Source organism: Nicotiana sylvestris, chromosome 8 (assembly GCF_000393655.2).
Source record: "Nicotiana sylvestris chromosome 8, ASM39365v2, whole genome shotgun sequence".
NCBI lineage: Eukaryota > Viridiplantae > Streptophyta > Magnoliopsida > Solanales > Solanaceae > Nicotiana > Nicotiana sylvestris.
This window is the reverse complement of record NC_091064.1, coordinates 194,225,314-194,297,402: the sequence shown is the minus strand read 5'-3', so window position 1 is coordinate 194,297,402 and position 72,089 is coordinate 194,225,314. Positions and strand designations below refer to the sequence as shown.

Below are 72,089 nucleotides of genomic sequence, written 5' to 3'. Positions count from 1 at the left end.
ATCTGTTGTAATTACCACTCCTCTGCCATGGATATGGATAACATACCTCCACTGTTAATCCTCGAAATCCTCAGCCGACTAGCTGACTCAACAGACCTAGCTCGTTGCCGAGTCGCCTCGAAAACCCTCAACGCACTCTCTCGCGATGCCCGATCCATCAATCTCAATTGCTCCTTCGATCGTTACACCAAGTCCCGATCTCCTGACATACGGGATTCCATTACACCCTTCAAGCGAATCTTCAATAAACTGATTTCTGAATTGAGCATTGTGGAGGCCATTTCCATTGGGGTCGAGAAACCTTTCGAAACGGTGCATACGACACCGTTAGGATATGTGAATGATTCGCACTTGACGGATGTTAATTTTGTTGCCCACTGGTTGCCTAAGGTTAACGAAAAGTTGAGAGCTCTTTCCATATCGGACTTTTGGGTTCAATCTTGTTGGCGACCATCAAATGTCCTTGCTCTTATCTCTTCCCATTGTGAGTTCCTCTCTCAACAAACTTATCTGCATAAGAACACATAACCATTTACATATATAATACTCTCTCCGTTCCCATTTATGTGACAGGTGATGGGATTTCTAGAGGCAATTTTTTCATATGCCTTTAAATATTTTGAATTATTAATTATTTTGACTTATAGTAGTACTCTTTATATAGTTCCAGTAAACACGGAGAAGTGAAGGATGAGCAGAGCTCGAGCTTGGGCTCCAATGGTGGAACCCTAGAAGGTTCTCGATGAGAGAGAAGAGTGAAAGATTTTGTTTTTGTGAGAAATGAACTAACTGAGATGTATTAACTGTCAAATGAATACATATATACAAGAGAGACACGTGAGACTTCTAGATGTCTAATACTAACACAACTAATGTAACTAACACTAACTCAATGAATTGACTACTCAAACTAACAGATAAGCCAAGCTTACATGTAATTAATACAATATCTCAATACCCCCTTCAAGTTGGAAGTGAGGTTGTCGCTGCCAACTTTCTCATAACTGCTGCATGCTTGACTCCAGTAAGGGCCTTGGTTAAGACATCAACTAACTGGCAATCAGTCCCAACATGATGAAGAGACACCAGGCCTTCCTGCAGCTTGTCTCTTACAAAGTGACAATAGACTTCAATGTGTTTGGTTCGTTCGTGAAAAAAACTAGATTTCTAGCTATGTGTAGGGCATATTGGCTTTCACAAAATACTGGGACAACTTAGGAAAAGGAACTGTCAGCTCATCAAATAATCTGCACAACCAAGCAAGTTCTTAGGGCTCTATACTCTGCTTCAGCAAAGGATAGGGATATGGTGGCTTGTTTCTTGGACTTCCAGCTGATTGGACTATCACCAAGAATTACCAAATATCCACTAACAGACTTTTTAGAGTTTGGACAAGCAGCCCAGTCAGAGTCATAATACCCTCTGACAATACAATCAGAATTGGCAGACATGAAGATCCCAAGGGTAGGATCAGTCTTCAAATATCTAAGCAAATGATAAGCAGCCTTCAAGTGAGGTTCCCTAGGATCTTGCATGAATTGACTAAGGTGTTGCACACTGTATGCAATATCCAGTTTTGTATTTGTGAGGAAGTTCAGTTTGCTTATTAGGGTCTTGTAGATAGAGGGATCTGTTAGGGGCACACCTTCCTTAGCTTTGAGTTTGACACTAGGATCCAATGGTCAACTGAAAGTACTACAATGGAGGCACTCGTACTCCTTTGGTAGATCAAGTGCAAACTTCCTTTCGGAGATTATGGCACCATCTTCCTTGTAGAGAACCTCCAAACCTAGGAAATAGTGCAGTCTTCCCAAGTCCTTGATTCTAAATTGAGCATGCAGAAAGTTTTTCAACAATGTGATCTCCTTTGAATTGTTCCCAATAATGATTACATCATCTACATAAACAGCAACATAGATGATGGAAGAGTCAGTCTTCTTGTACAACAGAGAATAGTCGTTAAGGGAGTGAACATATCCTTTGGAGCATAGAGCCTCAGCTAGTTTAGCATACCACTGTTGATTGGCCTGTTTCAAGCCATATAATGATTTATTCAGCTTGCACACCAGTTCAGGTGCATCAACCAATAAGCCAGGAGGCAAATCCATGTACACTTCATCATGGAGATTCCCATGAAGGAAGGCATTATTTACATCAAGTTGAAAAATTCCCCAATATTTATTTACTGCAGTTGCTATGAGTGCCCTGATAGTGGTCATTTTCACAACTGGTGAAAAAGTCTCGGTATAATCAACATCAGCCTGTTGGGTATACCCTTTTACCACCAACCTGGCCTTGAATCTCTCAATACTACCATCAGCTTTGTTTTGATTTTATACACCCATCGACGGCCTATTGGCTTCTTCCCTATAGGCAAAGGAACTAAGTCCCAAGTGTGATTGGCATGGAGTGCTTCAAACTCTAGTGTCATGGCTGCTTGCTAGGCAGGGTTCAAAGCTGCTTCCTTATAAGAGTTTGGCTCACTGTCATGACAAATACTCTGCGCAAGGTGCTGACTATTCGGAACTAAAGAGTTGAAGGAAACATGATGATGTTCAGATGTAGAATGTGTATCAGGGTGTAAGTTAGGCATGGAACAGACATAATCTTTCAAATGCACAGGTAAGTGATGCTCTCTAGTGGACCTTCTAGGTACCTGATTGGTTGAGTTAGAGGTGGTGAAGGAATAACATGGGATTGCAATTGTGAGGAGTGACTGGGAGAGTGTACAACTGAACTGGTGAAGGAATAACATGGGATTGCAATTGTGAGGAGTGACTGGGAGAGTGTACAACTGAACTGGTGAAGGAATAACATGGGATTGCAATTGTGAGGAGTGACTGGGAGAGTGTACAACTGAACTGTCTACAGGTGAGACTATAGTGGAGATATCATCAGTACCTGTTGATGGGTCAGGTGCATGAGGATTAGAATGTGCCTTAGTAAGTGACACATCAACTGTAAGAGGAACAGACTCAAGCAGCACTGAGGGAAAATGAGAGGAGGAATCAGGTAAGATAGCAAAGGGGAAGATGTGCTCATAAGTAGTGGAGAGTCTGTTTATAATATGAGTTGCAACCAATACACACTCACCCCAATACTGCAAGGGTAACTTGGACTGAAAAAAGGAGTGCCCTGGCAGTTTCCAAAAGGTACATATGTTTTCTTTCTGCTATCCCATTTTGTTGAGGAGTGTAGGGGCATGTTCTTTGATGAATAATCCCTTTGACTGAAAAAAGGATGAGGCTTCTATATTTACAAATTCTGAACCATTGTCTGATCTGAGGTACTTTACATTTGTTTTGAAGTGAGTTTCAACCAAGGATATGAACCCTTTGATGACTTGCAATGTATTGCTTTTATTGCTTAAGAGCTGGGTCCAGGTGGCCTTACTACGGTCATCCACTAAGGTGAGAAAATATTTATAGTTGTCATGGGTGGCAACATGGTAAGGTCCCCAAAGGTCTACATGAAGTAGTTCAAAGACAGAGGTTGTGGTGCTGATTCTGTGGGAAAATGCAAGTCTAGGTTGCCTAGTCATGGGACAAATGGAGCAGAGGAAAAGTTGTTTAGTTGAGAATTGGACAGGAATAGAGGATATTTCCCTCATCTTTACAAAGGGTACATGTCCCAATCTGTAATGCCACAATAAGTCAGCTTGATTCATATCAGACAAGAGATAATATGATGGAAAGCACTAAGTTTTATTACCAATGGAGATATTTACAAGTGATTGTGAATTGCAAGTGGAAACATTTACAAGTGAATCAGAATGTTGACAGTGCAAGCTATTTACATCAGAGGTTTTAGAATCAGAATGTTGACAGTGCAAGCTATTTACATTAGAGGTTTTAGACAAAGCAGAATCTGAAAAAGGTAAGGAGGCAGGTGAAGTGGAGCAGAAATTCTTCAAACAGCTTGAACATAGGAGGTATAAGCCATCCTACCTTACCAATCTCCAGAGGCCTCTTCATTGAAGGGGTCTGCAGTAGACATAGGAAGTCAAAAAAGGTAACCAAACCTTTAAATTGAGAAGCTAAAGAATGTATTGAAATAAGATTGTATTTGAAGGATGGAACATAAAGAACTCTATGCAGAGTAATGTATGATGCAGGAGTAACTGTTCCAATTTCTGTGACTTTGACTCTATAGCCGTTTGGTAAAGTAATTAACATATGATACACTAGGGTTTTAATGTGAGTGAGCAAGGATTTGTTGAAAGTCATATGATTAGAAGCCTCGGAATCCAGAATCCAAATGTCAACCCTTGACTTGAAGCATTTACATGACACTAATCCAAAATCAACAGAGAGAACAGATACAGAACAGGAAAGAATATCTGCAAAATTCACAGCTCCACCAGTGATGTTGTTATCCGAGTTATCTCCAGCAGAGCTAGCCTGAAAGTGCTGGAGTAAAGTCACCAGTTGCCCATATTGTTCTCTAGTGAGACTTACATTGGAGTTGTTGCTTCGGGACTGTATTTCCTCACCATTCACAGGGAATGCATCAATTGGAGTACTGTGTACATTAGCCACAGTTCTTTTACTTTTATTGTACTTGGGATTGTGATTGAAGTCCAGTGGATAACCGTGGAGTTTGAAGCATTTGTCTTTGGTATGAACAGCACGCTTGTAGTGATCACAAAAAGGACGAGGTCTGTTAGTGGAGGAAAAGCTATTTGGAGAGTAATTGGTTCTGAAGTTGTTGTGCATAGGTGCCCTGTTTAAACTATTGTGTGCAGGGACATTAGCCTTCAAAGAAACAGACTTCATCACGAGCTGATTGTGTGGTTTCACTTCTCTTTGCTTTTCCTCCTGAATGAGCAAAGAAAAAGCCTGTGCCATAGAAGGTAAGGGATTCATCATGAGTATACTGTCGTGTACCGTGGTGTATACCTCATTCAATCCTATGAGAAATTGGATAAGTCTTTTGTCTTGCTCAGCTTTGTGCACATTCTCCTTAGCCCCACAGGTGCATTGGCAACTACACTACGACTTGGCATTTATCATGTTCAATTCCTCCCAAAGTTTTTTCATTTTTGTGTAGTATCCAGTAATATCAAGGACTCATTGAGTTAAATCGTTCATTTTTTTTTTGGATTTGATACAATTTGGTGTCGTTGGTCTAGTCGTACCTATCCTCTAACTCTCTCCGCAACTCAAAAGCATTACTAGCATATTCGACACTATCAGCAATGTCTTTGCACAGAGAATTCAGGATCCATGAGGTTACCATATCATCACACCTCTCCCACTAACGAAAATGTGGGGAATCTAGGTCTGGGCGTTTGTACTCTCCAGTGATAAAACCTATTTTATTTTTGACAGAAAGAGCTCTAAGAACACTTCTCCTCCGGGATCTATATCCGATGCCGTTGAACGGAGCTGTCACTACATCGCACCAGGATTATCCGATAGGTGCATGTAGAAAGGGCAGCTCAAATTAATTTCGGAGTCGACGTCGCCGACGGGAGTTGAGTTACTCGATTCAACTCGTTCATTGTTTGGATCAAGGATAGCCATGAGAAGTAGTGTCAATTCGTTGAAAAATGAAACGAAAAGGAGAAGAAAATGATAGATCGAGAAAATTGGGGCAAAACTTGAGACCGTGATTTCAGTTTTAGAACTCAATTGAGAGAGAAATCGAGGACAATAGTGAGGTGACTACTAGGCTCTGATACCATGTAAACACGGATAAGTGAAGGATGAGCAGAGCTCGAGCTTGGGCTCCAATGGTAGAACCCTAGAAGGTTCTCGAAGAGAGAGAAGAGTGAGAGAATCTGCTATGTGTGAGACATGAACTAACTGAGATGTATTAACATGTATTAACTGTCAAATAAATACATATATACAACACACGTGAGACTTCTACTATGTCTAATACTAACTCAATTAATGTAACTAACACTAACTCAATGAACTGACTACTCAAACTAACAGCTAAGCCAAGATTACATATAATTAATACAACATCTCAATAGTTCCCGAATATGAAATATTATTTAGAAAAACTTAAAAATTCTATATCTAAATATACAGTCAAAATTAAGAAGCTTGAATCTCGAAAAGCAAAAGTGTCACATAAATTGAAATAGAGGGAGTCTATAAATAACTTTAATTCTGCAAAATGAATAAAGGAGTTCTTAATATGATATTCCAGTTGCCTCTGCACTTATGTTCACTCTAATTTAGTTGCATTCTTAAATTCTTCCAAGACCAAGAAATTCCAATAAAATTGGTTTGTTCCTGTGTGAGTAAATATAGATGCAACCTGTTGTCAGCTAACATGTTAGTCTAGAATGGTTGTTTCCGGAAGAGCAAAGAGTTCTCTGTATACAATTGAACTCCCCGCCCACAAAATATATTACTCTGTGTTCCAATTTATGTGGCATTGTTTGATTAGGTATGAAATTTAAGAAAGAAAAGACTATTTTTGAATCTTGTCGTCTAAAATAAGCCATTGATCTTTCTGTGGTTATAAATTATCTCATTAGGGGTAAAATGAGAAGTTTAAAATTAAATTGTTTCTAAATATATTACTCTATCCCATTTTATGTGGCACTGTTTGATAATAGGCAGGAGAAAGGGACCAGTCTTCACTTTGGTTTTTCTTCAATCTCTAGGAAAGCAAGAGAATGAATATCCAAGAAAAAAGGAGGAAGGAACTTTGAAGGGAAAAGGGAATTTTAACTTTATTACAATTTTGAAATTTTTTCTATCCAGTGCATTCCATGTTATAGCCTAATCCTAGCCCTAATATCCACTAAATGAATAAAAAATGGCCTTCCTCTGTATCCAACGATGGGGAATGTCCATAATATGGTGTTCCACCCTTCTTAAAGGGAACTCATTGTTTACTCCCATGATAGTGATGTGTTGTTCTTTTTGTCTCAGTTTCTGGAAGTACCATTCTTGCCTTTGTCATTTACATTGAGCGGTCTGGTGATATTTTGTCGATCAGAAGTAGACATATATGAGTGAATGCCAGGAATACTGAAGTGTTTTCTCGTGTATGCAGGCCATCATCTTCTTGAACTAGAGAAAGAATTCTTGGCTGTCAGTGGATGGTTTGCTTCTGATGCCCAAGCTTACAACTTCGACACTGGAATTTATTACGTTGGATGATGAAAACCTAAACAAGGTGAACCAGTGCTTCCCATATTTGCAAGTTCTGAATCTGATTGGGGTCGAAGGACTTAAAGAACCTAAGATTCATCTCGAGCACCTCAAACATTGTCATTGGACAGTGTCAAATGGCCCACGTTCTGTGACTATAGCTGCACCCAAACTTGTCCAACTCAATCTTCGTTGTGTGAAGCCAAAGATGCTTGTTATTGATACCCCATCCCTGTCTTATCTACACCTCACTCTCCAGGGAGCATGCAGCTTCAAAGTGCAAGAGTTTCACAACTTGGATACCCTGCATCTTGAGTCACCCGACCTTGGCAACCTGCTTTGCTCATTTCAATTTGGTAGAACCGCTAACAATTTAGTGTTGGGTGCAAAAAATCGGACAGAACTATTAGGACAGATAACATTTTGCTTTGAAATGCTGTTTGTTGAATTTCCTAATGTTAAAGCTATCACTGTAGCACCTTAAGTTTGGGCAGCGTTTCAGTGGAACTTTTCTGTTGGTGATTTAGAATTAGAAGTGAGGACATATCCCAAGGGGTTGAAAGAGATTACTGCATATTTGATGATGCATAATGTTGATGTGACATTAAAATTCATTTCCCATATAGTGAATATTTGCACTAGTTTATGTGACATGGCATTGTTTATTCCCGTGGGCTTCGCATCTAATGATGCCAGTGACTTCATAACAAAGTGCACTGCCCAATGTTCGAAGGTAAGATTGAGATGGGGAACATGGAAAGAAGGACCAAAAGACGCTTGGATTTCCGATGGCATGTAGACATTCAGACTGCCTGAAGCTTCCTTTGCAATTAGAAAGAAGATTGATTTATCTCTTTGGATGCTCAACTCTACTCGACTCGAATATTGCTTCCTTCAAGTTTAGTATAGTCTCATGGACTACGGACTACACGAAATTTAGCCTGTACTGTTAGTGCCAGGGTAAGCTTTCTGGTTGCTTGGTTTTTCGCTTGCTTCATTTGCTGCGTCTTTGCCCTTTTGGAATGATTAAAAGTTTATTTCCCGCCACAGTATTCGGCAGGCCCTTGAGAATTAGTTTAGGCGATTGGATTAAATTGCTTGGTATTACGACAGATTTTGTCTTGTGTAGATTTTTTGATTGAGCAAATGTGATGTAAATTCTATAGAATTCACAACTGATGTCCTTAGTTGTGATCGGTTGTCACCGTTGATGCTGTGAATTTGTAACCCGAACAAGAATCTTTTGCCACTAAAATTTATTTACTGATGTAAAATTTAACAAATATAGAATTAAGTAGTGGAAGAAATGAATTGCAATTGCCTCCAGTGTTGATGATGTTCTGATAAGTTTCTTACACGAGAGCATTTTAGTTGATGAATCTTGGTAGTTGGTACCATTCAAATATACTTCTGCCGTTTCAATTTAGATGACATACTTTTTATAATCACTCATTTTACATGAGAGAGCATTTTATAATTTTTGATAAGTTTCTTACAAAGTTTTTATCCTTAAGCTTTTAAGACCACAAGTTTCAAAAGTCTCATTTTCTCTTAAATTTCATACCTAGTCAAACTACCTTATTTAAATTGAAACAGCAAGAGTACTGCTTTTTTATGGTGCAGAAAATGAATTAAGTTTAACAATGACGGTTAATAACGATCTTTTCCTATTGCCTTCTAAGATTATTACTCTATATTTATGACGATCAAAAGAGTGTTACTTTTATGGAGCATTTAGGTGGTGAAAACTGAAAGCACATGCTTACTAGTTACTACTTTCATGCCATATCTCCATCAACTCCGTGAATATCTTTCATATTCGAGTGTTGAATGTCAATGAGGCACGGAAGGAACACCTTATTTCGGAATTGGTGTTTGACTAAGCTGGTCAGATTGGCTTATAAATACTTTTTGACTTATCTACGTGCTTGGTAAATACTCAAAGTGTGGCTTATAAGCTAAAATTAATCATAAGTCATAAGTTGGTTACCCCAAACTTATGATTTTTTTAGCTTATAAGCACTTTTAGTTTGACCAAGGCTTTTACGAGTTTATCCTTAATAATATTTTCTAATTCACAAAATATTTTTTCCAAAATAAATTTTCTAACACTCTTTTCATTCTATATTCGTTGTTCATCTTTTACTTTGCTAAAAAAACTTTTTAATTTATAATCTTTTGTAAAGTTCTTAAGGATATTTTAGTCATTTTAATAAAAGAATTACTTATCAGCTTTTTTCTACCAAACACATCAACTGCTTATTATCAGTTTCAACACGTCTATCCAAACACATAAATATTTATTTAAAAAATTAGTTTCCAACACTTAAAAATATTTTTTAGCATTCAGACTTATCAGCTATTTACAATCAGCTAATCCAAACAAACTCTTAGTTAAGGTTGTATTGTGGTCCGGGTCCGGGCCAACGGGCCGAGCCAAACGGGCATGGGCTTTAGGCAGGCCGAGTTGAGGCGGTCCCGGGCCAAACGATCCCGGACTTCACGGTTCCAATGTGTGGAACCGGCCCACGGTGGTCCTAAGCCCACATGGTCTCGGGCTAAATGGGTCGGGCCCGCGAGCCTAAAACGGTCCTAACGGGCTTTTTTCGTTCCGGGCTATTTTTTTTTCTAAGGCACTTTCTTGTAAACGATATATGTATATACTAGTATAAATTGCTTATATATAGCTATATAAATATATATAGTATGTATAGTATGTATATATAAGGGTGTATTATGTGTATATATAATTATATATTGCCTTATGTAATATATATTGCCTTATATATATGTATGTATATATATATATAGTTTATACGTATTAGATATATATATATATAGTTTATATGTATTAGAGATATATATAGTACCTTATATATATGTGTATGTATATATATATATATGCTATTTTTTTTTTATCTAAGGCACTTTCTTGTAAAGTGCCAAACGGTTGAATTTTGATGGCCAACTGCTAGATTTTAAAAATCGTCGTTGGGGCCTGTTGGGCCCGGTTGAACCGGCCTAGGCCCGCCTGCCGGTCCCGGGCTTAACGGTCCCAGTCTCACGGTCTATTTGGGTTGGATCGGACCGCTACAGGCTTATGCATCACTAGAGACCGGGCCCGTTTGGCCCGTGGTCCTGGGCCGGGGCCGGACCACAATACAGCCTTACTCTTAGTTGTTAAGGGGTCGAAAGTGAAGCGATTCCAAGAAGATTAAACTAGCTCCTTCCTCTGTTTGTTGTGTGATACTATTTTCTTAAAAGGAGAGAAGCCGTTTTATATTTTAAATTACTTTGACTTTAAGTTTTTTTATTTTTTTCTTAACGATTTTATAATCACATAAATATCATGAGTCATGTCATATAAAAAATAAAGTTCCAAAAGTCTTTAGTTCTTTTTTAAATTCTATGCTCCAATTAAATAGATTCGCGTAATGAAACAGAAGGAATACCTTTTGGTAGGAAAAATAGATTTTTTGACAAGAATTGGTTAAAGAAAAAGAAAATCTAAAAATTAACATTAACAGAAAATGGGGCGTTCCAGGAATCGAACTCGGGACCTCTCACACCCAAAGCAAGAATCATACCACTAGACCAAACGTCCAGGTTGTGTTCTTCAACCATGTACTTTAATTTAATTAGCGGTCAAACAAAATAAGAAATTGCTTTATATCGGTAAAACCCCAAGATGTAAATTCGATAATGTTAGAACAATAGATTTGGAAGGTTGTGAAAAAGATCGGCTGCTTTCTCGTCAAAGAGTTTGGAATTGAAAGGAACACTCAACTTTCCAGTTCTTTACGCTCTTCCCCATTGAACGCATAATTAAAGTATGTACTCTTATCTAGTAGGTGAAGTGTAATTTTCTTTTTCTTTCTCTTTTTGGGGTGGGGGTCGGAAATTTATGGGTAGCTACTGATGGTAAGAATTCTTAGGTTTTTTGTAATACCAAGAGTAGGATAAGCCTGCTGCATTGCTAACTTAATGAGACACTGAATGAATATCTGTTTGAGTTAACCACTTTTCAATTTTTCATGTGTTTGTTACATGCGTTCATTCTGGCTCGTGGCATCCACAATATATTCTAAGTTATAAATTCTGAACACTCTCCTCTTATCTAAAAGAATAAAGGATTGAAAATAGTTTCAGGTTGGACTGTTGGTGATCACAACATATATACCTCATCATGATCTGAAAAAAAGGTTGCACTGGCTAGACTGGTGCAGTTAACAGGGTCTTAAGTTTTACAAATTTGCATTCAAGAAACTGAAAGGCAAAGCTGGAATTTGTTATTTGAAAGGCAAAGCGTATTTCGGAAACAATGATGCGGGATTCTTAATTCCCTTTTGATTTGCTTTATTTAATACTGCAATTGCTTCTCATAAGCCGCGTATGATTACGTGTGTATATATATATATATATATATATATATATATATATATATATATATATATATATATATATATATATATATATATATATATATATATATATATATATATACCTTATGTTTGACTAATGGTATAGTCCATTTATTAAGAAGATCTAATTGTTGGGGCAATTCATATTCTTTTTTCCTACTGTTTTTAACAGTAATCTTTTTCCTAATGATATTCATTAAGAAAATAGTGTTAAAACTAAGCACCTAATATTATTTACTCACATGGCTCTGATACCAAACTTGAACTGGATCGCTTCTGATGTGCTCCAGGAGATAAATTATAGAAACTCCAGTCCTGGCCTAGTTGATAGTAAACTGTAAACCACGGTCCTCCTCACAACTATTTCATGCCTAACCAAGCTTTAACGGGTTAATTGAGGACCACCGGTTAAGTTGCCTTAACCAAGGTTTACTATATATATATATGTGTGTGTGTGTGTGTATTGTGTTCGATGGGCAATTTAAACAGTGTAGATCATGGTGTTTATTAGGGGCGGATGGATGGAGCATACAGCAACTCGATTCAACTGTCGATGCCGAACATAAAATTTATATGTAAAAAATCATTAAATTCACAATAAATAGTGTATATGAATCCATAACTTTAAAATATAATAATTTTAATGCTAAAAAATTTTAATCAAATAAAATCATAGATCCGAATCGGGTGTTTATATCTATCTACCCAAGCTATCTGTGCTAACGCTTGACATATTGCTAGCCAATCATTCCCGAAAAGGAGAAACTTTTGCAGTAAGGACTTTCTCATAGTCTTCAACTTATTCACGAAACCTTTAAAATCCTAAAGGGGGCAACAAAATCGAGCATGTCACTTGTGTCATCTTGTGATCGACGTCCTGTTTCAGTGTAACATGAAGCTGTTTGAGCTGAATCACCTTTGTTTTTCTCTTATAGTTATTGGGTTGAATATTTTTCCTTTTAACATAGTCGTCAGATACTATATTTATTGTATACATGTCATGTCATTTAAAAGATAATTACAAGTAGCATTATTTAAATATTAACATTGATTAGTAACTTTCTACTTTAAGGCAACATTAATTGATAACTTAATACTGTCACACCTCCTTTTTTTCTACACCCCGGAAAGGGTATAAGGGAGTTTTTTACAACTTAAAGTGACAATCGAAACGGGATTCATTTATTATTAAAAATTCAGAGTCGCCACTTGGGAGGTTTATGTTGTCCCAAGTCACCGGTTGAATCCCGAATCGAGGAAAGGTTGACTCTGTTTAGCAGTCCGCGAACCAAAAATCCGAGTAAGGAATTCTGTTAACCCGGGAGAAGGTGTTAGGCATTCCCCAGTTCCGTGGTTCTAGCACGGTCGCTCAACTGTTATATTCTGCTTAATTATCTGATTTTAATACATATTCAAACCTATGTGCATTTTAATATTTTAACCGCTTTGTTTATTTTAGGAATATTGCAACACTGTTAAAACATGTCTCGAACCACGTCGCATAAATGCACCCGGGGCTTTCGACATATTTTAACATTGTTGGGATTTGGATTTGGGTCACATAAATGCGCACCCGAGTTTAGGAAAGTAATATTATTAACTAACGCGCCTAAAAGCCTTTCGCATTTGCAGCTTTGCGAGGGCCATGGAATTTAACTAAACGGCACGCCTCGAATTCTAAGGATCAATACAGGATTAACTAAAATGAGGCCAACACAACTAAATGGATTCATGTATACATAATCAATCCAATATCCCTTTTAATGTGATCCAACACTCACATTTCATGAATAATCCTAGCGCGAGTTAAATTGCCAGCAGTTGGTACGACCTTCATTTCTCTTTAACTTTCCAATTCATTGAGTTATAAATAAAAAAATCTAACAAAATGAAAATATCTTGCTACCTTCGAGCTTGGTCCCAGAATGAGCCCACTTCTTTTAGAAGCTGAAATCAGCAGGTGCAGGACTCAAGATCGAGTCCCCACGGCACACAAGCAACGACTGAAAATTCCAGGGGGTATCTGCGTGAACCCAGCTGATTGCCAACGATGGCATTACGCAACAAATCTCAAATAAGCCTTTAAACATTCAATGGACAATCACATGAGATTGTAGTGACGACAAAAATCCAGTTTCTTGGAAATTATACAATATGTGATTCTAATTGGTAAGTAAAACCTAACTAACCTAAACAATAACATGAAGGCCTGAGCCTTAACTAAAGCTCATATTAGCAGGACATGGGGGGGTCGACATTAAGCATCAATGACTTTAAAGCATAAAGTTTGATACCATATCATGCAAACGCCAACAAACAATTCAACACAGGCCAACAGGATACTATAGAACATAACCAAGCATTTCCCTAACCTACAACCATTCTCAAACCAATCTGATAGCTAAGCAGAAAAATCAGGTCACTTAAAGCTTCAGTCTCATATCATAATACCCCATTCATGACAAATATACTAATCAAATACCTTTGTAGCTAAATATTACATCCATAGATGAGATTTAAAGGAGAAGAAATGAAATTCAGTAACGATAGCATCAGTTTATCATATTTCTAAATTCAAACTCCATATTACACTTTAGGTGATGTCCATAGCGCCAAGAAAATACCTGGAAGTAAAGATGAAATGAAAGGGTGAGGATTTCAGCAGTAACAACAGCAGAATTGAGTTCAGATCCAAGGAAATAGTGCCACAAAGCAGTTCAAAATCGTGAAATGCAACCCAGAATACCAAAGATCCAATTTCGGATTCACAGTTAAGCCAACAAACTCAACATCCAAGATAAATGACTGACACTCAAACTGTTTCAAAATCCAAACAGTTAAGAAATTGATTCAAGGACAGAAAAGTTGCAGATTAGCAAATTCAAACTTAATGGAACAGTGCTAAAGTTTTCAACTATTTTCAGATTTTTTTTTTCGATCCCCTTGTATCTATGTGTGTTCCCAGTTATATACCTCATCATCTAGCCTTTTCCAGCTCCTCTTTTTATCTTTAAAATTGTATTCTTTCAGCTTTTGAAAATGTCCCCCATGTTATCCTACTTTCCAACTCTAAAAGGGCATTAAGCTAACCATTGTCAGTCTCCTTTGCATTTTTAATTCACTCCACTAACCTAATGCTTTTAATTAATTCATTAATGCAATTTCTACCCTACCACTACTTCCTAAGTTAGGTAAACAACCTCCTTTTATTGAATAATTCCCAGACTAACCCTTTAAGTTCATAATTATTCAATTAGAATCTCTGAAAGTTATAAACATTTACAGAATGGCTAGGCAAAAAAACCAAATAGGTTTAGCATTGAAACAGAGTCAGAAATAACCCCTCATATGAACAATCTGAACTGACATTAGCAAGAAACGACCATTAAAGAGCCTATTTGAGATTCGACCTTTTGACACTTTTAACACAATCATCTTAACAAGGCATCAAAACATCACGAGGATATTAATATGCTGCCTATTAGAATAGTATAAACCCAAATTGAAAATTGAGAACCTACTGATTCAATGGCAAACTTACGAACTTAAATAACTAAAACAGAAGCTGGATACGAACCTAAAACTAGACAGAGTGGAGAGACCAAAATCAGGGCACAATCCTCCTTTTTTATTTTAGGAATTTAAATAAAAGCTAAAATGGACAGAAATGACTGAACAAACAAATTAACCTAATAGGAAGAACCTATTATAATTTCAATTCAAAGTCAGACCGTTAAAATACACAAAGTAGAAAAGAAGAAGAGATAGAGATGAAATAGACATTGAAAATAAAAGAAATGCTATAGGGGAACTCACCGACTAAACTCGAAATTAAAACCTTATAGCTTGATTCATACAAAACTGATACCAATCGCTTTTTTTCTGTTGAGAAAGAGCGAATGACATCAATTTTGTAACGAATCAGCCTTCCCGAGTCGATGCATGCCACCAGTTTTGACAATATCGAGTTGTGAGTTTTTAGAGCTTAAATTTGGATCTAATATTCGAGGAGTTCTAGAAAGATTCCAAGGAAACCATTCTGGGATTTGTAAAGAGGGGGTCAAGGTGGTCATATGGTGTTAGTTTGGGGTTGATTGGGTAAACTAGGGTTCGGGTCCGATCTTCGATCTGAAATTCGGGGGATTTGGCTAAGATTCGAAGGCAATGGTTTGGGGATTTGAGATGATGAGGTGAAGGAGAATCAAGGGTGTTAATTTGGGGTTGTTTGGGCCACCGGAACCACCGTGAGGCGATTTCCGGTGGGCAGAAGAGAGCGGCGTGCGGTGGTGCCTGTTCTTGGTCTCTGAAGAGACGAGTGGGGGGTGTTTGGTATATTAAAATGGGGAATTAACTGGGGCCGTTGGATTAGAGGGGATCGACGATCCAGATTGATCAAGGGGAAAAACGGGGTCGTTTGGTGGCTAAGTGGGTGGTCCGGGTATGGGAATGGGTCGGGTTGTGGGAAAGGTTTGGGACCGTTTGATCAGGCTGATTCAACGACCCAGATTAGAGCATGTCCAAACGACGTAGTTTTGGTTGAGGCTGGAGACGGGCCGGGTTGGGGAGACGGGTCTGGGCTGGTTTGGGGTGTATTTGATTTGGGCTTTGGTGGTTAAATTGAGTTTGGCCCAATTTGATTTCCTTTTCTCTTTTTAATTCTTTTTCTTCCTAAATTGTCTTCAAAATTAAAACCAAAAATCCTAACTCAAATTATAAAACCAAAATTGACTTAAAATACTAATCCACTTTAAATAATATTTATCACAAGTAATTAAATACTAAAAAAATAAAATAATCACACAATTTGACATTAAACACTTTAAAAATGCAAAATACGTTATTTTTTAATTCTTTCATTTTTGTAAATATAAGTAATTTACTACTCAACTAAAAATTATAAAATTAAATCCTAAATGTAAATGCAATCTATTTTTTTGTATTTTTCATTTATTTAAACATACAAACATGCACGAACTCATGCAAATAATGACAGAAAATACTATAAAAATCCACATAATTGCAAACAACGGAAAAAATTATTTTATTTTGAATTTTTTGGGAGTGATTTTCATAGGGCAAAAATCACGTGCTCACAGCTGCCCTCTTTGCCCGAAAACACAAAGAGTTTTTGTGCAAAGATAAAGTGAGCGGATACGAACGATTTTTGCCCGTTTTGAATACTCCGTGGGAAGCATTTTTAAAGATTTGACCGAACCTCTGCTTCAAAGGTTTCCTACATATCCTTGGCTATAAAGGAATCAGGTCAATGTAGTTCGGGAAGTTTCGGTAGTTGGGACTACCATGAGCTGTGGTTTCACTATTACTGCTGCTGCTGATACTGCTTACTGACCTCCTTATTACACCATGACAAAAATGAAGAAGCTAGACTAAGCTATAATCTATGCTTTACAATGATTTGTTTTTAAACTTAGTCTTGTGACTGTTGTTGCCTTGTTGATTTGTATTTCCCTCAGTTGTTCCTTTGCTGCTGACTCGAATTGTATTTTTGAGATGTTTTCCCTCTCCTTCAGGCGGGTACCTGATTGCTGAACTTGAATTGGATTCTCTTGTTCTCCAGGTGGACGCCTGATTGCTGAATCTTCCACTGCCTTTCCTTGTTCTCCAGGTGGGCGCCTGATTGCTTGAACTTGAATTGCTTTTTCCTTTCGTTTTTCAGGCGGGGTTCCTGATTACTTGAAATTTGAATGGTATTCCCTTGTTCTCTAGGTGGGCTCCTGACTGCTGCGCTTGAAAGTATTCCCTGCTCTCCAGGCGGGCTCCTGGCTTCAAAATAGACAAACCAAGAATTTGAAAGCTAAAACTTAAATTATACTCCCTTATTCTCCAGGCGGGCTCCTGACTACTGCGCTTGAATGTGTTCCCATGCTTTCCAGGCGGGCTCCTGATTGCTAAACTTGAAATGTATTCTCATGCTCTCCAGGCGGGCTCCTAACTTCAAAATAGACAAAACAAAGAAAATTTTCTGCTCCAGTTTGGGTATCTGGGCACATATGTAAGTGTAAAATGAACCACATTACTAAATATCAATAAGCATTTGAAAACTAGGTTCCGTTATCCAGGAGGTCCTGACAACTCTTGACAATTTTAAATCTAAGCTATATTTTTTAAAGGTGTGACTTCCGCTAAATCTCGTTATTTAATGAAAACTCTCAAAGCTAGGTCTCATTGTTCATGAGGGTCCTGAAAATTCCTAATTGAATCCTATCTAAAACATGCAAACTTTGAAATTAACTTATGTTCTTTTGGGGTACACTTATGCTAGATCTTGTTTTTCGTTTCAATTTTTTTTTTAAACTAGGTCCTATTTTCCAGAAGGGTCCTGAGAATTTCCGACTAAATTGGGAAAAGGCGGAAAAAGATGGTGTTTCTGCTTGGGAAAAACGTTGAGGAAACAGAAAATCATAATCATTAATCTGGGAAAGAAGAGAAGCCAGAATTTTTGTTCTCATGGGGTAATGTCCAAAGTGTATCTCAAACATACAAACTTCAAAGTTCCACTTATAATCTTCTAGGGTGCATTCATGCCAAATTCCGCTACTCATGATTATTTTGAATTTTAAACTAAGTCCTATTTTCCAGGAGGGTCTTGAGAATTTCCGCGATCAAATCTTCCTAGTACTTGCTCTCCCTACGGATGATTTCCCGAAACAAATGCCATTTTTGCCCCTGTTTCAAATCAAAGAAAATTTCGTCAGTTTAAAAACGTGGTGGTTCATCGTGGCATTCTTGCTGGAGGCGGTTTTCTCTTTGCCATTCTTTGCTCCGTCCAACCGCCTTGAACTGATCGAAAAGATTGTTTTGACCTTCTGACTGATCCTTAATTGCAAGATCCCCAATTGCTATTCTCCCCTCCTGACCTTTCTGCCTGAAGCCGTACATCTCCCACGATATTACTGAACCATTCCACAGTTTTAACTTTTGCTTACACCATAGGTCCCATTTTTCATCTTTGGCATGTTCTAGCTGCATTTTGCTTTGTGCAATTCCAAAACTGGTAGTAAGCTTTGAAATTCCTTCTTACAAGGCTAAACTTGGAAGAGCTTTAGAGAAGTAAAATTAACAGCAATGAAATGCAAGGATTTTAAGAATAAAGAAAAGAATCCAAATTTGGATGACTGTTGGAGATAGGAAAAGGGACTTATCTGAGCGGAATCACCGGCACCAATGATTATGGTATGCATTTGGATTAATCAGCCCAGTCTATTTAACCAATCTCCTTTCCAATTGTTTTACTTTGTTCTCCAAGATTTCCACAACCCGATTTTACTTTCCGCCAACTTACGGACCCTGTTCGACTTGCAGTGCCCTGAAGGGTTTTCACAGACAAACCTCTCTCATTTGTTTTCTCTCAGCTTTCGTCGCCTCATGGTGCCCACGAAGGTTTTCACCAAAAAGACTCTCTCATTTTTATTTTCTCTCAGCTTTCGTCGCCTTATGGTGCCCATGAGGATTTTCACTAATAAGACTCTCTCATATTTTTTTTTTTATTTTTCTTACTTAAACTGGAGTGTTGCCCCTGATATGAATTCTCTGTACATTGCTCGACTTGACATCTCTCGAAGACTGATCGAAAGGTCTTTCTTTAGACCGTAATATGAGCTTTTGGATGGGGTTAGAAAGAAAGGGTATCAAAGGCTCAAAACAATTTGACACGGGTTTAAAATTACAACTCTTGGAATCACATTTCTTATTACAAGTACAACTTCTGCCCTAGTTTCTTGCTTGGGGATCTTATGATATTTTATTTTACTATGACCGAGCCGGGAAGCTGCCTACGTATCCTGAACAGGAATCAGCTCAAACGTAGTTCACACGTGAATTTCCTTGTTGTTATACTTTTTACTTCTTTTCTTTTCTCTTTTTTTTTCTTTCTTTTTCTCTCTTTTTCGTTATTGATTCCAAAAGAGGGGTATGAAAGAAATAAATAAGGCTAAAAAGGGGGAACAAAGGGTGAAGTGTTTAGATAGCGGAACAAATTGCCTTCGTCATTCCAATCTTCGAAATAATGCCAAATACAAACAATCAACAGTTATAGCAAAGAAATCATACATAATATCTTTTTACTCCATCAGAATTGATAGCCATGTCTATGCATTTTCCTTCGATATTTGTTAAACATAAAGCACCATTGGACAATACTCCGGTCACAACGAATGGCCCTTGCCAATTTGGGGCGAACTTGCCTTTCGCTTCAGCCTGGTGTAGAAGGATACGTTTCAGCACCTGCTGGCCAACTTCAAACTTCCGGGGACGCACCCTTTTGTTGTATGCTCTTGCCATTCTCTTTTGATATAACTGGCCATGACACACTGCTGCTAATTTTTTTTCATCAATCAAATTCAACTGCTCCAAACGGGTTTTGACCCACTCATTATCATCAATTTCAGCCTCAGCGACAATCCGAAGGGACGGGATTTCAACTTCCGCAGGTATCACTGCTTCAGTTCCATATACCAACAAATAAGGAGTTGCACCTACTGAAGTACGGACAGTAGTGCGATAACCCAGCAACGCAAACGGTAATTTTTCATGCCATTGCTTGGAACTTTCTACCATTTTCCGAAGTATCTTCTTTATGTTTTTGTTGGCTGCCTCAACTGCTCCATTCGCCTTGGGACGATATGGGGTAGAATTGCGATGTGTAATCTTAAACTGTTGGCATACCTCTTCCATCAATTTACTGTTAAGATTAGCACCATTATCCGTGATGATCACCTTTGGGATGCCGAATCGACAGATGATATTTGAGTGAACAAAATAGACCACTAGTTTCTTGGTTACCGATTTGAAAGTTTTGGCCTCAACCCACTTGGTGAAATAATCAATGGCTACCAGAATGAATCTATGCCCACTTGATGTGGCTGGCTCAATTGGTCCAATGATATCCATCCCCCAAGCAACGAAGGGTCATGGTGCCGACATCGTGTGCAACTCCAATGGTGGAGAATGAATCAAATCTCCGTGTATCTGGCACTGATGACATTTGCACACAAAACTGATACAATCTGGTTCCATGGTGAGCCAATAATAACCTGCTCGGAGAATTTTCTTTGCCAGCACATATCCGCTCATATGTGGTCCGCAGACTCCTGAATGTACTTCGGACATGATAGCCGTAGCTTGTCTAGCATCTATGCATCTTAACAATCCAAGGTCTAGTGTTCTTTTATACAAAACTCCTCCACTTAAGAAGAATTCACTTGCCAACCGTCGAATTGTTCTCTTCTGATCCCCCGTGGCTTGCACTGGATATATCCCCATTCTGATGTACTCCTTGATATCATGGAACCATGGTTCGCCATCAAGTTCTTCTTCAATCATGTTGCAGTAAGCAAGCTGATCTCGTACTTGAATGTGCAAAAGATCGACATAGGCTTTGTCCGGATGGTGCAACATTGACGCTAGGGTAGCTAAAGCATCGGCGACCTCATTATGGACTCTAGTAATATGCCTAAACTCTACTGATTGAAACTGTTGACAAAGATCATGCAAACATTGTCGGTATGGTATGAGCTTCAAATCTCGTGTTTCCCATTCTCCTTGAATTTGGTGTACTAGAAGATCCGAGTCTCCCAAGACCAAGACTTCCTAGACATCCATGTCTGCAGCTAGCCTTAAACCCAAAATGCATGCCTCGTACTCAGCCATATTGTTGGTACAATAAAAACAAAGTTGAGCCGTGATAGGATAGTGATGCTCTGTTTCAGAAATAAGCACAGCTCTTATTCCGACTCCTTTCATGTTAGCCGCCCCATCAAAGAAAAGTTTCCAGCCTGGTTTTTCCATTTGCTCCAGTTCATCGATATGCATCACCTCTTCATTGGGAAAGTAAGTTTTCAATGGCTCGTACTCATCATCAACCGGATTCTCGGCCAAATGATCGGCCAATGCTTGGGCTTTCATCACAGTCCGAGTCACATAGATTATGTCAAACTCTGTGAGCAAAATCTGCCATTTTGCAAGTCTTCCTGTCGGCATAGGCTTTTGAAAGATATACTTCAATGGATCCAAGCGTGAAATGAGGTAAGTAGTGTAGGATGACAAATAATGTTTCAATTTCTATGCCACCCAAGTTAGGGCGCAACATGTCCTTCCCATGTGAGTGTACTTAACCTCATAAGTCGTGAACTTCTTGCTAAGATAGTAGATGGCTTGTTCTTTCCTGCAGGTGACGTCATGCTGCCCCAGTACACAGCCAAATGAATTTTCTAGGACAGTCAAGTAAAGAATCAAAGGTCTCCATGGTTCTGGCGGTACCAGCACAGGCGGGTTAGACAAGTATCCCTTTATCTCATTGAATGCTTCTTGACACTCATCAGTCTACTTGATCGCAGCGTCCTTCTTCAGCAACTTGAAAATAGGCTCACAAGTTGTCGTGAGCTGAGCAATAAATCTGTTGATATAGTTCAACCTTCCTAACAGACTCATCACTTCAGTCTTGTTCCTCGGAGGGGGCAATTCTTGTATGGCTTTGATCTTTGATGGGTCCAACTCGATGCCTCGTCGGCTGACTATGAATCCTAATAGTTTTCTGGATGGAACACCAAATGCACACTTGGTTGGGTTCAGCTTGAGGTTGTACCTGCGAAGCCTCTGGAAGAATTTCCTCAAATCCCCGACATGGTCGGCCTGATGCTTTGATTTTATGATCACATCATCTACATATGCCTCAATCTCCTTGTGTATCATATCATGAAACACAGTAGTCATTGCCTTCATATAAGTTGCCCCAGCATTTTTCAAACCAAATGGCATTACTCAATAGCAATAAGTTCCACATGGCGTGATGAATGTCGTCTTTTCTGCATCTTCTTCATCCATCAGAATCTGATGATACCCGGCATAGCAATCCACAAAAGATCCAATCTCACGCTTGGCACAATTATCGATCAAAATATGGATATTGGGTAGTGGGAAGTTATCCTTTGGACTTGCTTTGTTGAGATTGCGGTAATCGACGCATACTCTGATCTTGCCGTCCTTCTTCGGTACAGGCACGACATTAGCCAACCAAACAGGATATCGAGTGACCCGAATAACCTTTGCATCTAACTGCTTGGTAACTTCTTCTTTAATCTTCACACTCATATCAGTATTGAATTTCCTCAACTTTTGCTTGACATGAAGGAATGCTGGATCAGTGGGCAATCTGTGGACCACTAAATTAGTGCTTAAACCTGGCATGTCATCATATGACCACGCAAAAACATCTTTGTACTCGATGAGTATTTTGATTAACTCCTCCCGAATTTTTGGCTCGAGGTGGACACTTATTTTAGTCTCTCGGACATTATCTGTGTCCCCTAAATTGACGGCTTCTGTGTCATTCAGGTTGGGTTTGGATTTTTCTTCGAAGTGAATTAACTCCTTACTAATCTCTTCGAAGGCTTCATCCTCATCATCGTATTCTGATTCGTAATCACAATCTACTTTTTGAACTAATATTTCGGAATCAGATTGATTTTTAAGACTGGGCTAAGGATTCCTTATGCATACCATGTCATTAGAACCAACGTAAAAAGAACTGTATAGAAAAGAAAAGAAAACAAAAAGGAAAACCATCAGGAATGATGAAGAAAAGGAAGTTGTATTTTATTGAATGATAAAAGATAACAAGGTTTGCACACTCAAACAGATTGAAAAATGAAATCCGGATTACAACCCTGGAATAATCCGTACAAACTTAAAGGAAAATCAAAGCAAACTACCAAGACTCCTTCCGAGTAGGGAGAGGAGTAGCCTTCCAATTATTAAGCTTTGTTGTTGGCCCGACAAATTGAACTTCCGCATTGCTAGAACCTTCTCCAATTTCCACCATGTTCACACTGTCGAACAACTTCTCAAATCTTTCAATTAACTCCTTGTCCGGATCAATCACAGAACTGGGAATTGTTGTCACTGGGCGACTCCTTGTACCAGACTTGACAAATGATCTAGAAAGATGTGGGACCGGCTTTGGAAGGACACATGCCCTCTGTTTCAATTTCCTGGCTCTTTTTATGTCTGCGGCTGTGGGCTTGAATCCTAGACCAAATGTTCCCAGGGAAGAGACACGGGTTGTATGATGCCATGCAGAGCTGATCCCAAACCCATTCCTGGTACAAAACCATTCTTCAACATTTCATACGCTACCATGACTGATGCGGCGGTTATCTTCGGATTTGGGATACACTTCCCTTCTGGAACTTTCTCGACTGACATTGCGTCAGAAACTTGGTAGACCCATGGTCCCTTGTCATCTTCCACTTCAATGAATGGCACAATGGTGTTGCTGTGAGCGCACAAATTATCTTCGCCGTGCACAACTATTTCCTGTCTGTCCCATTCAAACTTGACCATCTGATAGAGTGTTGATGGTACTGCTTTAGCGGCGTGGATCCATGGTCGTCCTAATAGCAAATTGTAGGAAACAGCTATATCCAGCACTTGGAATTCCATTGTGAATTCTACTGGACCTATAGTCAGTTCCAACATTATGTCCCCGACTGAGTCTTTGCCTCTGCCGTCAAATCCACGCACGCAAATATTGTTCTTATGGATCCTCTCATCTTCTACTTTCAGCTTGCTTAGATTGGAGAGAGGACAGATGTTCACACTTGAACCATTATCAACCAATACCCGGGTAACCACGGAATCCTCGCATTTTACTATCAGGTAAAGGGCTTTGTTGTGCTCAGTACCCTCTACGGGCAATTCATCATCGAAAAAGTGACTCTGTTTACTTCAAAAATCTTGTTGGCTATCTTTTCCAGATGGTTTACCGAGATCTTGTCGGGGACATGAGCCTCATTCAAGATTTTCATCAGCGACTGACGGTGCTCATCTGAATGGATTAGCAATGAAAGCAATGAGATCTGAGCGGGCGTTTTCCTCAACTGCTCTACAACAGAATAGTCATGCACTTTCATTTTCCTCAAAAATTCCTCTACCTCTTCTTTAGTTACAGCTTTCTTCACCGACGTTGGATCATCCTTAGTTCTTCTTAACTCCTCGGGAGTAAAACACCTTCCTGAGCGAGTCAAACCTTGTGCTTCACAAACTTCTTCCTTGATCTCTTTTCATTTGTAAATCACCGTCACCCGTTCATAATTCCAAGGAACAGCTTTGTTGTTGATCACTAGAAGCTGAGTTACTGGTTTTATAATAACAGGCTCTGTGCGAGCCCCCTTCACGACCATAACAGGTTCACTTGCAACCCCTGGTACTACCACTTTAGCTTTCTCGAGTTTCACTGCAACAATGCTTGACGACCCTTTCTCGGCTACCACAGCTGGCTTATTGTCTACCCCTTTCAACTGGACCATTGATTTCCTATTAGTTACCTTTTCCTTTGAGTTGGTTTCACTGGAATGGACCATCATTACCGTCTGCGAGGGCTTCTTGGAATCCCCTCCTTTTTGTATCAACTCAATCATAAAGGTCTCATGGTGAGCTGGTAGTGGATTCTGATTGATATTTGGTGCTTCTGGGGCCTGAACCTCGATCCGATGAGTATCAATAAGCTCTTGCACAACTGTTTTCAGTCTCCAACATTTCTTTGTATCATGCCCCGGGGCTCCTGAACAGTACTCACAACTCACCGAGTGGTCAAGATTTCTAGGAGGAGGATTTGGCATTTTAGGCTCAATTGGATTCAGCATGCCCAACTGCCTCAACCTGTGGAAAAGACTGGTATATGATTCCCCCACTGGAGTGAAAGTCTTTTGCTTCTGTAACCTCTCATTCTTTAAGGTTTGGTTTGGTCGAAAACCCATTCCGGGGGGATTTCTGTAGGCTCTTGGGGTGGATATGTATTTTGTGGAGCTGGGTATGGATTTGGTGGAGCCGGCGCACGCCATTGTGCGTGTGTCGGAGTTTGGGTATAGGTTTGTGCATGATGGACGGAAAAATGGGGATCTGGTGGTGGGTAGTAATGTTGTGGAGGGCTATATGGAGTGTGGGGTAATTTTGGTGGTAGGGTCGTGGTTGGCTATAGTAGGGTGACGGGCCTCTAGATCCGAACCAGGCACCGGATTCAATAGACGTGACATCTTCTTTCTTCTTCTTCCCAAGTACACCCCCAGTGCGGCTTTGAATGGCCTGAGTGGTTGCCTTGATCGCTGAATAACTCATGATTTTGTTGGACTTAAGCCCCTCCTCGACCATGCCTCCCATTTTTACAACCTCATTAAAAGACTTGCCAATTGCGGACACCAAATGACCAAAGTAAGTTGGCTCCAAAGCCTGCAAAAAGTAATCAACCATCTCGCTCTCTTTCATTGGGGGATCTACCCTTGCTGCTTGCTCCCTCCACCGGAAACCATATTCTCTAAAGCTTTCACTGTGCTTCTTCTCTAGTTTAGTCAAAGATAGTCGGTCTGGAATGATCTCAAGATTATACTGAAAGTGACAAGCGAATGCTTGTGCCAGATCATCCCATGTGTACCATCTTCCGTGATCTTGGTGGGTGTACCACTCCAATGCTGCTCCGCTCAAACTCTGACTGAAGTAAGCCATTAGCAATTCATCTTTTCCTCTGGCTCCCCTCATCTTACTGCAAAAACCTCTCAAATGAGCCATCGGATCACCGTGTTCGTTGTACAAGTTGAATTTGGGCATTTTGAACCCTGCCGGTAGTTGTACATTTGGGAATAAACACAGGTTTTTGTAATCCACGCTTACCTGACCTCCTAGCCCTCTCATATCCCTGAAAGATTGTTCTATGCTTTTCATTTTTCTGAACATCTCCTCATGTTCGGAATTTCTGGCTGGTCTCTCAGCTTCTCTCGGGAGATCAGAACGTGGATCATAGGGGTAGGTTTCGGGAGCTTTGAAGGTGGTCTCCGGGGGATAATACTAGTTGTCCTGAGTTTGGAACACAGGTTCACTCGGGGATCTATGGAGTGCAGCTGGTGGAGATGCCACAAAGACAGGGGTGACTGGCGGAGGAGGGTATGGAATTGATTTTGGTGGTGAAACTTGTGGCATATGAGAAATAGTGCCATGGTAGTGTTGATAAATGGGAAAACCTGGATCGGTGGCGGGATGATCCTGAGACTAAGCTAATGGTGGGGTAAAAGCCGGGTTGGCTGGGTAATACGGCGGTGATTGCCCTTTGGACCAGGCTTGGTACATTTCGGTCATCTGTTGCTTAATTTTGAGCATCTCCTCTTTCATTTTATTGACGTCCAACTCCTCTACCTCAACAGTAGTGTCGACATCCGAGATAGACATGATTTCTGGTATTGGTCCCTTTGATCTAGTTTGGTAATGATAACGTGTCAGTATCCTCTAAATAAACTAACTGCTTGAATTCTATGGAAGACAACAAACTTGTTAGTTTTTAGAGTTTAACACATATGAAATTACACGTTGGGATGCAATGCACCTAGGCAATTAACCATTTTCTATCATGCATTTGCTTCGGTTGCGTGCGTCATTCCGGCCTCTCATAATTGTGCCCCTTCTTTTAAGCTTCCTTTATTCCATCCTCCTTTATTTATTTTTCACTTCCCCTTTTTCTTTTTAGTGGTGGTCGAATCCTATAGAGATTGCCTACGTATCATGTCCCCACATGAATCAGACCGTGCGTAGTTCTAGCAGATAAGTGTGAAAGTAAATAAAACATTTTTGGGATTTTCAGCTTTTATAAAATAGATGCTTTGATCACAAAGACTCAATACTAACAAATTTCAAAAGACTAACAGACTCTGATGCAAAAAGACAAAATACAGACTCCGAAATTAAGCTATCATACTTTAAAGAAATATAGACTAACAGAAAGAAAATATAAACCCAACATGACTTACGGACTCCGACAGAAAAGGAAATACCGACTCAAACGGAAAAATCATTAGTATATCAATGCTCTTGGTGCCTGCGGGACATCATTCGGTCTCGTCGCGGGCCTATGTGCAAGATCCCTTTGAAGTCGGTCCAAGTTGTTCATTATTTGTTTAACAAAGGTCATCACCGCAGCAAAGAACGTAGTGCGAGTCATATCCTCACAAATGTGGCACTTCATAACGATGTAGTCTGCGATGTTTCTAATTCTCTCTCTTATGACGCCCTTTTCTTGTAACAAACGCCCAATCTGCCGGGCCCTGGCCTCCAAAGCTTGCTTGGCTGCATAATTTTGTTCCTGAAGTTGTTGCAAGTCTATTTCTAATTGCGCCAATGTCGTATAATAACGTTCCCTTTCAACCTTGAAGTCTTTTGCCTGCTTGATCATTTTGTTTTCCGTGGCGATGACCCTTTTCTTCAACCCCGCGACCTCATCGTCGTACCTTTCTCTTAACTGCTTAACCAGGCATACCCGTTCATCTGCATTTTTAGCCAATTGTTTTTTAGCCCTGGCCAGTTCACTTTCTGGTTTGTTCAAATAGAAACTATAGTTACTCACTTTCTGCCTCAGGTTAGCTACGAGCTTTTCATCTCTGTTACTTCGGACTAGATTTTTTGCTGCTACTTTCAGTTTCTGAATTTGAGCTCGAAGGGCCTCATTTTCTTTGGCTAGCCTTTTTTTTCACCCTCATCCGCCGCTGCTTGTAAGCCATTCTCGAATTGGAGGTCTTTGACTTGCTTCTCCAGCTTTCCTATTGTGGCCCTGTACTCGTTTTCTTTGGTCAACTAAGCCCACGGTTCTTGCGATGCCTCGACGAATTCCTGAATGTGCGGTTTTTTGGCCGGTCTTTCTGATTCGGCCCTTGCAGTGTTCTTCTTTCTATACCAGGCAAGGTAGGCGTGTGAGACCTCGCCTTTAGATAGGTTCTGCATTCGGGTGTTTGCCGTCAAATACTGGCACTCGTTCCAAATAGCACGAACTGTTTCTTCGTGAAATTGGCTGTCGGAGCTAATCTCAACCGCGTGGATACTGAGATCTTCATCTGGATGCATCACCTGACACCTTCCTAATTGTCTCATCACTCGGTAGGGAGCGTAAGGCTGAATACCTCGAAGACCCATTAGGAGGAAGTAAGGACCTGTGGCGGGTATATACACAATTTCTTCAACAGGAAGCCAACCTAGTGTCCATTCTATTTGTCCCGTAATGGTGGCGCGAAGGCGGGCTATCCATTCTCCAAACCCCTCCGGTAACTTGAACCCTGAAACCCTTGTGTTGAATTCTTCAATGCAGTTTTTCTCTGCGGATCCATAACTCATATATTGAGGGTGGTGGCACAAGTGCTCAATCATCCACATTTGTAATAGCAAATTGCATCCCTCGAAGAAGTCTGCCCTAGCTTTACAAGATGTGAGAGCTCGGTATATCTCAGACACTATCATGGGGGCGAGAGTGCTCTTGGCATTGGTAACTAGGACCTTGACGACTCCAGCCACCCACAAATCGATATTCCCATCTTCTCGGGGAAACACCACAAGGCCTAAGAATGCTACCATGAAAGCGAAACACCTATGCTCGTCCCATTTGTTCGGTTCCCTTTACTGCAAACCCCGTTTCCCGGATCATTGAACCCTCCTACATGCCCGTACTTCTGGTATATAAAACGTAGAGTGGGAAAACCCCCTTCCAACTCGGAATATGGGATTCCCTTGCTTATCTTTAGCAAATCCATGAATTTGTGAGAGTTAACGGCCGCGATCAGATACTTATGCCTCAAACCTACAGTACTTTTCATATAACCTGCTATCTCTTCCAAGGTTGGGGTGAGTTCAAAATCCGAGAAGTGAAATACGTTATGGGTCGGGTCCCAGAACGTAACCAAAGCCTTTATGATGTCTCCTCTAGGTCTGATCTTTAATAACCCGGTGAGACCCCCCAAATGCAGATTGACCTTATCTTGCTCTAACCTGCCCAGATCTTCCCACCATATGTGCAACTCCAAAGGGATCTTGTTCATAACTGCTATCGGCAAACTTGGACTCGTACTCATTCTGCACATTTATTGGGGTGATTAAGCAAAAATCAAAACTCATTTGACTCGAAGACAAAATTGACACACTTTTTCTTTTCCCTTTTTTCCAATAAATAAAATCCGGTTTTGCAAATACGGCCTTTCAGCACCTCGAAGAGAAAGATTTTAAGGTTGTGTTGGCTAACTAGTGAAAACCTTGAAAAATGACCACAGGCAGTTGTTTTTGCAAAAACAGCCTTCCGGCGCCCTTTTAGGGACATTCGGCTATTTCTGACAAGAATGGAATCACCCTAACTATTTTCAAATAAAAGTAAATTTTTTGTTCTTTTGGATTATTTTTGCAAAAAGGAAGTTGGACCCGATGGGAGTTGCCTACGTATCTCACACCCTGTGAGAATTAAACTGGCGTAGTTCGGACAATTTTGACAACACAAAAACCAATATATTTTTTTGAAAACAATAAAATTCTCTTTTTTTTGTTTTTTTTTTCAAAATTTCGGCGGAGTTTCGGTATATATAGGTTTTCAAAACAGGTAATTACATCCCTTAGCCCTCACACTGCTATTTCTTTTCCAAACTCTTTTCTTTTATTCAAAAACCGGTCAACATGCAAATCTGAAGCAAATAAATGCACAAGTAGCAAGTAGGATGCATTAGGATGGTCTTTTCATTTTTTGTACACCTGTCCTAGACAGACCCAACCCCTGTGTTGAGTCTCCAAAGTCAAAATGCACATGATGCAAACAAACGTTCCTATTAGGGATTCGGCATGAGGTATTGTTATACTAGGTTTAAAAACCTAGGTTTATTTGTTCTAGACCTGGCTTACCCGAGCGGACAACTCGAGCCGAGGGGGCTGCGTACCGGTAACCAAAAGATCATCCGGCTTTGCAACTTGTCCGAACCTCGTTCTATTTGGGATTTGACACTAACAGAAAGAAGTCACGATCAGCGTGCACTCCTCAGGAGGGAGAAGAGAGGGGTTTCGTAGTAGTTTATATATACAGTTCAGATAATATCAAAGCAGTAAAAAGCAACAATTAGCACATCAGGCCCAAACATGTAATAAAATCAGATAATAAATAAAGCAAAATAATAACAATTATTCTAAGCTCGAATTCTGAACCCTGAACCAGAGATTCTGGGTTCGGTTCCCAGCAGAGCCGCTAGAGCTGTTACACCTCTTTTTTTCCTACACCCCGGAAAGGGTATAAGGGAGTTTTTTCCAACTTAAAGTGACAATCGAAACGGGATTCATTTATTATTAAAAATTCAGAGTCGCCACTTGGGAGGTTTATGGTGTCCCAAGTCACCGGTTGAATCCCGAATCGAGGAAAGGGTTGACTCTGTTTAGCAGTCCGCGAACCAGAATTTCGAGTAAGGAATTCTGTTAACCCGGGAGAAGGTGTTAGGTATTCCTCAGTTCCGTAGTTCTAGCACGGCCGCTCAGCTGTTATATTCGGCTTAATTATCTGATTTTAATACCTGTTCAAACCTATGTGCATTTTAATACTTTAACCGCTTCGTTTATTTTAGGAATATTGCAACACTGTTAAAACATGTCTCGAACCACGTCGCATAAATGTACCCGGGGCTTTCGACATATTTTAACATTGTTGGGATTTGGATTTGGGTCACATAAATGCGCACCCGAGTTTAGGAAAGTAATATTATTAACTAACGCGCCTAAAAGCCTTTCGCATTTGCAGCTTTGCGAGGGCCATGGAATTTAACTAAACGGCACGCCTCGAATTCTAAGGATCAATACAGGATTAACTAAAATGAGGCCAGCACAACTAAATGGATTCATGTCTACATAATCAATCCAATATCCCTTTTAATGTGATCCAACACTCACATTTCATGAATAATCCTAGCGCGAGTTAAATTGCCAGCAGTTGGTACGACCTTCACTTCTCTTTAACTTTCCAATTCATTGAGTTATAAATAAAAAAATCTAACAAAATGAAAATATCTTGCTACCTTCAAGCTTGGGCCCAGAATGAGCCCACTTCTTTTAGAAGCTGAAATCAACAGGTGCAGGACTCAAGATCGAGTCCCCACAGCACACAAGCAACGACTGAAAATTCCAGGAGGTATCTGCGTGAACCCAGATGATTGCCAACGATGGCATTACACAACAAATCTTAAATAAGCCTTTAAACATTCAATGGACAATCACAGGAGATTGTAGTGACGACAAAAATCCAATTTCTTGGAAATTATACAATATGTGATTCTAATTGGTAAGTAAAACCTAACTAACCTAAACAATAACATGAAGGCCTGAGCCTTAACTAAAGCTCATATTAGCAGGACATGGGGGGGGTCGACATTAAGCAGCAATGACTTTAAAGCATCAAGTTTGATACCATATCATGCAAACGCCAACAAACAATTCAACACAGGCCAACATGATACTATAGAACATAACCAAGCAATTCTCTAACCTACAACCATTTTCAAACCAATCTGATAGTTAAGCAGAAGAATCAGGTCACTTAAAGCTTCAGTCTCATATCATAATACCCCATTCATGACAAATATACTAACCAAATACCTTTGTAGCTAAATATTACATCCATAGATGAGATTGAAAGGAGAAGAAATGAAATTCAGTAACGATAACATCAGTTTATCATATTTCCAAATTCAAACTCCATATTACACTTTAGGTGATGTCCATAGCGCCAAGGAAATACCTGGAAGTAAAGATGAAACGAAAGGGTGAGGATTTCAGCAGTAACAACGGCAGAATTGAGTTCAGATCCAAGGAAATAGTGCCACAAAGCAGTTCAAAATCGTGAAATGCAACCCAGAATACCAAAGATCCAATTTCGGATTCACAGTTAAGCCAACAAACTCAGCATCCAAGATAAATGACTGACACTCAAACTGTTTCAAAATCCAAACAGTTAAGAAATTGATTCAAGGACAGAAAAGTTGTAGATTAGCAAATTCAAACTTAATGGAACAGTGCTAAAGTTTTCAGCTGTTTTCAGATTATTTTTTTTCCGATCCCCTTGTATCTATGTGTGTTCCCAGTTATATACCTCATCATCTAGCCTTTTCCAGCTCCTCTTTTTTTCCTTAAAATTGTATTCTTTCAGCTTTTGAAAATGTCCCCCATGTTATCCTACTTTCCAACTTTAAAAGGGCATTAAGCTAACCATTGTGAGTCTCCTTTGCATTTTTAATTCACTCCACTAACCTAGTGCTTTTAATTAATTCATTAATGCAATTTCTACCCTACCATTACTTCCTAAGTTAGGTAAACAATCTCCTTTTATTGAATAATTCCCAGACTAACACTTTAAGTTCATAATTGTTCAATTAGAATCTCTAAAAGTTATAAACATTTACAGAATGGCTAGGCAAAAAAACCAAAGGGCATCAGTTTCTGAAACCTAAATAGGTTTAGCATTGAAATAGAGTCAGAAATAACCCCTCATATGAACAATCTGAACTGACATTAGCAAGAAACGACCATTGAAGAGCCTATTTGAGATTCGACCTTTTGACACTTTTAACACAATCATCTTAACAAGGCATCAAAACATCACGAGGATATTAATATGTTGCCTATTAGAATAGTATAAACCCAAATTGAAAATTGAGAACCTACTGATTCAATGGCAAACTTACGAACTTAATTAACTAAAACAGAAGCTGGATACGAACCTAAAACTAGACAGAGTGGAGAGACCAAAATCAGGGCACAATCCTCCTTTTTTATTTTAGGAATTTAAATAAAAGCTAAAATGGACAGAAATGACTGAACAAACAAATTAACCTAATAGGAAGAACCTATTATAATTTCAATTCAAAGTCAGACCGTTAAAATACACAAAGTAGAAAAGAAGAAGAGATAGAGATGAAATAGACATTGAAAATAAAAGAAATGCTACAGGGAAACTCACCGACTAAACTCGAAATTAAAACCTTATAGCTTGATTCATACAAAACTGATACCAATCGCTTTTTTTCTATTGAGAAAGAGCAAATGACATCAATTTTGTAATGAATCAGCCTTCCCGAGTCGATGCATGCCACCAGTTTTGACAGTATCGAGTTGTGAGTTTTTAGAGCTTAAATTTGGATCTAATATTCGAGGAGTTCTAGAAAGATTCCAAGGAAACCATTCTGGGATTTTTAAAGAGGGGGTCAAGGTGGTCATATGGTGTTAGTTTGGGGTTGATTGGGTAAACTAGGGTTCGGGTCCGATCTTCGATCTGAAATTCGGGGGATTTGGCTAAGATTCGAAGGCAATGGTTTGGGGATTTGAGATGATGAGGTAAAGGAGAATCAAGGGTGTTAATTTGGGGTTGTTTGGGTCACCGGAACCGCCGTGAGGTGATTTCCGGTGGGCGGAAGAGGGCGGCGTGCGGTGGTGCCTGTTCTTGGTATCTGAAGAGACGAGTGGGGGGGAGGGCTGTTTGGTATATTAAAATGGGGAATTAACCGGGGCCGTTGGATTAGAGGGGATCGACGATCCAGATTGATCAAGGGAAAAACGGGGTCGTTTGGTGGCTAAGTGGGTGGTCCGGGTATGGGAATGGGTCGGGTTGTGAGAAAGGTTTGGGACCGTTCGATCAGGCTGATTCAACGGCCCAGATTAGAGCATGTCCAAACGACGTCGTTTTGGTTGAGGCTGGAGACGGACCGAGTTGGGGAGACGGGTCTGGGCTGGTTTGGGGTGTATTTGATTTGGTCTTTGGTGGTTAAATTGAGTTTGGCCCAATTTGATTTCCTTTTCTCTTATTAATTCTTTTTCTTCCTAAATTGTCTTCAAAATTAAAACCAAAAATCCTAACTCAAATTATAAAACCAAAATTGACTTAAAATACTAATCCACTTTAAATAATATTTATCACAAGTAATTAAATACTAAAAAATAAAATAATCACACAATTTGACATTAAACACTTTAAAAATGCAAAATATGTTATTTTTTTATTCTTTCATTTTTGTAAAAATAAGTAATTTACTACTCAACTAAAAAATTATAAAATTAAATCCTAAATGCAAATGCAATCTATTTTTTGTATTTTTCATTTATTTAAACATACAAACATGCATGAACGCATGCAAATAATGACAGAAAATACTATAAAAATCCACAAAATTGCAAACAACGGAAAAAATTATTTTATTTTGATTTTTTTGGGAGTGATTCTCATAGGGAAAAAATCACGTACTCACAAATACAAATGATAATTTGTTATAACATGTGTATATGGTCGAAATCGTATGCCTCCCACTTATAGGCTCGAGGTCCTTCTTAAGCCCAAGTCCGGGCGAGGTCGAGTTCGAACCCGACGGGCTAGACTCGAGATCGAAGATAGAATGCAAGGACCGGAGATAGAAGTATAAGGAGTACCGAAGATGAGTATGCTCAACCCCGAAATAGTACCGTTATGGATTTGTAACAGAATGAGCTAGATTCCTGCCACGTCCCAAAGATCGTGGCGCAAATCCCGGAATAGGATTGTACGATTCTGTACTAGGCAGTTAGATAGTTGTACCAAGAATATTCCTTACTGTAAATAGAAATATACCTTATTTAGAGGTTCCCCTATTATATAAAGGGGACCCCAATCATTTATAATATCATTTAATCATTGAGCAAAGAATATACTCTTCTACTGTTTGCCTACTGTTCAGCAGAATCATCATTTAGCTCTACTGTTCTTATTTTACTTTTCTTACTTAATTGTTCTTACTGCTCTAAGCCTACCTCGAGGTCACTGCTGCTGAGTAACATTGGTTTGATTCACTCGTCCCTTTCATTTCTACTTCATATATCTTGATTATTAATTGTTACTGAACTAAATCACGTATCTTTAAAACCACAAATCAAATTTAATTGTTAATCGTATTTTCGAGGTAAACAGTTTGGCGCCCACTGTGGGGATAAAGATAATAGTAATTATTTCTTTACTAATTCTCGTCACACACGTTGTTTTTACACTTTTTCTTGTCAAGATTTTTTGATTCTAAGGCTGAAACATGTCTAGCTCACAAAACGCACCCATTCATGACAACGAAGGTCTTGGAGAAAACAACAACGCAGGGGTCAGTGTACCACCGATAAACCCAGTGGAAGTGCCAATTGTGGAACCAGTTGATATTAGTTCACACATCGCTTTGAATGTAGATCTAGGCGCAGACCCCGAAGGAAATATACACAGGGAAGCCTGATCCGGTGGCCAAAGAGCACAAGGAATGAGAGATAGGGGAGTTAGCCTCCAAGTGATATTCGAGATGCTACAAGCTCAGCAAATTGCCATCGCTCAACTTCAGAGTCAGAATAAAACTCCAAACACAGTGAACCAGTAGACACTCGGCGTACCGAACCAGCCGCTAGAAAGGCTCGATTAAAGTGGCTCGGGGACTGATCCCATGATTATGAGGATGCTCGAAGAGCTTACTAAGAGGATCGAGTCCAGAGAAAAGAAAATTTAAGACAATGATAAGAAGGTGGAAACTTATAACTCCTGTGTAGATCAGATACCGAGGGCACCACCAGTTTTGAAAGGTTTAGATGCCAAAAAGTTCATACAAAAACCATTCCCTCGTAGCGCAGCTCCGATGCCCATTCCTAAAAAATTTTGCATACCCGATATACCCAAATATAACGGAACAACCTACCCCAACGAGCATACTACTTCATATACTTGCGGAATCAAAGGGAATGATTTGAATGACGATGAGATCGAATCAGTCTTGTTGAAAAAGTTTGGAGAAACGTTGTCGAAAGGAGCTATGATTTTTTATCACAACTTAGCTCCTAACTCTATTGACTCGTTTGCTATGTTAGCAGATGCCTTTGTGAAAGCACACGTCGGGGCCATAAAGGTGGCCACGAGAAAATTGTATGTCTTCAAAATAAAATAAAGGAACAACGAGATGTTAAGAGAATTTGTGTCCAGGTTTTAGATGGAAAGAATGGAATTATCATCGGTCTCCGATGACTGGGCAGTACAAGCCTTTATGCAGGGCTTGAACGAGTGAAGTTCGATTGCATCTCGACAGTTGAGGCAAAACTTGATCGAATATCTAGCTGTGACATGGTCGGATGTGCACAACCATTACCAATCGAAAATTAGGGTTGAGGACGACCAACTAGGAGTCCCATAGGGTTCAGTTCATCCTAACAGATTCATGGTCAAGCCCCCAAGGGATACGGACAGAGAATCGAGATCGAACAGGGAAAGGTATCAACCGTATGTCGATCGAAGGAACAACGGTTTAGGTCGGAATGCTTATCGGAATGATCAAAGAAACGATCAAAGTCAAAGTTCTCGGGGACTCATGAGTAAAAGTAGATTCGATAAGCATGTCGATCCCGTAGAGGCACCTCAATTATCGGAGTACAACTTCAGTGTAGATGCATCAGGGATTGTGTCATCTATTGGAAGAATCAAGACACCAAGTGGCCCATGCCGATACAAACCGATCCTTCTCAAAAGAACCCGAACTTGATGTGCAAGTATCATGGCACACATGGTTATATAACAGAAGATTGCAGGCAGCTAAGAGAGGAGGTGGCTCGGTTGTTCAACGAGGGCCATCTTCGAGAAATTCTAAGTGATCGAGCTAAGAATCACTTCATGGAAGGGGGTGCAAGGAAAACTGAGCAAGAAGAACCATAACATGTAATCCACATGATCATTGGCGTAGTCGATGTCCCTCAACGACATGTGTTCAAATGCACCAAGGTGTAAATCACAAGGGAAAAACAGAGTCAGAGCTATGTGCCCGAGGACGTCTTATCATTCTGTGACGAGGAAGCAGAAGGCATATCTCAACCTCACAATGACGCCCTGGTAATCTCTATCCTTTTAAATAAAATTCAAGTTAAACGTGTTTTAGTGGATCTAGGTAGCTCAGCAAACATAATCAGACCGAGGGTCGTGGAATAACTCGGCCTACAAGATCAGATTATACCTGCTTCCAGGATCCTAAATGGCTTCAACATGGCAAGCGAAACAACAAATAGAGAAATTATCTTGCCAGTAAACGTAGCTGGGACCATACAAAACACTAGATTCCATGTCATCGAAGGCCACATGGGGTATAACGCACTTTCTCGGGATACCGTGGATATACAACATGAGGGCAGTGCCTTCAACTCTTTACTAGATGATGAAATTCCCAATAGAGGAAGGAGTGAAAACAGTCTACGGAGAGCAACATGCTGCAAAAGAGATGTTTGCAATCAAGGAAGTGGTGCCGATACCAGAACCTTTGACCTCGAAAAAATTGAGCACCAAAGGTAAGTAGCCAACCAAATAGCAATCACCGCCTCCAGCCTCGATGGAGTCAGAGCAACATGTAATCGAAGACGAAGATGAGGATTTCCTTACTCCTCGAACATTCATCATTCCCAAAGAATCAGATGCAACCAATTCAACTATCGAGGAGCTGGAGCAGGTCATTTTGATCGAATACATGCCTGAGAGAAAGGTATACCTGGGAACGGGATTGACCCCGAACTCAGGAAAAAACTCATTCAATTTCTTATTGATAATATGGATTGCTTTGCTTGGTCCCATTTAGATATGACATGGATTCCACCGAAAATCACCACCCATCGGCTAAGAACCGATCCCAGATTCAAACTGGTGAAGCAAAAAAGGAGGCCTCAATCCGAGGTAAAGCATGCTTTCATAAAATACGAGGCAACCAAACTTCTTAAAATAGGATCTATTCGGGAGGTAAAGTATCCCGAGTGGTTAGCCAACGTAGTTGTAGTTCCTAAAAAGGAAACAAACTTAGAATGTGCGCAGATTATAAGGACTTGAACAAAGTATGTCCAAAAGATTCTTTCTGTTTGCCAAACATCGATCGTATGATCGAGGCCATGGTTGGCCATGAGACCCTAACTTTTTTCGATGCCTACTCCGGGTACAATCAGATTCTGATGAACCCGGAAGACCAGGAAAAGACTTCATTTATTATTAAGTTTGGAACTTATTGTTACAACGTAATGCCTTTCGGGATAAAAAATGCAGAAGCTACATACCAACGCCTAGTTAACAAAGTGTTCGAAAAACAAATAGTTAAAACAATGGAAGTCTATATTGATGACATGTTGGTTAAGTCTCTGCGTGCAGAGGACCATTTAGTTCATTTGCAGGAAACATTCAAAATTTTGAGGCAATACAACATGAAGCTTAACTCGGAGAAATATGCCTTCGGAGCTGGCTCAGGTAAGTTCCTCAGCTTCATAGTGTCAAATCGGGGTATCGAAATCAACCCTGATAAGATCAAGGCTATCGAGGATATAACGATCGTGGATAGTGTGAAGGCCGTGCAAAGGATAACAGGGCGAATAAATGCTTTGGGTCGATTCATTTTGAGGTCGTTAAATCGAAGTCACCGGTTCTTTTCCTTGCTAAAAAGGAAAAAGGATTTCGCATGGACCCCGTAATGTCAACGAGCCTTAGAAGAATTGAAACGATACTTATCAAGCCTACCTTTGATTCACATCCCGAAGGTAGATGAAAAACTTTGCCTATACTTGGCAGTGTCCGAGATAGCGGTAAGTGGGGTATTAGTTCGAGAAGAGCGAGGTACGCAATTTTCTGTTTATTACATAAGTCAAACTCTAGGAGATGCTAAAACTAGGTACCCCCATTTAGAAAAATTAGCACTTGCATTGATAAGCGCATCTCGAAAGTTAAACCCATATTGTCAATGTTATCCTATATGTGTATTAACCACTTACCCCCTTCAAAATGTTTTGCATAAGCCCAAGCTATCGGACCGATTGGCCAAATGGGTCGTCGAACTTAGCGGGTACGATATCAAATATCAACCCCGAAAGGCCATCAAGTCTCAAATCCTTGCTGACTTCGTGGACAATTTTACGCCGACCCTCGTACTCGAAGTGGAGAAAGAACTCTTGCTAAGCTCGGGTACAATATCGGGGGTATGGACCTTTTTTACAGACGGTGCCTCAAATGTAAAGGGGTCTGGGCTCGCCATTGTCTTGAAGCCACCCACGGCTGATACCATTAGGCAATCTATCAAAACTCCAAGATTAACTAACAATGAGTCCGAGTATGAGGCCATGATTGCAGGTCTCAAGCTAGCTAAAAGCTTGGGAGCAGAAGTCATCGAGGCCAAGTGCGATTCTCTATTGGTGGTAAACCAAGTAAACAAAAGTTTCGAGGTTCGAGATGATAGAATGCAACAGTACTTGGATAAGCTATAGGTAACTTTGCACCGCTTCAAGGAGTGGACTCTGGATCATGTGCCTCAAGAGCAAAATAGCGAGGCCGATGCACTTGCTAATATAGGATCCTCGGTCAAAAAAGATGACATCGTCCCGGGGAGTGTCGTCCAATTATCAAGGTCTATGGTTGAAGAGGGTCATGCCGAGATAAATTCAACAAGTTTAACATGGGACTGGAGGAATACGTATATCGACTATTTGAAGAATGGAAAACTCACATCGAACCATAAAGAATCGAGGGCCTTACGAGCCAAGGCTGCTAGGTTTGCATTAGATGAAGATGGAACATTGTATCGAAGAACATTCGATGGACTATTGGCGGTATGCTTGGGGCCAGGGGACACCGATTATGTTCTACGAAAAATCCACGAAGGTACTTGTGGGAACCATTCCGGTGCCGAATCTTTGGTCCGTAAAATTATAAGAGCAGGTTACTACTAGGATAGCATGGAAAAAAATACTAAGGAATTTGTCAAAAAAAGTGATAAGTGTCAACAATTTGCACCGATGATACATCAACACGGAGAACAACTCCATTCGGTCCTATCCCCGTGGCCTTTCATGAAATGGGGAATGGATATAGTCGGCCCTCTACCAACGACCCCATGTAAAGCTAAATTTATTTTTGTTTGTGATTGATCATTTTTCTAAGTGGGTGGAAGCACAGGCCTTTGAGAAGGTCCGAGAAAAAAAAGTCATTGACTTTATCTGGGACCACATTATATGCCGATTCGGGATACCTGCCGAGATTGTATGTGACAATGGAAAGCAATTCATCGGCAGCAAGGTAACAGAGTTCCTCGAAGCACATAAGATAACAGAGTTCCTTAACACTTGGCCCAATCATCTCCAACTTTTGCTACAACTAAGATATCGAGATGCATGCTTGCATCGGCCTGGGACATCGGGGGGATTTTCAACCCTAAAGTCCTTCTTAATCACGCAAGGGCAAGGGGTGATTTCTTCAAAAGTCGAAGGCGCCGCCTGTTTGGCCGGCTGAGAAGTAGAAGATGACGACGCCTTATTTTTTTGGGACCGTTTTGGAAGTTTTAGCCATGATTTTTAAGCTAAAGCATACAGAGTGTATCAGAATGTGGTGTTTTAACGAGAACCTGGCATTTTTCGGCGCTTAAAAAGGTGGTGAAAATAGGTGATTAGAGAAAGAGATGAAGATGGGAAAGGTGTAATGAAAGAGTAAAGTTTTTTACTCAAAGGAATAGCCTCGTATTTATAGAAGGGCAACAACGGTTCATCGGCGCTAGTGGCCGACCAGTACTGGCGTGCTTTCAATGTTTTGGGGAAGTGGACCGACGGGACATTTCAATCACTTCGAGCGCCTACGTCACGGAAATGATGTCATCACTAAAGACTCCGGGAAAACGAAGATCAAATCATTTCTTATCATCTTATTCTAAGAAATGCGGGGACTATCTGTATACAGTCGAAATCGTATGCCTCCGACTTATAGGCTTGAGGGTCCTTCCTAAGCCCAAGTGCGGGCGAGGTCGAGTTCGAACCCAATGGGCTAGACTTGAGATCGAAGATATAATGCAAGGACAGGAGATAAGAGTATGAGGAGTACCGAAGATGAGTATGCTCGACCCCGAAATAGTACCGTTATGGATTTGTAACAAAATGAGCTAGATTCTTGCCACATCCCCAATATCGTGGCGCAAATCCCGAAATAGGATTGTACAATTTCGTACTAGGTGGTTAGACAGTTGTACCAAGAATATTCCTTACTGTAAATAGAAACATACCTTATTTAGAGGTTCCCCTATTATATAAAGGGGACCCCAATCATTTGTAACATCATCTAATCATTGAGCAAAAAATATACTCTCTACTTTTTGCCTACTGTTCATCAGAATCATCCTTTAGCTCTACTTCTTATTTTACTTTTCTTACTTAATTGTTCTTACTGCTCTAAGCCCACCTCGAGGTCACTAAGCTCGAGGTCACTGCTGTTGAGTAACATTGGTTTGATTCACTTGTCTCTTTCATTTCTACTTCATATTTCTTGATTATTAATTGGTATTGAACTAAATCACGTATCTTTAAAACAACAAATCAAATTTAATTATTACTCGTATTTCCGAGGTAAACAACATGTTAAAATATATTTAATGGTTATGTATTATTTATAACTCTACTTGATTCTTGAATAGCGAAAAATCAGAAATAGCCAGATTTATAGTTGGTAATTGAAAAATAATCATAGTTTCAAAAGTAATCGAATTTTAGCCATTTTCTGAATGTAAAGGTAAAATCTGAACAAACACACCCTTAAAATTCAGAAATATTGCAGCATAATATGTTGGAGTTCGAATTTTTTTACATATGAGATTCCAGCAGCATAATATGCTGAAAGTTTACAATGCGTTGGAGTTTCAACATAATATGCTGAAAGTTTACACGCATGAGCTCCATGTCCAACATATTATGCTGGGCCTTTTGTGTGCTGGAGTTCCAAGATAATATGCTGGAAGTTTATACGCATGAGCTCCATAATCCAGCATATTATGCTGGAACTTTTCGTGTTTCAGCAAAATAGTAATTATTTTTTAATAACTTTATAAATGCTGGCTATTTTTCAATTACAAATTTGAAAACTAGCTAGCCCGTACTATTTTCACTCCTGAATATGACAAGTTTCATTGGATCTTTGCAAAAGGCCTGGCCCTGAATAGAACTTAGCAGCATGGCCCATATAATTATCGGGCCAGATGTTTTCAGCCAATGACCCGAGATCTAAAGGGCGGGCACACAGCCAGCTTATATAATGGAATTATGCCCTGCTGATTCCATCTTTCCCGCCTCAGAACATTTTCCCGCTCGGAGCAAAACCCTAACCAGCAGAAATGGGGACGAAGCATCACTCCTCCGATCCAATCAACGACCCGAAGAAGCGCCGTCGTGTCGGTTTTTCTAAGCCTGGTGAGTAGTCATTCACCTCTGAATCACTTTTCTTTAGTTTATTTCCTCTTCATCAGTCCTCAGCTGCGTTTTCTATCTTCTCTCACCATTCACATCGTCTTTGCTTGATGTTCTTTTTCTACGCAGATGCTGGAATTGAAGCTAACGAGTGCATTACTATATACTTAGGTTTGAATTTTACTCTTCTCTAAGGAAAAATTAGTCAACTGTTTTGTTCAATTTTTTCGGAGTGGTTATGTTACTATCCTATTGTTTAGCTTCCAGTGAAGTGAAATATTCAGCTTTTAACATTCTGGCCTGATATCTTGATTTTCACCATGGATTATTTTATTCCTTTGTCTTTTCTTTTTTTAAATGTGAAAAAGGAAAATCCTTTAGAGTTTCTCTTTCAGGCCTCTATGTAGAGTAATAATATTTAGGTTAAAATTGGTTGGAATTTAGTGTATGCAAGTTTTCCCCAAGTCAGAGATTAATGAAGTTCAATCTAGATATTGGTGTTGTACCTGATCTAGCTGCTCATTTGCTTAAGCTTTGGCTCTGCCTTGGTCTATTCGTAAACAAATATACACTGTAGGCATGGATTTCGAATTGGAACATAGAGGTGCTTCTTTAATTCATTGGACGTCTCATTTTCTTGTTTCTAGAAACTTGCTAAAAAGTAGATGATATACATCCTGATGATTGGTTTTTCTCGCTCATCACTGGGTTTAACTTGGACCTAAAACATTGTTTTAAGTTGAAATGTTTGACAATATAATTTATTTTGGCATGATTTGTCTTTATTTGATTTTGGGAACCTATTTCTCTTCCTTACTGGTCCCATAACACATTTTTTGCATGTTCTTAGTTTCTAGTAAAGAGGATGTGGACTCCCCAAACAGTTTCTGTCTTGAACCAGTTGACTTGAATCACTTTTTTGAAGATGATGGCAAAATTTTTGGGTATCAGGGTCTGAAGGTAACCCTCTTTCTCAGAAGTGCTCTTTGTGGCTGAGTTGTTCTGAGTTTCATTTGTTATTTAATTTTTCTACTGGATACACCTAAAAGAATCTTCAGAACAAGAAAAAATGGAGAAAGTTGTCATGTATAGTGACTTGAGTGTTCCTTTGACATGAGTGTCCTGGTTTTCGGACTAAAAGTCTAAAAGAGATATGATGTGACTGCATTTGTGTTGCACAAGTGTCAGAGAGGTATCTGATTGGTGTTGATATTGGACTTGATAGTAACTAGAGCCTGCTATTAGAATATGGTGTTTGCTTCCCTGCCACAAATTTCTTCTCTCCCTTACACGTCTCATAATGGATTAGGGATGTTGGTCTATCAGGTTAATGATGAGATTGCATGATTTAAGGGAGGACTGCAGTCCTTATCTGGAAAAAAAGAAGGGAAGGACTATATTTGTGAGGAGAGAAGAAAGAGTTTTAGGGTGCGTGCAAGGGTTTTTGAGGTTTTGAGATGGGCTGCAAGTTGGCTAAGTGTGTGGATGGGATGAGTATCAAAGTTCTGCTTAGTCCTTCTAAAGTACATTTGCTATCATCTTGCTTACATGAGCTATGCTACATGTTCTGGAACTGAGATGAATTCAGGAACTTCAAGTTCTAGACTGCACCTTCATCTGTGGTTGCTGCTTATCTAGATATCAGGTTGCACATTCGGTCCTGGCTTCTCACCAGAATTTTCTGTTTCAGCGTCCCTTCACAGGTCTGATCCATTAAGGATACAATTTTTTTGACCAAAAAATAGATAAAGGAGACCTTAGTAATGATCTTGAATGAATGTCATAAACTTGGAGTCGCCCAGCACAAAAAGTCAGAAAACGCTGCCCCCTCTCCACTTCCATAGAGGGGAAGAGAGGAAAATGATAGCATGTATAATTGTTACATAACTTTGATAATGCTCTTACTTGTATTGATTGTTCTTTTAGTTAATCTGATCTTTTCATGTTTCCATTTTGCAGATCACTATTTGGGTTAGCTTGATATCCTTTCATGCTTATGCTGATATTTCCTTTGAGAGCTCATCAGATGTAAGTATCCTTTTTTGCTTCTTGTTTTTGCTCCTACTGTTCAAATTTCTAATGTATAAACGAGTGAACTAGATTCTAGTGATGTCCCTAATCTTCGCTATTCTATTGCTTTTGCTCCTATCACTTAAGTGCATGAATTTTAAGGGTTGAATCTCATTGAGAGTTATTTCAGACTTTCGGGATATATCTCATTACAAATGGTTCTTTGCAGTCGACTAAGAGCCAAAATGCAATTCTCTATGAAAGAGTTACCTCTCAGGATTTGCTTGACTTATTTCTTACTCACTTGTATATGATTTTCTTCTCTTTATTCTTTATCTTTTTTTGGATTACTAGGGAGGCAGAGGTATCACAGATCTAAAGTCTGCTTTACAGGTAATGACTGTATGGATTTTCTCTTAGTGTAATATTATCAATACGGGGTTTAACTGTGATTTTTCTAGCAGAATATTTTTGCTGAGAGTCTCGTTGATGAAAAAGATGCCTTCCTGCAAACATTTTCAACTGAAAGCCATTATGTTCGGTTTGTCCGGAACTTTATTATACCTATTTTTTCATGTTGATTCTACTTGCCATCCATGATGAATCATATTTCGTTCGACCAATTTCTACCATATATTTATATCTTAGTTATGCTTGCACACAGGTCTGTTGTCTCAAATGCTGAAGCATTGCAGCATAAAGTTTCAAATGGCTGTAGCACCGAATCTAATTGTCTTTCAAAATCAGAGCCTTTTGATGCAGAGGTGCCTTCTTTGGCCCTTTTCTTGACTTATTAGGATAGAGATGACAATAATCATATCTGTTTTATGCCTCTAGTCTAGTGCATGCATAATATCTTTCTTATGTGTTTCTCTTTTAAGATGTTAAGGGTTTTGAACAAACTAGTACTAAAGCAGCTAAACTACAGCTGCCAATCCAATGTGTTAGATTGGAATATGGTGAAGGATATCTTCTAGACCTATATGGAATAATGATTTATGAACCATTTATATTAGCGAACTTCTTTCTACTATTTGGGTAACATATGTTATAAGAAGCTACTCCTGCCTGATTGGAAGCTTCTGTCTATGTCTGTTGTGTGCTCTCTCAAAATTTGATACTTCACTTCCTTATGCATGTGGATTCTTAGCATGTTGAGTACTTGAGTTGAAACATTATGTTTGTGTATTTTGTGACAAATAAGCTAAGGATTGATTATCCTTCTCGGAATTGGTCCAGGTATTCCGGATTGTTGGCATGCCTGTAGGACACCTTTATAGCAGATTGGTGCCACTTGTACTACTCTTAGTGGATGGTAATAGTTGTATGTTTTTTTGAAAAAAATTATCATTTATGGCTGGCTTCAATTCTTATAGTGGTATTTGTAACCAGGTAGCAATCCTATTGACATCCTTGATCCTAGATGGGAGATTTATCTCCTAATCCAGGAAAGGAAAGATATTCAGGAAGAAAGCCGTTCAAGGTTGCTTGGTTTTGCAGCTGTCTATCGTTTCCACCGTTATCCCGAAAGTAAACGCTTGCGACTTGGGCAGGTAAATAATTGACAGTTAGGCATGATCATAACATACATATTTTATTGATATAGCTCTTTCTAACTTGTAATTAATTTGGATTTTGGCAGATACTAGTTTTGCCTCCTTACCAGCGTAAAGGTTATGGTCGTTTTCTTCTTGAGGTGCTGAACAGGGTTGCAATATCGGAAAACGTATATGACCTGACTGTTGAAGAGCCAGAGGATTCTCTTCAACATGTTCGATCGTGTATTGATGTGGAGCGTTTGCTTGTATTTGACCCAATCCAGCAAGCGCTAGACTCAGTTGTATCACGTTTAAAGCACGAAAATCCTTCTAAAAAAAGCTACACTTGTAAGTATGGTCCACCATTGAGTGCTGTTGAAGATGTGAGAAAAACTTTGAAAATCAACAAGAAGCAGTTTGAGCAATGTTGGGAGATTCTTATCTATCTTAGCTTGAACCCAGTTGACAAATATATGGAGACATACAGGACAATTGTTTTGCACAGAGTAAAGGCTGAAGTTGTTGGGAAAGATTCAGAAGGCAACGGGAAACAGGTGATTGATGTACCAACTGAATATGATCAGGAGATGTCATTTGTGATGTTCAAATCGCAAAATGGTGAATCTAGTAGCATAGAGAAGGCTGACAATCAAAGTAATGTGGAGGAGCAGCTGCAGAAACTGGTGGATGAACGATTGGATCAGATCAAGTTGATTGCAGAGAAGGTTTCTGTTCATCGGCAATGAAGTCAAAGGCAGCTGCTATTTCACATCCTAACAGATGCTTAGTCCAAAGCTGATGATGCAGCAGATTTGGAATTTACAAAGATGTGGCTGTAGATGAAATCGACTGTACTTGATTAGGTTAAATTTGTCTAGTTTCCGATATTGTAAGAGACTTGTTTGCTTAACTTGTGAGGCAGCTTTCTGCACTCTCCCTCTATTTTTTTTACTGATGGATTTATCTTGTAGTTTAAAGCATGTAACAGTTATGTGCTAAATGAAGCAATTGGGAAAATATTTTAATCTCAGCACTTTTGGCCGATTTACAGTTTACATAAGTAAATGGAACAAAAATAGATAATTGACTAACGGAAGAGGCTCACATTAATGCAATCATAGCTCACAAATTGTCTACTTGTATCCGATAAAGATCAATCCACTACATCTTCTACAGGAAATTGTGGCTCCTTTGGATGAGGCCGAGGAAAAGGTGCTGTACTGTGCCTCAACTTGAAAGTGGAGCCTCGCCCTATATCTTTAAGGTTGTTTGGGTGAAGAAAATACCTAACCCGTTACCCAAAGATGCCTTATAATACATTTCCTATTCACACAGGAACTTAACAAGATGTAGTGTACTGTGATATGTTACCGATGGATGTTGCTCACATATTCTTTGGCTTGCTATTTGATAAAGATGCCATTAACAATGCTAGAGAAATCACCTACTCCTTTACAGTTCAAGAGCAAGACAATCACTTCCAACGCCTGCTAAACCCCATGATCTAATTCCTAGGTCCAACAGTGAGTCATCGCCTCAGAGTGTTGTTCCTAAGAGCTTGAATTCTTGTCACATCTCTCGCGGCAATGACAAATACAAAGCGGATTTTTTCTAGCCCTTGTAGCTAAAGACCCTCTTCTCTCCTCTCTTCTCAAGCATCTCGTTCATTCTTCTCACAGGAGGTGCACTCAATTCTCCCTGAATTTGAAGTTGTGCCTGAGAAACTTCCTAAGGAGCTGCTACCTCTTTTGAGGGACATTTGACATGCCATTGACTTGATACCTGCAACTCAACTTCCCAAGTCAACACACTATAGGATGAACCCTATAGAACAAGGTGAACTAAGAGAACAAGTTGAGGATTTATTAGCTAAGGGATCTGTTAAACATAGCCTTATTTCTTCAAAAACCTTGTAACTAGTTCTGACATACAATTATCCAGAAATCCACGACCTCTTAACAGTATTTTGCTTGAAATTTTCTTATTTGCCCCTCCATTTATTAGAGCTAAGGTTTAGAATAATGTTCTTTCACGCAAGATATTCTCAGCAGCTAGTCCTTTTGCCTGGCAGAAGTATTCTACTAACTCATCCTTTTCAAAGCTCTAACTTCGCAAAATGTAAAACATAAATAAAAAGTCAAGACACCAGGAATACATGAAAAGTAAACCAACACATTCGATGAAACACAACATACAACAAGACCACCCAATGTAGTAATTCGGTTTCATTGTCCACATTCAAATTGGCAGACACTAAATTTTCATATATGATATAACTGTCAAGTAGAACATCACTTGAACATATTTTAGCATAAACCTCAAAACACATGTGGCTAAACCCAAATACACAACCCGTTGACCCAATACTGAAGCCACAATACAGATGTCCAAGTTGGACAACAAACGCCACTAGTGAACCAATATTAAGCTAGGATAATCCTCACTATTCATCGCAATATCCATTTCCCTCCATTTGGACCACTCACTTCCAAATTTCCAATGTTCAATTGCTTACTGTTCTACCCACAAACTATGCATTTATAACTGTAGCTACAAAGCAATTTATAACAATGGGAAACAGGAAACAGAAGCAAACACATAAATTCATGGTAACACCTCTGATGCTTTGATAAAACATAAACATTAAGTACCCTGACAAAATTGACAGTCTCATAACACTAGGAAAAGAATGAAAACAGCATTTAATATTAGTATTCCTCACTAACAATGACAGTTTAGTCCTCATCTTCAATGATTTTGGTACCAAGACCCTTCAATCCCTCTGCCGGGATCTCTGCAACAGTAACCAAAGAATATAGCTCTTCCTTTGCATCCTCATCATCATTCCTCTTGCGAGCAATACGAACTCTGACACGCCTTGGAACACTACGGATACCCCTGCTCCATATTTGCTTGTTCAGCTTCACATCCACTCTGACATCCTTGGTGCCCATAGCTTTCTGTGCAAACTTCCGGATCTCCTTGATGGCTGTTGGGGCCTTCTTCTTGAATGTACTGTTAGCCAATACAAAAGTCTAATGTTAGACAACAATCCTATCATAAAGACTCACAGGATCAAATTACTAAATGATTAATTCTTTTCTTGACAAGTAAAAGAAAAGGCCAATAACAGAAAAAATGGCTTACTACACCAATATGAAGGAAGGCCTTATAACAATTTCTATAACCTAAGAATGAACTTAAACCACAGAGGACTGAGGAGCAACCTTAAAACAGTCAAATCACAAAATATTGCTTAGAAAACAAGAAGAGGGAAGGCACTATAACTTGCAAAACCTTAGAAAAGAGCTCAAACCACAAAAGTCCGATTCTTGAGAAAGGGGGTTGCTGCAAAGCAGCAAATAAGTGGAGCAACCTCAGGTTCTTATCTATGTTACTCGGACTCTTCAAAAGTATTGTTGGGTGCATGTCGGATCCTCCAAATTTAGTGCATTTTTGGAGGATCCGACATGGATGCGGCAACACTTTTGGAGAATCCGAGCAACATAGGTTCTTATTTCCAATGCCGAAAGTAGAACGTAAACAGTAATGTTCTGCAATCCCTTTGTGGCTATGCTCTCAGATTCCTAATCGAACACCAAGCACAATGTAAATAACCTACAGAAAGGGCTAGCGGAAACCCATCTTTATCCCAGTCCATGACAGAGACAACGTAAACTGGGACTATAAATCACAGCTTAACAAGCTGGTTAAGAAATTACAGTGAGCAGCACATCAAAAGATGACCAACCACAACGGCATTAAATACTTAGGGAAAATTATTTAAAAAATGGTTTTATTGGTTAGCAGTAGCAGATTCAGCATACGCAATAAAATTACATTAATGGTAGATAAATCAAAAAATGAACAACATTTGCACAAACAGCAATAATTCTTATATGAACTAAACAGAATCAGTCAATGCTGAACATCATCTAGAACTAGACGGCCATCCATTCAAAATACAAATGTAACTAGTAAAAGTATCAGAAAACACAAACCCAAACTAATAACTACAAAAAAAGGCGTAGGGAATCTAAGGCGGGAAGAAAAATGGAGGAATATATATATAAAAGAAGAGAACGCATACCAGCTATGTAAGCGCTTGTGGAGGTTGATAGTGTACTCCCTTGTCACCACCTCTTCTTTTCTTCCTTTGGTTTTGTCCGACATTTTCTCTTACCCTTTTCAAAACTTACCTCAGTTCCTGCATTCAAGAAACACAAAGTCCTTAGTTTCTTTAAATTGCTACAATAACTTCAGATCTGCAAACAAAAAAATACCCCATTCTATGTCAGATAGAGAAAGATACAAATGGAGAGCGCTTACTAGGGTTTGAAGGAAGAAGGCAACCGAGCGGGCCGAACAGTGGAGACGATGAAACCGACTAAAATGAGTAGCTAAGGGGAGGGGAACTTATTAAAACCCTAGCGGCAGTTAAGTAATTATGTTGCCATTTTACAATGTTATACATTGGGCTGGGCTCAACGCACTTCAAGTCCATGTTACCTTGGGCTTCTACTTATCCAACACACCTTTGACCGGTCCAGACAATTTTGAAAGGAAAATGACATTGTATAGCCGCTCTGAAAATAGTAGCCAAAAAATATATATTTATTTATCCGTAAAAATGTACGACTGAATTTATAGCGTAGTTTATAAATAAGCAAATCGATTTGATCCCAAAAATGATAAATGAATTAAATAAAATGCAAGATTTAGCATTGAAATCGAGATAAAATAGCAGACAACTTGATTTCGGGAGCTAGGCTTCCGAAGACAACAATAAGAATAACGTTACATAGAAAATAAAGTATTATTTAGCTTGGAATAGTGTGTAATATAAGTTTGTCAGATATTTCATGTGTTACAATGGTTGTTGAAGCCACTATTTATAGTTATACATAGGGAACAAGGTCCTATGATCAAGCCCCTCTTAAATGGCAATAATCGGGGCCATTAATGGATATGTAACGGAAGGTCAAGAATGCCAAAATTCTGTAACGATTGCGTATTTAATACTGAGGAATATTCTTCATTGAATGTCATCTGGTGACGAGTATTCGTTTGCTCCCGTCAATAATGTTCCCTTCAGGATCCACTCGGTGCCAACTGAAACTGTTGTTCTCGGTTTTAGTTCCCACTCGCTTCATCTTCCGTCTGTCACTATTGTACTACCCAATTGGGGCCTGCCCACCAATTATAGCTTGATGGTGGAGCAAATATTGTAATAGTGTGTGTGTGTGTATACATATATATATATATATATATATATATATATATATATATATATATATATTTTTTTTTTTATATATTTTGAGTCTACCGGAGGTAAATAATTTCAGCTGCGGTCCAAAAATGATCTTGGCAACGTATAAATGCCAACACTTAACGAACCCCATTTTGTTGCTAATTATTTCTGTAGAAATAATAGCAGAAATTTATTTATAATAGTAAAACAAATACTAGTACACTTAAAAAAGGTTCTAAAAGCTTCGTTAAAGAGATAAATGGAAAAGACTGAAAAAGCATATATTCGTACGTAAAAATACGTCGTAAGCAAACTGATGTAAGATAAAAAATGAGATCATCTTTGAAACTATATAAATTAATTTAATCATGTTGCCTTGGAGGTTACAAATATTTAAGATCATGAACAACAAGTACAAAGAGGGTTGGAAGGTTTAGAAGCTAAACGAATTGAAGAAGATAAGTTTCGTCAAAAATCGACAAGTTGGGAATGTTATAACCCGTAACTTTGGGGTGAGACTAGGGTGCTTAACATGATAAGAAGATTATATTATGAGTTATTTTAGTCCTATGATAGTCGTGTATTATGTTTTGAAGTCAAGCGAGTTGTGGAACAAAAGTCGAGGAAAGTCGTCACAAGTTACGTTAATAAGTTTTACTGAAATTTGGTTCTAATGTCAATGAGCTTTTCTCCCAATATACTTAGAGTTACGGGGTGATCCACCCATCAAATTGAATATCTACGAGTCTAGTTTCCAATATATTAAACCGTTTGTCAATTCGGCATCAGAATAGAGATATATTTGCATTTTTGCAAGACTGTGCAGACTGCATAGGTAACGAGTAGGTGCGTCACCTACTTGATTAAATGAAATGACCAAACATGTCTACAAAAAAAGGCTAGTTAGGGTCGGCCAAAGAGCCCTTTTAAGGTTGATTTTCTCCATATATTCCACTCATTATAGAGTCAAAAAATTAAAGATAAACCCTTGCAAACATCTCCCAAAAAATTCAACACAAAACCCTAAATGATTTTTTCTTCTTTTCAAGTTCTAGTTGGAGGAAAACCTAAGAGTTGAAGAACCAAGTTAGGAGTTGAGATCTTCACCAAATAACGTAAGTATACTACCCTCTTTCACTCCTTTTTCTGCTGGGAAGGTAGAGAAATTCATTCTATAATTGTAAGAACTCATGGGACGGTGATCAGAAGCCGTGAGTTTGAGTTATTCAACTTGTAGTGAACTGTTTTGTGAGTTGTTTCACGTTTTTGTTAGGTTGTCTGTTTTGCTACTATTTTATGGAGTTTGGGAGGATAAAGGGTGTGAAAAAATACCACATAATGGCGGTGTGGTGGGCTGGTTGTTCGTTGTAACATATTCAGGTTGCTTAACACTACTATGGTTATTGTTTTGTGTATGAAGTGATTGGGGTACGTTATGCTATTTGGTGGTATTTTGTGATGGATATAAGGTTGGAAAATGATGTATGTATGTTGTTATTGATGTGTTCTTGTATTTTTGGTGTTATCTCGAATTGGGAGAAAGTAAAGATTATAGGGGAGATGCTGCCCGTTTTAATATAAAATAAGCTTGTCGTTCATTGTGCGATAATTGTATCTTTCGTAACTTAATGATAGTATTATTATCATTGTTGTAGATTAAGGTGCGACAAGACGTGTTCAACGTGGTTATTGGACAGATTGGGATAAGGCCTGTTAAGGAAAAACTTTTCCTTTATTTTGGCATAATCCTGTAACTACATGCGTTTGATAACGAAACATAAAGAGAAGTTCGCATTCCTGAATTTATGTACATTATCCTAGTCTCGTAAGTTACAGTATTCTCTCTTATTGGGACTTTATATTTAGTTAAGTATGGTCTCTTTTCAGTCAAGAGAGCAGAGAGTCTATATATACAATATTACAGTATTTTCACCACTACCGAGCTATAATTGGTTGGCAGGTCTTGGATAAACTCTAATCAAATGTTAAGTTATATATAGAGTCTACTGTGGTCGAGCGCCTATGAGCGATCCCAAAATGGTCGAGTTACCGAGCCTAGTATGACCAATCTCCTATGAGTGAGCCTACTACGACTAAGCAATTACACGTACCGCGCCTTATATGGGCCGTAAAACTATTTTACTTACTATATTGAGAGAGTTGAGTCAGTATCAGCAAGTAAGTATATCTTCAGGTCATCTTTGACTTTCGGTTACTTTCAGTTGTTATATTATCAGTTTAGTTTCAACTAAAACAGTGAGGAAATGTAGTAAAAGCCCCATAAGGGTTCAAAATAGTTGGCACGAGGCCCAAATATGGCATTCCGCCCAAATCATAGCGATACTTTTCAAAAACACAATGATATCAAATAATTTTCAATCAAATACGCGACTTAGCAGTCATACGGAACAGACCAAGTCACAATCCCCAACGGTGCACGACTACACGCTCGTCATCTAGCATGTCCGTCACCTCAAAGTAGCACAACGACGTGAAATCCGGGGTTTCATACCCTCATGACAACATTTACAATCATTACTTACCTCAATCCGGTCCAAACTCTAGCTCGCGATGCCTTTGACCCTCGAATCGGCCTCCAATTGCTCCAAATCTAATCAAAATCAGATTTATACCGTCAAAATATACTAAGGGAACAAAGCCCGCTCGAAAATAACCAATTTACATCAAGAATCTCAAAATTGGCCAAACCCGACCCCCGAACCCAAATCTTGGAATCCAATAAAATCACATCACTAGAATCCTCATCCTCCCACGAGTCTATACATACCAAGAACATCAAAATCGGACCTCAATTAGCCCCTCAAATCCTCAATTCAACTCTCCAATTTTTCTTCCAAATTTTTCATCCCAAATTCCCAAATTAAATGATAAAAATTAAGACAAAATAACGGGATTTAACCAAATTTGGGTGAAGAACACTTACCCCAACAATCCTCTGAAAATCCCCTCCAAAATTTCCTTCTCCTGAGCTCCATAGCTCCAAAAATGCAAAAATGGCCGAAATCCTCGAAATAGAGTACTTTATAAGGCTGCCCAGGCTTCCTCTTTCGCGAACGCGGGACGACCATCGCATCCGCAATGAAGAAAAAATATCGGCTCCCAAAATTCTCTAAGCGTTCGTGGCACAAGCCTCGCGAACGTGATACCTACTGGAGACATAACTACGCGAACGCGACCACCAAAGTGCGAACGCGAAGAACACAACATCAACACATCGCGAACGCGACACCCAAAGTGCGAACGCGAAGAACATAATTCACCACCTCGAGAACACTCTTCGTGGACGCGAGTCCCTGACCGTGAACACGAGTCCCTGACCGCGAACGCGAGTCCCTGACCGCAAACGCGAAGAACAAGCTGTCTGCTACAAAAATACTAGCAAAAATCTGCCAGCTTTTCCAGTCCAAAGATGACACGTTTAGCATTTGAAACAAGCCTGAGGCCCTCGGGACCTCAACCAAATATGCCAATACATCCTATAACATCCTTCAAACTTGTTCCAACCTTCGGAATGCTCAAAACAACATCAAAACATCAGATCATCATCAGATTCAAGCCTAAGAATCCCAAAAACTTCTAAATTCCGAATTCGATCAAAAAGTCTATCAAATCTCATCCGAATTACCTGAAATTTTGCACATACATCACAAATGATACAATGGACCTACTTCAACTTCCAAAATTCCATTCCGACCTAGATATCAAAATTTTCACTACCAACCGAAAAATACCAAATTTTTAATTTCGCCAATTCAAGCCTAAACCTTCAACGAACCTCCAAAATACATTCCGATCACGCTCTTAAGTCACAAATCACCTAACGGAGCTAACCAAATCATAAAAATTCCAATCCGGGATCATATACTAACAAGTCAAAACTTGGTCAAACCTTTCAAATTTTAAGCTTCAAACTGAGAATTGTTCTTCCAAATTCATTCCGATCACCCTGAAAACCAAAACCGACGATTTACATAAGTCATAATACATCACACAGGGCTAGTCATGCCCGAGAACTGGCGAGTGAAGTGCAAAAACTCAAAACAACCGGTCGGGTCGTTACAACTGATGGTTGTCTTGTGGTCAGAACAGGTCCCCAACACACACACACACACACACATATATATATATATATATATATATACACACACACACACACACTCAAAAACCTAGACATAACAACTCCGAATGACGTAGAGCTTATTGATCAAGCTGAACTCGGACAACACCTACTGAAGAGGTCTACCCGTCTGTCTATTTGAACCTGTATGCATGAAATACAGCGTTTCTAGAAAAGGGACGTCAGTACGAAATAATGTACCGAGTATCTAAGGCAAGGTTTTTGATGCTCAATCTTGACCTGCTGACAGTTAGGGCATTGAGCAACAAACTCCGCTATATCTTTTTTCATTCCGTCCTACCAATATACTTCCCTGATATCATGATACATATTTATTGCTCCTGGATGGATAGAATAACGAGAATAGTGAGTTTCTCCCATAACCTGCTAACGCAACCCTACAACATTAGGGACACATAATCATCCTCGATATCTGAGGACCCCATCTTCTGTAATCTCAAATGTTGTCTTCTCCTTCTGAGGGGTGGTATCCCTATAATGAACTAACACGGGATCCTCGTACTGGCGTTCCTTCACTTCAGTTACTAAAGAGGATGTTGTCGTATCCTGAATAGTAATTCCAATATCACCTGAGTCCAGTAACCGAACTCCAAAACTATAATTGTACTCAGTCATGTTGTATTTTAGTGATTTGCTAACTCAGCCTTATTTACTCAATTTTGATACTATAAATGACATTTTGAGCTGAAATTCCTGTTTTTACTGATAGTCTGAGTGGCTTGTGAGGTTGATGACTGAGAAAGACCGATGGTCTGATTGTGAGACTAATGATTGAGAGAGGCTAAGGGCCTGGTTGTTAGGATTATATATTTATGGATTGGGTTGCACGCTGCAGCTATATATATATTTATAGATCGGTCTGCACGCCGCACAATATATGGATCGGGTTGCACGCCGCAGCGATATGTTGGATCAAGCTGCACGCCGTAACGATATAGAGGTTGGGCTGCAGGAGCCCCTCCGGAGTCTGCATACCCCTAGTGAGCGCAGTAGACTATATATATGGATTGGGCTGCACACCGCAGCGATATATGGATCAGATTACATGTCGCAACGGTTATTATATGGTACCCATTGAGCGTGAGTGCTGAGTGTGAGCGCTGATTGCTGAGAGTTGAGTCATGAGTGACTGAGTGGCTTGCCCGACGGGCTATATATATACATATATACGAGTGATGCTTCGCCTGAGGGGCATGTTTATAAACTTATTGTTTTCACTCCTCTTTAAAGTGAGTCTTTATTGAATATGTTGATTAAATTACTGTTTTCACTCATCTTTAAAACGAGCCTCTATTGAAAATGTTAAACAAATGTTTTAAACAACTTTCATTTAAATTGAAGTTTTTACGAGGTGCTCGGAATTTAGTCACTGATTTGGCTTTGTTACTTCCACTGAGATTTTTAAGTTATGAGATGGTTATGAACTTCTGTTTGCCCGAGGGGCTGTATACGAACTATGTTTTGGCCGAGGGGCCGATTATGATTTTCATTACTTTCACTATAAATTACATCGAACTTCTACTGAAACTGTTATAAAGACATTTTCAAAGGATTTTTCCCCGAAATTGGAGTTGAACGAGATGATTTGATTTGTATCCTGTTTTGGAAACATGTTGTACCCACTGTGGTGCTATGACGTGGTTTACGTGATTTCTTACTGCTCAGTCTTTATTTACTTTTATTACTTTACTAAGTTGGCATACTCACATTACTCCTTGCACCTTGTGTGCAGATTCAGGTTTTTCTAAGCTCGGTGGCAGGTTCATCGGAGTTAGCAAGGTATGCCGGGCGATCGCAACCCTACTTTTCTCCCTCCTTATTCTTCCTTATGTATTCTTGTAATTTTACCGGTTGTATTGGTCTTGATATTGTTAGATAATTGTAGTAGATGCTCATGACTAGTGACACCCCGATGTCGGGCTTGTGTATTTATTCCGCACTATTCATTTAGACTTACATCATGAGATTATTGATTAATAAATGATATAAAAATGACTTTTATTGAATAATGGTTGATTCGGGAGTTATGTCGACTGGCCTAGTTTCAAGATAAGTGTCATTACGACCGGGTCAGTTCTTGGGTCGTGACAAGTTGGTATCAGAGCCTAGGTTACATAGGTCTCACAAGTCATGAGCAGGTTTAGTAAAGTCTTGCGGATCGGTACGGAGACGTCTGTACTTATCCTCGGGAGGCTGCAGAACCTTTAAGAAAAACTTCACATTCTTGAATTCTTATCGTGCGTCTTTGATTCAGCTTGAAATGTAACTCTTGAATTCCTTCCATGCGTTCGTATGCGCGCATGAGCGCTCGGTATCAGTTGTGCATCAATGGCTTGTGATTCCTTGATCAAGGGGCGAGATATGATTTCTGTGTGTTGATGTTGGGCCAGTCTGGAGGACTTGAGGCCGGGCCTTGGATGTAGCTTGATCCCTGAGCTATTGATTTTGTGAGCGCATGTTTTTGGATTTATATGATCGATAAGTGTCCCTATTAGGGGAAGGGATGGTTGGATAGCCATGAGATAAGTGTGATGCGACTGCTAGATGTGTTCGTATGATTTGAATGAGGTGAGAAGGGTCTGCTTGAGGGTAGTAAGAACTGTCCGGTGCTTGATTTTCATCGTGAGTTAATGTATAGCCCGAGTTGTAGGCATGATGAAGGATCTTTTTCATGTTGTCTAGTTGGGAAATGGAGTAAATTTCATGTTGTGATATGAGTTCAGACTCAGGAAGGGTAAATGATCGGGTAATAGTTATGATTATGGAAGAACATAGAGAGATGCCAATTTGAGGCTGAGCAAGTGGATTATCTTCTGCGGAGTGTTCTAAAGTTGCATGGTCCCTATGATGTTTGTTGTAAGTCCTCTTTTATCAGTGAAATTATATGTGCTGCAGTTTGAGTTTCGATCGCGTAGAAAAGTTGTTTGACCGTTACAAGGGTGAACGCGAGGTTTGCAAATGATTTGAAATACTGGATGGTCTGTGTTGCACGAGCTTATAAAGGATTGAGTTTAATCTCACTATGGTATTATGGCAGTAATAGAGCATATGCATTATGGGTTATTGTGTGTTTTGATCTATGGCTTTGAGCCAAGTGGGGGAGTGTGTTATTGATCAGTTGATTGCACGGTTATGTGCTGTGTTGGTTCCAGTTTGGGCCATACTAGTGAAATCAGTTATGGCTTATAGAGGTTGAGATCAAGGATGACCCGAATAAAGGAAATTTTGGATAGAGGTCATGTTGTGCTTTATGGGCGTATAAGAATCTATGGAATGACTTAAGTTGTTATTGGTGAAGGATGTAATGTACATGGAGCAGGAATTTATTTGGATGCATTAAGGTGGGTTACTTTCTGTGGTATTGGAGTGCTAATGGAGCACAGGTCGTCCGATCCGTTTGATCAGTCTAAGTGAGGTTTGAGTAGAGTGGATGACTCTCGAGAATAGGTCTAATGAGTTCAAGATTTTTACATGTAATCACTGGAGATTTTCAGGTTGTATATTTGGCTAGAAACTGAGGTTTGCATTGGAGGGTGTCATGACTCGTAATATTTCTGTATCATTGTGGATGCTACACATCAGTGTTAGGAAGGTGAAGGTAATGACTTTAGATTAGCAGAAGGTCTTCTCAGAGTGGGTATCTCGGCTGTGGTACTTTTGGGGGTGCTTAAGAGGAATGCGAGGGTTTATGAGCCTTAGGGCAATATGATTTTAAGCTAAAGTTCATGGGGGTAAGTTTTAGTTAAGGATAGTGGTGTACTAGCAAGGAAACGTATCAATTTGAAGGTAATTAGGAAGGAACACAGAGAATTAGGACAACTTGGTAGTAGGTTAGATCGGCAGGGTAATGGATATGATTGGTTCTTGGGTGCTTATGATGCACTAGGTTTCTACAGGTGTTTCGTGGCAATGCTCTTAAGTTTTGATGGCCTGCGTAGTTGGGTTGAGTTGAAGGAATTTAGTTCTGACGGTTTGGTCTTGTGCAAATGGAATTCGGAGAGTTCTTGATGGTTTCTACCACGGTTAGAGATGTATATTTTCTACTGGCGCGAGGAGCATGAGATGTATAATAATTTTCTCCTAGATGAGATCAAATGGAAAGTCTTGGCTAGTTGAGTACATGGTAGCTTGTGGCTCGGAATGGATTATGAAGTCCTCATATTTGACATAGGATGGCATGGTATATGCGGTATATTGTGTAGGGTTGAAATTGCGTGTAAGGTTACAGTTCAGTTTCGGAGGGAATGTTATAAATTCTTAGGCGGCATGGACAATTTCATATGACTGACAAATGAGATCACTTATTGGTGTGTCTTGATGAGGGTATACATTTCAGAAAGGGCGATGTGTTGAATTATGGATGTTTCATTGGTATGGCGGCACTCTCTTGTTAGATCGACTACTGATATTCAAGTTCGCTTAGTAGCATAGGAGAATTTTAGGAGTATACCTCGTGGAATGATCGAGTGTAAGATATGTGTTAAATGTTCAGCAGTGTGGCTGGGATCGGATATGGTGATTCGTGTGCTTTATGGATTGGGAGATTGAGAGTTTTCTTGAGTAGATGGTTTTGCGATTATGGATTGTGAAAATGTATCCAAGGTTAGTCAGAGGGTAGTATGCATTGTGATTCAGTCACTGTGGAGTTTTGGAGAGTTATTTGTCTGTTGTGGGTTACCAAAGTTGATTTGTGGTTCATTGGTAGGCCCAACATGGATGTGTGTTATGCATCAGGTCGGAATTGTTGACTCTGAACTATTATTATTGAAAGATGTGCCATTCGATTATTGCTGAGCTTATCCGTCTTTTAGAGTGATCTATGAGTTACTCTTCTGTGTTACGAGGAGTTGTGATTTGTTAGTTATATGCACATATGGTGCGATGAGCTTTATAGCGGAATTTGAGCGAGACGGGTAATTGGGCGTTGCATAATTTGTTGCGCATTGGGTATGTTCTTTCAGACTGATATGACATTGCGTCATTTGCTTCTCTATGGTTATGGTGATTCACTTTTGGGTGCTAGGCATCAAATTGCGCTTGGTTGATGATTTTTGAGCATGGTGTCTTGAGGCATCTCATGTGAACCAGAGTTTGGATAGGGTCGCGCATTGCGACGAAGTTATGTCGAGCTATGATGCTTCGGGTTAGATTCATGTGTTCTGGTTCTACGTTGTGTGATGGGTTCTTAGCATTGTGTTGTGGTGGTATTGGTGAGCATGCAGTACAACTCTCTCATTTGATTCACTTTCCATGGTTTGAGTACATTGGGACTGTTGCTTATTGGTGCACGGGTTGCACGAGTTGTGGCTTAGATTGTATTGATGTGTCATGTCACCAGAGTGGTTGTGTTGGATTAGATGAGCCTTTTGGGATCTAGAATGAATACAAACAGATTCGATTTCAGTGTGCTGGAAGGATAATATCGATTTTCGACTCAGAAATTTGCTATAGCCCTTGCCAAAGGAGAGGGAGCTTCATGAATGGTTGATCTGAGGAATGGTTATGACTTTCTGCGTGTTTCATCCATCATTGGCAGTATACGGAAGTGTTGGAATGAGGCTTTATTTGATAAGAGGTTTATTATCGATATTAGGTTATTTGGATCAAATGCTGTGATTAGAAGTTATCGCTACGAGTGTTTGAGTTATGTGGTATATCATGTAATTGCATCTGAGGTTGCAGGTACGGTTCATCACAGCTGGTTCGAACTTATTTAGTGTATAGATGGGAGATTCTGATCTTAAAGATGAATTTGGAAGTGGAAAAATTGGTTCCAAGGTTTTGGGCTAGGATGGATTGTGGAATTTGAGTTGCATTATGTTATCAGACCTATATGAGATAGGGTGATGTGGGATCACCCCCGGGTATGTGCATGGTAAGGTTACACAGCGATTTGATGGTTTTCAGAACAACTCTGGGCACGTTCGAGGATGAATGTATGTTTAAGTGGGGGAGGATGTAACGACCCGACCAGTTGTTTTGAGCTTTTGCACTTCGCTCGACAGTTTTTGGGCGTGACTATCCCCATATGATGTATTATGACTTATGTAAATCGTTGGTTTTGGTTTTCAGGATGATCGGAATGAATTTGGAAGAACAGTTCTCAGTTTGGAGCTTAAAATTTGAAAAGTTTGACTTGTTAGTATATGATTCGAGGGGCAAAGGCATCACGGGCTAGAGTTTGGATCGGATTGAGGTAAGTAATGATTGTACTGTTATGAGGGTATGAAACCCCGGATTTCACATCGTTGTGCTACTTTGAGATGACACACATGCTAGATGGCGAGCGTGGAGTCGTGCACTATTGGGGATTGTGACTTGGTTTGTCCCGTACGACTGTTAAGTCACGTATTTGATTGAAAACTGTTTGATATCATTGTGTTTTTGAAACGTATTGCTATGTTTTGGGTGGAATGTCATATTTGGGTCTCGTACCAACTATTTTGGACCTCTATGGGGTTTTTACTAGTTTTCCTCACTGTTTTAACTTAATAATTGTACTCAATCATGCTGTATTTTAGTGATTTGCTAACTCAGCCTTATTTACTCAATTTTGATATTATAAATGATATTTTGAGCTGAACGCCCTGTTTTTACTGATAGTCCGAGTGGCTTGTGAGGTTGATGGCTGAGAAAGACCGAGGGTTTGATTGTGAGGCTAATGATTGAGAGAGGTTGAGGGCCTGGTTGTGAGGATTATATATTTATGGATTGGGTTGCACGCCGCAGCAATATATATATATATATGGATCGGGTTGCACACCACAACGATATAGCGCTTGGGATGTAGGAGCCCCTCCGGAGTCTGTACACCTCCAGTGAGCGCAATCGATTATATATATGGATCGGGCTGCATGCCGCAGAGATATATGGATCGGGTTGCACGCCGCAACATTTATTATATGGTACCTATTGAGCGTGAGTGCTGATTGCTAAGAGTTGAGTCATGAGTGACTGAGTGGCTTGCCCGAGGGGCTATATATATATATATATACACATATATGAGTGATGCTTCGCCTGAGGGGCTTGTTTATGAACTTACTGTTTTCACTCCTCCTTAAAGTGAGTCTGTATTGAATATGTTGATTAAATTACTGCTTTCACTCATCTTTAAACCGAGCCTCTATTGAAAATGTTAAACAAATGTTTTAAAAAACTTTCATTTAAATTAAAGTTTTTACGAGGTGTTCGAAATTTAGTCACTGATTTGGCTTTGTTACTTCCACTGAGATTTTTAAGTTATGAGATGGTTATGAACTTCTGTTTGCCCGAGGGGCTGTATACGAACTATGTTTTGGCCGAGGGACCGACTATGATTTTCATCACTTTCACTATAAATTATATCGAACTTCTACTGAAACTGTTAGAAAGATATTTTTCAAAGAATTTTCCCCCGAAATGGGAGTTGAACGAGATGATTTGATTTGTATCCTGTTTTGGAAACATGTTGTACTCACTGTGGTGCTATGATATGGTTTACGTGATTTCTTACTACTCAGTCTTTATTTACTTTTATTACTTACTGAGTTGGCGTACTCAGATTACTCCCTGCATCTTGTGTGCAAATTCAGGTATTTATGAGCTCGTTGGTAGGTTCATCGGAGTTAGCAAGGTAGCTGTCTGGCAATCGCAGCCCTGCTTTTCTCCCTCATTATTCTTCCTTATATATTCTTGTGATTTTCCAGGCTGTATTGGTCTTGATGTTGTTAGACAGTTGTAGTATATGCTCATGATTAGTGACACCCCGATGTCGGGCTTGTGTATTTATTCCGCACTATTCATTTGTACTTACATCATGAGATTATTGATTAATAAATAGTATAAAAATGAATTTTATTGAATAATAGTTTATTCGAGAGTTGTGTCGGCTAGCCTAGTTTCACGATAGGCGTCATCACGACTGGGTTGTTTTTGGGTCGTGACATCAGTAAAAGCTTGTAGACATATCGTGTAAGTCAGTGCAGTATGATGGCCTCGTAAGCCTTATATGTGTATTTTTTTTGTTTATTAGCTGTAGTGGTTATGACGGCCTTACCGGTCCAACTTTATACTGATGTTCAGTTGGAGTTGGTCTCCGTTCAATTTTTATATTTTATTTCACAAATTATCATGCGATGTTGCTCTGCGGCCAAAGTATCACATTGTATGTTCAGAGTTTCTCAGTCTCAGGTTGGTACGCTTAGTCAAGTGAGGCACAAGGTGTCGGTCTCGCCTCCCCAGGTTTGGTGCATGGCATCTATTGCATACCAATTAAACATGGTAGCATTTATTCCCCAAATGGGGCCCTATCATACTTTAGGAGTCCCCATTATTTTAAGCAAGAATGAACTATTAACGTCAAAATCTAAAATGTTATCGTATCTAAATGCTAAGTGAACAAACATTTACCTATAAATGACTTAGTCTAATACTCCCTCCATCCAAAGATATTTGTCGTCCTTACTAAAAATACTTGTCATTTTATTTAACCAAGATAAAATTAAATAGTTTTTTTCATTTTACCCTGGTATTAAATACAACAATGGGTTGATCTTGTGAGTAGGGTTGGCGTTCGGTACTTCGGTACGATATTTAAAAATTTCGGTATGATACTTCAGTATACAATTTATTAATCGTGCATAACAAATACCGTACCAAAATAGTTTGGTACGGTTCAGTATTTTCTTGTTTGATTCGGTACGGTTTCGATATCATACCAAGTCTTTGTGAATGAAAAGGTGTTGAACTCTAATTCATGATTTCACATAAGAATATAAGATCAGTTTTTCTAATGCATTTTATTCTCTAATTTCAGAGGTAAAGATCCGTTTTTCTAATGTATTTTCTACTGAAAAAACTAGAGGTAAAGTAGAAACTGCAACAAGACATTAGTCATACTACACTAATTGAGAGAGGAATGACAATTTGACGCATAAAAAACTGGGGTACATCACTATGTTCCACAAACCCTGATATAATAGTCCAAAAAAGGATTGTATGTAAGCATAGACATATCTTATTTAGGACAATCCATAGTTTTAATGTGCTCTGGAGCATTACATACTACCACCACTGTTCCTATATAACCAATACGCATAGGTATCTTAAGGAAAAAGAACGTTCTCCGACCTTAGGATAAAACTAGTGCACTCTCATAATATTGAAGAAAACTTCATTAAAAGATGACAAAGACCTGGTTGTATCTCTAACAAGAATGTTTGCATATTTAGAGTAAGAAATAGCTTTTTATAACATTTCGGAAACAACATAAACCTATATTTGCTTAAAGGTCAACCCCCTTATTTTTCAAAAGATCAGTATTTCGGTATTTCGATTTGTAGAAGTATCGAAAGTTCAATACTGAGAATCATACCGAAGTATCGAACTTTTTAAAAAGTTATACTAAATTAGTACGGAAGAACCGATACTGAAATACTGAATTAATTCAGTCCAGTGTGGTTTATTAGTTTTTTAAATTTTTTGCCCACCTCTAGAATACAACAACTAATCTAAGCAATAACCGAGCAACTATAGAATACTACAGCCTAAGAAATGCATATTAAAGAAACTAGATGCTTACAGACGACAACATAAAAAACCTATGGACCAGAAATAATATCATCTACCTTCTGAAAAAATCAACCAATCACTCTCTAAATCAAAATGAATAGAACTAAGGTACGCAAGAAAGCATAACAAATATTATATTCCCTCCGTTTCAATTTATGTGAACCTTTGATTGGGCACGGAGTTTAAAAAAATAGAGAAGACTTTTGAATTTGTAGTGTAAAATGAGGCACATATATTTTGTGTGTCCATAAATCAGTGTATAAAGATAAATTATTTTCAAATAAGGAAAAGGGTCATTTTTTTGGCACGGACTAAAAAAGAAATAGGTTCACATAAATTGAAACGGAGGGAGTATATGATAATGTAAAATTCAAGCAGTTATTTGCGTTCTGCCCCTAGTCTTTAAGATCATCTCTATAAGATCTTCCTTCTACTTGAGCTCATCTTTTGTGATATTTGGGTCCGCCGATTCTCTTTTTTTGGTAGAAATAATAAATATTATTAATCACCACTAAAAACAAATACAAAGGTGGAACACAAATACAAAGGTCTCACACAGCACTAACGACAATTAATTGTCCCCTATATCCTATCAGGGGTGGAACTACAGTAGCAGGTGTGGGTTCACGCGAACCCAGTAACTTTTTTCGGGACCCTGTATTTATATTGAAAAATTTACTGTATCTATATAGATATATCATGCCGAACCAAGTAATAAAAGGGGTCTGAGTTCAACGGTAAGAGCTCTGGATTCGCTGGAGAACATGCAGGTTCGAATCACAGGAGGCAGTGTGTTATTTTGTTGTTTTTTACAATTTTTTTAGAAAGAAAAAACTAAACGATGTCGTAATTCCCAAACAACTCGAAACGATACTTTGACTTTCTTTAAACTAACGTTTTTTCTTTTTAAATAAATAAAACATAAAACATTTTTTCTTTCTAATAAACAAATCCTTCTCTAAACAAAAACAACATTCTCTAGACAAAAAGTCAAAAACACGTCTTCTTATGATCTTCTCAATTCCCAAATCAAAAAAGTCAGGGTTCCGCTTCTTTGATCGCTGCTATCACCATCTGCCGGAGTCGAACTCACTGTAACTCTCGTTATGTATCAGTGTATGCTCTTTCTTCCTTAGAAGTTAGACCCTTCTTCCTTTTTCAATTCTTCTTTCCTGATTTTTTTCTTCATATTTTCCTCTTATATTTTCTATTTGACAATTTATACAAACTCTGATTTTTAATCTTTGATTCTAGGGTTGTCCCATATTTTGAACTTTATTTTCTTTGTCAATGTATGCTTTTATACTTTCCAAAAGTTTAAATTTGGAGTCTCCGACAAGCTGGCATACAAGGTATGTGTAACGAACCGGCTGGTCGTTGATCGAGTCCAAGCCTACACTACTATGGAGTGGCAAGAGCGGTCGATGCACCTTTTAGTGGATTCCTACACTCGGGATCGAATCCACAGAGAGCTAGAATGTTTGGGAATTGGATTCCTATCTAAGCTAGCAGTGTGTAGTGCTTTTAATTACACTTCGAATCATAATTGTTTATTTGTTACTTCTAATTTTATATTACTGATGTACGAAATTAAACTAAGTAAGAATGCTTGTAAGGTTTTCTAAATGGATAACGAGGTACTAGGTGTGAGCACGTGATTTTTGCCTCATACGAATTACTCCAAAAGAATTCCCAAAGTTAGGTTTTTTCTTTAATTATGTGTTATTTTTAGGAATTATTGTGTGATTTCCCTGATTGTTCGCATATATTTGTGTGCATGTTTAATTTTATTAATGCATTAAAAATACAAAAATATAGCATTTTCATTTAAGATTTGATTTTTACATTTTTTGGAATTAATTAATAATTAGATGTTTTACAAAAATGAAAATTCAAAAAATAATAACATATTTTTTGTAATTTTAGTCAAATTGTTGTGATTTTCTTTTAATTTGGCATTTAATTATTTGTGATAATTATTAGTTGGAGTTAATTAGTATTTTTAAGTTAATTTGGTGTTTTTATAATTTAATTTAGGATTTTGGTTTTAAGTTTTCAGAATTGGGCCAAATTTAAGTTGATTTAAGAAGCCCAAAACCAAAACCCAGCCAAAAACCAGCCCAGACCCGTCCCAACCCGGTCCGCCCTTACCAGAACTAAATGACGTCATTTGGACACGCTTTGATCAGGGCCGTCAATTTTATTTGATCGAACGGCCCAAAGCTTTGCCCATCACCCGTATCCGACCCATTTCATCTGAGACCGATACGGTCTTCAGCTCACTCAAACGACGTCGCTTCATTTAGTCAGATGATCCAAGCCATTGATCTCGTTTGATTGAACGACCTAGATCCAATTCCACCCCAGTATATATACATCCAAACAAACCCTGCCCCCTCAGAACCCCCCATCTCGTCTATCGTCTCCCTCACCCCAAACCCTAGAGACCATTCGCCACCATTCCCCACCGCCTTTCGGTAGTGGCGCCGGCTCCAATCCTTCCCAAATTAACACCCTAAAGCCCCCTCCCTCTCCTCTTCCTCGATTCACGACTTGTTACCCTCAAATTAAACCAGAACATGTCGAATAATGAATCTAAGTTTTAAACCTAAAACTACAGAGTCAAGATTAGTTGTTACTTTAAGCTAATCTTGACTTTATCTGTGTGTTCTTGATAAGAACACACATTTAAAGTCAAGATCTGGTTTAAAATTTTTGAAAGATTCGAAGGTTCTCTTCAGTTACTACTGACCGGTGAGTTCTTCTGTTCTATTTTTCTATATTTGTAGTTTAATTAGTATTATTCTAATGTTCGTCTTTCCTCATCTCTTTTTCTTTTCTCTGGTCAATTTCAATTGAAAACTCGACCAATCTTCTGGCATAAACTATTTTTCTGATGTTGTTTGGTTTGACTGCTTGATGATTTTGTTTTGTAGAATTGTTTGTGCAAGTTTGCAAATAGTCAGAATTTTTAGTAGTTCTGATCAAATAGGTAGGATTTCAGAGTACAACTTGAGCATTGTTTAATAAAAAAGGGTATTCACCTAACTTAAGAAGATTCTAATAGTGGTAGGGTTAGAAGTGCATTAATTGAGTAAGTGGAATCATTTTTAAATATTGAAAGGTCATTTTATGAATCCAAAGGGCATTTCCAGTTGCCTATAAGATAGAGCTTCAGATATAGATAGAGGGGGGATTCGAAGAGAGATATAGGAAAAGAGATACACAGAAATAGATACAGAAAGAAAAAAAAAATCAAAAACGATTGCAGAATTTCAGAAAAATACACTGTTTCATTGAGTCATTTGGTATTTTCTTAAGTTTTCCTCTAGTATGGAAGCAATTTCGGGTTAGCTGATAATAAAAAGGGTTTAAGTCGAGTCTGGTTTGGTGTCTGCTGATTCACTAAGACTGAAATTAGGGTCTGACTATCGTATCACATCCCTTGGTTTCAAAATTAGTCTGCTGGTTCATTTTCTGGTGTTGAATACTACTGCTACTGTTGGTTACTGCTGATACCTCATTTTTCTGCTTCCTTCTTTCATTTCCAGGTACCTTTCTTACAGATTCTATTGAAGTGGAAAATCAATCCACATGTATGAGCAATGGTTGTATTAAATGAAGAAGATGTTGTTTATATTGCATATGAACTCTTCACATGTTGTTTAGTTTTAATTTTCAATCCTGATGTTCATTAGATAAATTCATTGTTTGTATTAAGTTGGATTGTAATTGGACTGCCTAGACTTATTTGATTTCAGTATATTTGGTTAAATGGAAGTTAGTTCACAGGCTTGTAGATCAGAATGGTTAGAGCATAATTTGGATATTGTAAGTAGAACTGTTTTGGATTTTTGAATTTATGAATTTGTAATGGACTTACTGAACTATTAGAGCAACAGTCATTCATTAGCTTATCAGTTAGTTCGCTTTGTAGTGTAAATTTCTTAGCCAGAAGTTAGCTAGAACAACAAGAACAAAAAATGATTTTGGAAGCCACAAGCCTTATTTGTACTAATTATGGCTGGTGTTAATACTACTGTGTGTTAATTCGAATCAGGAATCAAAAATGGTTGAGGTGCAATTGCGTCCAAATGTTCCAATCACGTAGAACTTGTTCTTAAGCCTTGTTAACTAGAACTCGTGGTATTTTCTAATTTGGCAGTCTCAGGTTTAATTCAAATCAGTAATCACCCTTGCATAATATAGTTTATTTGGATATCAATAGGACATTGAGCTTGACTCGTCACAGAAATAGTGATTCAATGTATAATTATCATATTGGTTGTTTGAGGTCATTCATTTGTTAGCATATTGATGATTTCTGTGCGTTATTACAATTGGAAACTCATTGGGGAATTAGTCGTTAATCTGGTCTTGAGTATTGAGGCCTTCAAACGTGCCAAATCATGACTGAAATCTAGTCGTAGTCCCTGGGGCTCGAAATGAGGCCATTTTGTAAGGTTGGGCTCACGCATGCCTCCTGAATATTGGCTCCCGTTTGGGCCTGGGCCATAGTCAACAATTGGTCAATCTTGTGTGATTTCCTTTCGGTGGGCTTATCCTGGAGCCTAATGGCTAGACTGTGGTGCAGAATTATCATTTGGTCCAGTAACAAATTAATTAGGACGTTTTCTTTTATTATTAGAGACAAATAAAATAGAAAATCATAGTTGCTTTTAGGTTTGCCTTTTAAATAATAAACTGAGATGAGCCTCGCTAAATAAAATGCCTAAATCATGGGGCCCTCAATAAATGTCTGTATTAAATTACTTAGAATTTGGGATGGGTCGTTTAGCGAATTTTACGCCCCCCAAAGATAATAACGCGTTAGTCGCTTTAGGCGCGTATTTTAATAAAGTTACTTTCTTAAACTCGGGTATGCATCTAATGTGACCCAAATCAAATCCCAAATGTTGAATAAAAATGTGTTCAGGATTGCGGGTGCATTTCATGTGACGCAATCTAAAGACATGTTTTAGACGACGTTCAACTTTCATTTAAAAATTGAGTAAAAGCGGTTGAAAGTTAAAATTGGCACATAGGTTTCAAAATGTATTAAAATCAGATAAATAAGCCAAATACGACAGTTGAGCGACCGTGCTAGAACCACGGAACCCAGGAATGCCTAACACATTCTCCCGGGTTAACAGAATTCCTTACTCAGATTTCTGGTTCGCGGACTGTTAACAGAGTCATATTTTCCTCGGTTCGGGATTCAACAGGGTGACTTGGGATACCATTAATCTCCCAAGTGGTGACACTGAATCTTAATAATAAATCCCGTTCCGATTGTCCTTTAAGTGGAAAAACTCCTATTTACGCCCCTTTCCGGGGGTGTAGGTAAAAAGGAGGTGTGACAGCTCTGGCGACTCTGCTGGGGACTGAACCCAGAATCTCTGGTTCAGGGTTCAAGAATTCGAGCTTAGAATAATTGTTATAGTTGGCTTTATCCATTATCTGAGTTTGTTACATGATTTGGGCCTAATGTGCTAATTGATTGCTTTTGTCGCTTTGATATTCCGTGAACCGTATATAAACTGTTGCAAAATCCCTCTTCTCTCTGAGTCTTCTAAATCATGAAGAAGTGTATACTTCGTGTGACTTCTTTTCTGTTAGAGTCATATCCCCAATTTAGAACGAGGTTCGGACAAGTTGCAAAGCCGACGAAGCTTCTGTATTCCCGGTACGCTGCCCTCCCTCGGCTCGAGCTGTCCGCTCGGGTAAGTCAGGTCTAGAACAAACACCCAGGTTCTGAACCTAGAATAACTCAACTTCATGTTGGATCCCTAGTAGGAACGCTTATTTGCATCATGTGCATTTGACTTAGGGGACTCAACACAGGGGTTGGGTCCGTCTAGGACAAGCAACCTGAAATGAAAAAGACCATCCTGATGCATCCTACTTATTTTCTGTGCATTTATTTGTTCGGACTTGCATGCTGACCGGCTTCTGAATCTCGGGAATATCAGAAATTTGAGAAAAAAAAAGAGAGAGAGGAAATAGCAGTGTAGAGAGTTAATTACCTATTTTTAGAATAAAACCAATGCCCAAATACTGTCGAAACTCTGCCGAAATTTTGAGAAAATAAAAAGAAAATATTTTATGTTTTTAAAATTTTTTGTTTTACTCAAAAAGCAAAAATGCGTGAAAAAGAGTCTTTTATTTTAGTTTGTCTTGTTTTCAAAAACGAAGAAGACAAATAGTTTGTTTGTTTGTTATAAAAGGAACAAAGGAAAAAGAATCTTGTTTTCAAAAATAGCTAGTTTCTCTGCCCGAACTACGCAGATTTGGTTCTCACCGGATGTGAGATACGTAGGCAACCCTCATCGGGTCCAACCTCCCCTTTTGCAAAAATAGCCAAAAATGTCAAATTTTAATTTTCGTCATAAATAAGTCAGGTGATGCCGTTTTTGTCAAAAATAGCCGAATGTCCCCAAAAGGGGCGCCGGAAGGCCGATTTTGCATAAATAACCACCTTTTGGTCATTTTTAAGATTTCGATCAGTTAATCCACACAACCTTAAAATCTTCGTCTCCAAAGTGCTGAAGACCGTGTTTGAAAACCGGGTCTTTCATTTTAGTTTGGAAAAAAAAAATAGTAGTTTTGTTTTGAATCAAATAAATTTACCTCTTTCTTAATCACCTTAATAAATATGCAGGATGAGCACAAATGCAAATGATTCTTTCACCATACTTAATGAGGTCCCCCTCCAGCTCCACATGTGGTGGAATGATCTGGGAGAAGGCAACAAAGAAATAGTGGCTAGAATCCTGGGAGGTCTTGTCGGTCTACTAAATGTCAAGCCAAAGTCGGATGTCATCGAGGCCTTAATACCATTTTGGGACCCGACCCGCAATGTGTTTCGCTTTGGGGGTTTTGAGCTTACGCCCACGCTGGAGGAAGTCGCGGGTTATGCGGGTCTGAATGGAAATCTGAGGGGTCAATATTTGCTGTCACCAAGACCGATATCTCCGCATAAATTTTTGG

The 72,089-nt window shown here is 39.0% G+C and overlaps 3 protein-coding genes across 3 annotated transcripts in view; 2 read left to right on the top strand and 1 right to left on the bottom strand.

The window, feature by feature from the left end:
• Positions 1-7,732, top strand: part of LOC104229436 (F-box/LRR-repeat protein At4g29420) — a 7,792-nt gene extending 60 nt beyond the window's left edge. The window contains 3 exon segments of the mRNA XM_070155662.1: positions 1-484; positions 2,653-2,675; positions 7,042-7,732. The exon segment at positions 1-484 is cut by the window's left edge and continues 60 nt beyond it. Coding sequence (XP_070011763.1) covers positions 1-484; positions 2,653-2,675; positions 7,042-7,602 — 1,068 coding nt within the window. The 3' untranslated portion in view covers positions 7,603-7,732.
• A 34,737-nt stretch (positions 7,733-42,469) lies between these two features.
• Positions 42,470-47,170, top strand: LOC104221654 (histone acetyltransferase type B catalytic subunit). The gene is made up of 10 exons (XM_009772759.2): positions 42,470-42,595; positions 42,722-42,763; positions 43,443-43,552; positions 44,552-44,620; positions 44,957-44,995; positions 45,067-45,143; positions 45,267-45,366; positions 45,842-45,917; positions 45,995-46,155; positions 46,245-47,170. Exons 1-10 carry the CDS (start codon positions 42,520-42,522, stop codon positions 46,884-46,886), a joined length of 1,392 nt encoding a protein of 463 aa, XP_009771061.1. The 5' UTR covers positions 42,470-42,519; the 3' UTR covers positions 46,887-47,170.
• Positions 47,171-48,743: 1,573 nt separating this feature from the next.
• LOC104221653 (large ribosomal subunit protein eL31) lies at positions 48,744-50,579 on the bottom strand. The gene is made up of 3 exons (XM_009772758.2): positions 50,470-50,579; positions 50,231-50,347; positions 48,744-49,155 (listed from the first exon to the last, which is right to left on the bottom strand). The coding sequence occupies exons 2-3, from the start codon at positions 50,311-50,313 to the stop codon at positions 48,876-48,878; spliced, it is 363 nt and encodes a 120-aa protein (XP_009771060.1). The 5' UTR covers positions 50,314-50,347; positions 50,470-50,579; the 3' UTR covers positions 48,744-48,875.
• Between the last annotated feature and the right edge of the window lie 21,510 nt (positions 50,580-72,089).

Coding starts and splice junctions, on each gene's coding strand:
- LOC104221654 (XM_009772759.2), top strand. CDS start 42,520: ATGGGGACGAAGCATCACTCCTCCGATCCAATCAACGACCCGAAGAAG. Junction 45,367..45,841: donor CAGAGCCTTTTGATGCAGAG/GTGCCTTCTTTG, acceptor GAATTGGTCCAG/GTATTCCGGATTGTTGGCAT. Junction 45,918..45,994: donor TGTACTACTCTTAGTGGATG/GTAATAGTTGTA, acceptor ATTTGTAACCAG/GTAGCAATCCTATTGACATC.
- LOC104221653 (XM_009772758.2), bottom strand. CDS start 50,313: ATGTCGGACAAAACCAAAGGAAGAAAAGAAGAGGTGGTGACAAGGGAG. Junction 49,156..50,230: donor CACAAGCGCTTACATAGCTG/GTATGCGTTCTC, acceptor ATTGGCTAACAG/TACATTCAAGAAGAAGGCCC.